Source organism: Xenopus laevis, chromosome 4L, assembly GCF_017654675.1.
Source record: "Xenopus laevis strain J_2021 chromosome 4L, Xenopus_laevis_v10.1, whole genome shotgun sequence".
Classification (NCBI taxonomy): Eukaryota; Metazoa; Chordata; class Amphibia; order Anura; family Pipidae; genus Xenopus; species Xenopus laevis.
In genome coordinates, this window is record NC_054377.1 from 26,412,394 (window position 1) to 26,484,482 (window position 72,089).

Below are 72,089 nucleotides of genomic sequence, written 5' to 3' on the forward strand. Positions count from 1 at the left end.
ATAGACCTTTGTGTAAAACACTGCCTTGTACAGTAATATTATTTATCTAGATGTACTAGAGATGTAGATGTACTAGAGATGCAGAGTAATGACATAAATGGAAAATCTTAGCTGTGAGAAGGATTAGTTTCATTTAGTTTGTTGAAAGAATGATAGAGGCTCCTACAAGGGAATATAATAACAGTACAGTATCATGATACCAGTTCAAGGTCAACCTAAAGTGTTCTTCCCGGAATCTTTCAGATATTGGATGTTACAGATGACAAGGGGTGATGCTGTGTTTATTGTTACTGTTAAGAATTAGGTAAGAGGATCGAGCTGATTTTTGGCAAATAAGTGACTTTAGGGCTATTTAAAAAAACAGCTTTGTATATATTTATATTCAGGAACATTTGGTGGAAATGGGGAAGGATTTTAGATGATGTCAGGTTTAGATGAGAGGCTTTGTGGGCTCTGCCTTGTAGTTAATTCATCCTTGCCTGTTATTGCTCACAGTTGCAGACTCATTAGCTACCCTGCAGGCAATAGTTTAGTTCAGTGCTGTCCAACTGGCGGCCCAACACTCCCCCGCTCCTTTGTGTGGCCCCCACATGAATGTCTGCCTGCTGTGTCTGCCTGCTGTGTCTGCTTACCATGTGTAAACTTTTAACTTCAAAAAGGCATACTGTAAATTAGTAGTTAAATAGTTCATATAGTGCACTGACTGGAACATAAGCCTCCTTCTACAGCCTGCCCACCACACAAGAAATATTTTAATTGTAGCTTGCTTATGACAAGCTGTGTGTATAAGGGCATGCCTATAGTGACAAAAATGTATTAGTGAACCAAGTCTAGAGAAAGGGGTGGTCGGTTAAGACTTTACTGCCTCCTCCCTGCTTCTTACACCCACACTCCACCTGTGGCCCATGCCCATATCATCTATTGGTTGGTGAGCACATGTAACAGAGATGCATGGGACTGATCAGTTAGAGGTTTTGGTGGTGCCACTGAGGGGGGCCCAAAATCTTTGCAGGGGAACCAAGAAAAGGTGAAAAATCTGGGGCATGAACTGATGTCAACTAGCACAATGCCTTTAAGGTACTATGTGAATGTGTCAGGGCTGGAAGAATAGAAATAAAACCAGGTTATATCATTAATATAAAAGTACAAAAACAATATAATTATTTTGTCTCACTTTATAAAATAATCTGAATATTTGCTTGTTGAAACCAGAGATTACTGATATTTGCACACTGCAATTAATCACAAGCAGTAGGTACAATATATCAGATTGTAGAATGCTCACTGCAAATATATGGAAATGCGTTTCTAGTACCAGATGGCATTCTGTGTATTTTCAGGTTAATTTATAAAAAATAAAAATAATATGGCCAAACGTGACTTTTTTCCAGGTTGCACATGAGGCTCAAAAAGGACGCATGAAGAAGTCATGTAAGCTGTGCAGGAGCAAGGATTTGCAGTTTCCAGACCCTTGTACAGCAACATAATTAGCCAAGTTAATTAATAATCATTTACTTGAACAATCATCAAAGATAGTCAGAGGATTAAAAATTAAGTGCCCTTTTGCTCTCCCAGTATGAGAAAAATGTAGGGCCGTAAGCCATAAATCGTAACTACAAATGCAGTTCATTGTGCAAAGTACAATTTTTTCTGTAAATAGATGTGTTTCAATGCAGCATCTTCCTCCCACAAATCTAGTGTAATGGCAGCTGCATGGGGAGTTGTCCTCACAACAACTGCATCTGATGCGATAAAATTAATGCAGTTGTGCCTGCACAGTATTGCAATTTGGGTGTAAATGGTATAAAAAGTGTCACCCGGCCCACTAACCCTAAGAGCACCCGGCCCACTAACCCTAAGAGCCCACATTGAGCTTTTAGCAGCTGTAGGGTTTATGGTGGCCCCACTTTGTGGTCCAACCAGTGGTGTAACTAGATATTACTGGGCCTCGCAGCAAATTAATTTTCAGCCGCCCTAAATGTCTATAGGTTGACCTGTTTTACCAATATTTATTGAAATTGTACATGAATTAGGGCTTTGTGGGGCCCCTATACCTCCTGGCCCCCTGCAGCTGCAGGGTCTGCTTACTCTGTAGTTACGCCCCTAACATTTGGCCAGTTCAACCTTTTTCTTTTTGACATGGTTGCAACAGTGAGTCTAGTATTCAAAACAGTAAGTAAGTAAGACAGAAAGTATTCATACCAAATGTCTTACACTGAAATCACATGAAAGTGCTTTACCAAGTTCTTCTAACCTTGAAAAATGGTGGTCTAGTCTCACACAAGAAGATAAACAAAAGTCAAATATCATTCATGGCTCTAAAGGTACAATCCACTCAATAGGGTTAATTGTGTTATATTTTATATTTATAGGTATCTTTACATTCAGTGTACATGGTGGCACAGGGGTATCTTACAAATTTTAGTCTTGGCTTCAATTCTGAATTGGGCAAGCTCTGTGTGTGTTTGTGTCTATGAGGGTTTCCTCCTTGACTCTACTGAATGGCTTTAACTAAATTATAAATTGTTTAAATTAAAAAAATCTATAAAAAAAAACTATAATGCAATGTGCTATTATTTATTAGTTTTACTGGAGCTCAGATGGCTACAATAACAAAAAATCCTAGATTTGAGAAGGATTAGCTTAATTTGACTTGCTGAAAGAAAGACAGAGGCCTGTAAAAGGGATTATAATTCTGATAAAGTATAATGATGCTTCAAGGTCAGTCCAAAGGGTTCTCAGTGGAATCTTTCATCTGTTGTACTGTACAGGTGACACAGAATGAGGCTATATTAAAGGAACAGTAACATCAAAAAATCAAAGTGTTTTAAAGTAATAAAAATATAATGCAGTGTTGCCCTGCACTGGTAAAAAAAATGTGTTTGCTTGAGAAACACTACTATAGTTTATATAAATAAGCTGATGTGCAGCAATTCAAAGGAGAAAAGGCTCAGGTTACACAGTAGATTAGCTCTGTAGACCTTAAAGGACAAGGAAAGTCTAAAATATAATAAGGCTATAAATGCTGTATTTTATATACTAAATATAAATATGAACTTACTGCACCACAAGCCTAATCAAACCAATGATTTATGCTTTCAAAGTTGGCCACAGGGGGTCACCATCTTGTAACTTTGTTAAACATCTTTGAAAGACCAAGACTGTGTACATGCTCATTGTGGTCTGGGCTTCTTAGGGATCGTCATAAATTATGAAAACAGGGAAACAAACAAAGCTGCTTGAGTTCTGCATGGCTGGGAAGTAAGGTGGGGGCTCCCCCTGCTGCTCAAAAGTTAGGGACCATCTGACAATTCCTATCCACAGCAGTAAATGAAGGGAGAATTTCACTGAATACAGTCAGGTTTCTAATATAAATGGTACACATTTTTTAATTAAAGTATATTGGAGATAGGTTTCTTTTTCATTAAAGAAAGTAAAAACAGGATTTTATTTTTTTGCCTTTACATGCCCTTTGCGACAATCTCCCCGAACTGCCTTCCCCCTGCTTTCCATCTGTTAAATGAAAATTGCCTGAGTCAATGCACTCACGACGATTCGATTTACGAAGTCGCCCCAAGTTTCCTCATTATAGCAGGGGGATGGCAGTTAGGGGAGATTGTCGAGGACGAAACGCGTTGGGCGGTGACGTCATCCACAGGAGGCTAGGGTACATGCAGTTGAGACGCCGGCAAATTCATCTGCACTGACTGCTCTGGAGACCCGAAAAGGCGGCGAAGTAGTGACAATTTAAAATAATTTTTCTTATAAATGCGATTTTAATAGTAACATTGTGCACTTTTTAACTTTATTGAGAATTTAAAAAATTACGGTTTTACACTATGTCGGCGCATTCTTTTAGAATTGGGGAATCAGAAGCCATCTGGAGAGGTTAATATTAACAACCCCTTTCTACGCCTTTTCTTCTTTTATTATACCTCTTTTATTTTTCAAAAACAGAAGCATAGACAGAGAATAATGCACACAACATTTTCAGTACAAAATATTTCAACTGGTTTACATCAGTACAACTTCATCTAGTATAACATACATCAAGGTACCGTTTCAATCAAGATTGTAGAAACACATTCCATGGGGCCCAAATTTGTGTGTGTTTCTCCACCCTGTCTGCTAATAAAGCCGTTAAATACAACAGATTCTGCGTCAGGGTAATTCTTGCATGTACAGCATGAACATCTATAGTATTCTGCAGCCAATGTCTCGCTAAATTGGTTCGTGCGGCAGCTAAGATTTGCGCCATTAAGGTATTCTGGAGCTTCGTGAGGACTTTGGATGGGCAGGCTAAAAGAGTCGTAGTGGCCTCAGGGACTATAGGTGTATGAAATCGCCTTTTCTTCTTTTAAACGCTCGTGAGTACCCCACCATGAGAGTGACCACACTGTGTGAATTCGAATAATTCAAAGATTGGCACATAGAAAGCAGCAATAGAGTTGGGAAATGACACTCAGCACCAATTTTTATCCTTATTTCTCTAATTTCACCTGAGGTGTATTGAATCTATATTAAGAGATACTATACTATATTGGAATTATTTTTTCTTTCTTTTTTTATTTGTCTAATTCTCTTGCTTATGAGCGCTGGTCCTCCCCACAATACAATTTGAATTTCATTACGAGTCTGAGGGAGAACAGACAATTTTGTGGACCGGCAGAGAAAAGCGGACCACCGGGACCTTCAATATCCTTTCTTGTAATCTCCCCTGAACTGCCTCCCGCCGGCTAGAATGTAAATTGCCAGCGGGATGGCAATTGGTGTGCTTATTTTTTCTGAAGTCGTCCGAAGTCTCCTCATGAGGAAACTGCGGGCGACTTCAGAAAACAAATCGATTTAGATTCTAGCCGACGGGAGGCAGTTAGGGGAGATTATTGGGCGATTAGTCTCCCCGAATCTGAATGTGTGTCTCTGCCCTAATGGTGTTATCTGTTATCAATTATTTAACTTGTGCCATATAGCCTTTTTTCAATTTCTGCCATTGCTAAACAGCAACTTGTTTATATGAACTATAATAGTGTTTCACTTTTACCAGTTCAGGGTAACACTACATGATATTTTCATTAATTTAAAACATTTTAATTTTTTGGTGTTACTGTATATTTAAGAAGTCTTTGTTTCCAGTTATGGTTACAAATGAATTGATACACCCCACAATGAAAATGATAACTGATGGAAGATTGGGATTCCCAGGGCCTGGGGGTGACATCTTGTTTTAATGGAATGGAATTCTGATTGGAGAGTAAAGGACTACCAGTGTTCAGTGAACTGTTGGGTTGTATTGTCTGTTCTATTTTAGAGAATACACCAATTTAGTTGAAACAATGCGACTTCCCTAGAACTCCTGGGGATGGCCCTTCTGCATGAGTTAGACTTTTCAATGGGGTGTAGGTATTCCTAGCAAAAGAGGATGAAATGACTCATAATGAATGGCTGGTATGGAAGCATCTGAATATCTGGTGATGGGTGAAATAATCTTTACTGGATCTTATCTATGATATCAATATTACAAGAAACATGCTGTTGCATCTTGTTGCTATCAATATTTTTATGCAAACTTTTAAAATTAAAAAAAATGAACATTAGAAACCCCACTTAACACATCTATAAACTTGGCCTGTGCATATTATAAGATTACAATTAATACTAAGGTCTTATTGGTATTTCAGTGGCATTAATCACTGGCAAAATGGCATATATATATTGTCTGTCACCAAATTTTTATTGACAGTGCTTGGAAGACATGGGTACACTGTCTGTTTGGGTTGTAATTGTAACTTCTAGTTAGTGAATGACTGGCTGCTTGCAGGGAAGGAACAGACCAACCAACTGGCAGGGAAGGAGTGAGGAAGCATGTGATCTAAAGCCAGGGTGGGTGATGATGGGAGTGGCAGCATGGTCGTGGTGGCAGGAGTGAAAATAGGCAGTAGGTGGGCTATCAGGGTACAGGGTCAAGTAGTATTGCCATCATTATGGCTTCTGCTGTTTGTGATCCAGTCTGCACTCAGCAGCTAGGGTTGCCACCTTTTAATAAAATTTCCATCGGCAGGTGGAGGGGGTGGTAACAAAGGGGCGGGTTGTGATGGCAAAAGGGGCGGGTTGTGACATCAAAGGGGACGGGTCACGATGCACGATTGGATGTGGCAGGTCGTGACGTCAAAGGGGGCAGAGCCAGAAGCCTGCAAAAAGGTGAGTTTTGACCAGACTGGGGGCAGGCCACAGGCTTTTGTTAGGTGTATTAGAAATTTACCGGCAGCTACATTGCTGGTAAATATGTAATACTGGCCCTGGCCTTGGCAGGTGTTTTACCGGATAGGCCAGTAAAATACCGGCCGGGTGGCAACCCTATCAGCAGCAGTGTCGGACTGGGACACCAGGGGCCCACCCAAAAAACCTAGTCCAGGGACCCAGGGGTGCTTCGCCAATGAGGCGAGTTGAGGCTGTCGCCTCAGGCGGCAGCGCCCCACTAGGTACCAGGGGCAGCAAAATTGCTGCTCCTGGTACTTTGAGAGCGAATTTCCGGGGGAGGGGGGGCAGCAGCAACTGCTGCTGCCTCAGGCAGCGGAGGGGCCGGATCGCCCCTGCAGGGACCCACCAAAAGACCTTAGATCAGGGGCCCACTCTCAGTACTATTATTCTTCCTCTTCTCAGTCTCTATTCTTTACAAACTATAAACAATTATTCCATCTATTTAGCTTCATAGAAATAGGGCATGGCCATGAAATCGGCCAAATGTTTAACAGCATGAGGGCCCACTGACACCTAGGGTTGCCTAGCCGGTAAAACACCTGCCAAGGCCGGGGCCGGTATTACAAATTTGTAATACCCTTCAAAAAGAGCCCTCGGCCTGCCCCTAATCCCCTGTAATTTACCTTTTCTCCTCAGCCTATGGTTCTCCGCGATATGACCCGCCCCTTTTGATGTCACGCCCCGCCCCTTTTGACATCACGGCCCAGCCCTTTTGTTCGACCCCCTCAAGTCAATGGTTCTCCGGGATGTGCCCCGCCCCTTTTGACATCACAGCCCGCCCCTTTTGTTCGCCCCCCCCACCAGCCGGTAAAAAACATAAGAAAAGGTGACAACCCTACTGACACCTGGGCCTGCCGGGAGTTTTCCTGGTATCCCAGTGGGCCAGTCCGACACTGCTCAGCAGTAATATTCCCTTTGTAATCCTTTGTAAGCAAGACCTTCTACAAGCAACCACCCCATGCAATATAAATTTAAATTGTAGCTTCTCGTCTGTACAACAAGCTCTGCGTGAGAGAGCTGTGAGCGAATAGCAAAAGTGTCCTGTTTGATTCAAGCCAATGGCTGGCCAAGTACCATATGTTTGTGGATCACTGATTTGCCCCTGTTTAAAAATCTGACTTGCCAATGATTTTTATACGTCCAAATGATTGGAACAATGGAAAGAAGTCAATGCTGTGTACGACCCCTTACACAGCATTCATCCGAGCTGCAGTCCTGGTCACAAACCTGCATATATTTATCCAACCTTTGGGTGTCTCCTGTAACGGGGTGGTTCACCTTTATGTTAACTTTTAGTATGTTATAGAATACTTAATTCTAAGACATTTTTCAACTGGCCTTCATTTTTTTCTTTTTTATAGTTTTTGAATAATTTGCAGCGACCTCTTTCCAGCTTTCAAATGGAGGGAGGTCACTGACCCCATGTAAAAAAAAACAAATGCTTTGTAAGGCTACAAATGTATTGGTATTGCTACTTTTTATTACTTGTTATTCTATTCAGGCCCTCTCCTATTTGGAGCCTAGCAAGCAGATCGCTGAAATTGTAAACTGGAGAGCCCCTGAATAAACTCAAAAAACACAAATAATTGCTGAAATTGTAAACTGGAGAGCCCCTGAATAAACTCAAAAAACACAAATAATAAAAAACGAAAAAGAATTGGAAATTGTCACAGAATATCACTCTCTATATCATACTAAAGGCTAATTTAAAGGTGAACAGCCCCTTTAATTGTATACAGACCCACAAAGTTACTGTTATTACAAGCCAATTCCTCAGTATGTCATTCCTCAAAAATGGGACCGTAGTTCTGACCATACAACCCTGGCCTAGCGTATCAAGCATGAGCCCCGCCCATGGTGTGCTGTTTATTCCCTATCAATATGTAAAGTGACAGTTCATGAATAAACCTATGAATAAGAAAATGTCTGAATAAAGTAAATCTGTTTCCAACCCCAGTGAAATCATTAACCTGAATAGAAATCATTAAATTGTATGAGAGACATGTCTGTGTGATTCCTGGCACCAGCTCATGAATGCAACACAAAAGTACACAAACTGTAATAATCGCCTCACTTGCCTAAATAAACACATGATGTTTGCTTCTGGTTAAAAGGAGATTAGTGTGATTTGCACACTGTATATAATCAAAAGCAGCACACAAATACAATGTATCCAAATATACGAAAGGAAGGCAAAGCAGTAAGGGAAGATATGGGTGCAGAATTGCACCCGTTTATATACCATACAGTAGCGCTTGCTTGTTAAAGGGGAACTAAACCCTAAAAATGAATATGGCTAAAATGCCATTTTTTATATACTGAACTTATTGCACCAGCCTAACGTTTCAGCTTGTCAATAGCAGCAATGATCCAGGACTTCAAACTTGTGACAGGGGGTCACCATCTTGGAAAGTGTCTGTGACACTCACATGCTCAGTGGGCTCTGAGCAGCTGTTGAGAAGCTAAGCTTAGGGGTCGTTACTAATTATCAAGCAGAAAATGAGGTTGTACAGGGCTGATAAAATTAAATTATGATGCTAATTGCACTGTTTTCTGTGCTGCCATGTAGTAATTATCTGTATTATTACTAATCAGTCTTATATTTTGACATTTATATTCTATGCGTACTGTATAGAGCATGTGCAGCAGAAAAGAACACGGGAGCTACTGGGGCATCTTTGGAGACACAGATCTTTACTGCTAAAGGGCTGTGGTTGCCTTGGGCTGGTACAGAAGCACAAAACATATTATGTACAACATTCCTAGCTACTTTTACACTTCAGTTCTCCTTTAATGTGTGAGCACTACTGTATATAAATTATGGAGGCTCTATCTCCTTCTGAACACTCCCTTCTCTGCTTTGTAATTTTGTGTTGGATAGTGAATTATGGTACAGGTATAGGATCTGGTTATGATGATTATGATGATTAAGAGGTATTTCCGAAACGCATTAGGCATCCATTCCACAGCACCCAACTGTTTTTTAATGTTATAATAAACTGTGGTTTTTACTTATGTGTGCCCTTATTTTTTTCTCGTCGTATATAGGATCTGTTGTCCTGCAACCTTTTAACCACAAAACTCTCAATTACAGGAAGGCCATCTCCCCAGACTCCATTTAAATCAAACAATTCAAACATTTGATATTGTTTTTAATTTTCTCTGTAATAATAAAAAACAGTACCTTGTACCTGATCCCGACTAAGAAATAATTAATCCTTATTGGAGGCAAAACAATCCTATTGGGTTTAATTAACATGCCAATATTTTTTTAGTACAGGTACGGGACTTGTTATCCAGAATGCTCGGGACCTGGAGTTTTCTGGAACATCTTTCCGTAATTTGGATCTTCATACCTTAAGTTTACCAGAAAATCATGTACCAATAAACCCAATAGGCCAATAGGTTTTGCTTCCAATAAGGATTAAGTACATCTTAGTTTGGATCAAGTACAAGCTACTGTTTTATTATTACAGGGAAAAAGGAAATAATGTTTAAACATTTGGATTATTTGATTATAATGGAGTCTATAGGAGACAACCTTTCCGTAATTCAGAGCTTTCTGGATGACGGGTTTTCGGATAACAGATCCTCTACCTGTAATATATATAAAAAAACACATGGAGATCCAAATTAAAATTTATGTTCTTTAAATAGCAAGGGACAGATATGTACTACTTAGTAGCAGGGACATAATTAGAGATCAGGGAACTCTGACCATTGTAGGAAGGCTGAGACCCCAACCTAAGGAGAAAAATAAATGTAAATAATGAATGGCTTTATGCTTTTTTTCCTCCTTGGGAGAACTAGGTATGTCTCATGCTTTATACCTGCCTTCCCAAGTATCCATGTAATGAAATTTTACCTCTGGATATTGAAAGAAAGGATTCATTACATCATGGAAAACTTTTTAAGGTGAAAGTCCCCACCAGGGACTCCTATATATTTTTTAACCTATATCGTCATCAGAAAATGCAAATAATGACACCTCAAAACAGACCACAGAGGCTGGAATTGTTGTTTACCTTGTTAAATGTTATAACCATTTGTTATTCTATTTTTAATTTGGGTGCCTCCTACTTTAATGTTTACTCAGTCTCCATGTGTCCAGAGAAGCACAGTCATGAGTGGTCAAGTTATCACTAAATGATTCCGGGCCAGCTGAAGCTCATCTCACATAATGTTATGGCTTTTAATTCCCCTAACAAGATGACTAAACATTTTACTACTACCGTTTGGTACATGCAGACATCCTCCTGTTACAGGAAACACATTTTTCAGTTACATCCTGCCCTAAATAACTTTCTGCATTCTACCCCTTCTTCTATATGGGAAATGGACAATTAAACTAGGGGAGTAGCAATATGCCTACAAAAGGGCCTTTCATTGACAATCGGGAGGTGATTAGAGACTAGGACTGGAGATATTTAATATTAATGGGCAATCTTCAAGACCAACGTATCACTGTTGTAACCAATTACTGCCCAAATACAGGACAAGCAGTGTCGGACTGGGACACCAGGGGCCCACCAAAACCCCTTAGACCAGGGGCCAACCCAAAAACCTTTAGACCAGGGGCCCACTCTAAGTATTATTTTCTTCCTTTCCTCACTCAACCTCTATTCTCCTATTCTCTTTTCTTTACATGCTATAACCTATTATTCCATCTATTTAGCCTCTTTATTCTCATAGAAATAGACAATGACCATGAAATAGGCCTAATGTTTAGAAGCAGGAGGGCCCACTGACACCTGGGCCAACCGGGAGTTTTCCTGGTATCCAGGTGGGCCAGTCCGACACTGGACAAGTGTCATTTCTACTGCAGCTACTTCAACAGATTCAAAAATATAAGGAATGGGTTCTATTACTGGCAGGGGAGTCAAAATTAAATTTCAACCCGGAATGGATAGATTTGTCCCTTCTAAGAAACCCACCCAACCTGACCCCCCTACATGTAAAGATCTCTGCACTCTCAATAAACTCTAGCCTCCATGCAGGAGGAGTAAAGATTATACATTTTATTCCAGTTCCCATAATAAACTGAATTGACCATATCAGGATCCCTCAAACAATAATGATGAAATCTATCTCATCAAGAATACTTACTACCCCATGGTCTGACCACTCACCTCTATCACTGGTCTTACAAGATATCTATGATACACCACCCCACTAGAAAATGGAAACTTAACAACACATTCCTAGAGATTCTGCAGACCCAACAGGAAATCCAAAACCATCTACACCAGTATTTCCAAGAAAATGTGAATAGTGTAAACTCCCATTTTAGTTTATGGTAAGCACATACAGTTGTTCTAAGAGGCCATATAATAAGTGTAATCTCGCATAAAATTAAACATTCCAATCAACAAACCACTCTTAACTAAACTACATTAGTAACCCTAGAATAAAAGGGCTTCTACGCCCTCACTCAGAACACAACTAGCAAATCTTAGGACAGAGTTGGACTTGCACATTTCAGCTAAAGCAGCTTCCACATTGCAGTGGAGAACACAAAAATATTACTCATTGAGTAACAAGCCCACTGCACTGCTAGCCAGTCATCTTAAAAAAACCCACCTTTTAAAATTAGACATCACAGGGGGATGTTTCATGAAATCCAGTTAAAATCTTGTAGAAGTTTAATAAGCTCTATGAATCTCTTTTCTCTCCCAACCTGTCCTTATCTAAGAAAAAAGAAGACACATTTTTAGAAGCAGTTAACCTTCCCCACTCAACAGGTCTAATTCTTTAGTTCTGGGGGGCGATTATTAGTGTGCTGACCCTGCCTGTCCTTGACCTTGTCTAGTCTGCTGCCTGTCCTGACTTTTGCCCATTATTGACTACTTTCTTGGATCCTGCTTTGTACTGCGAAACCGGTGTGTTTGACTTGGCCTGTGACCTCGACTATTCTCTCGTCTTCTGAATCTGTACTGCGTCTCTTGAGTACTGACCAAGCCTGTTTCCCGACCATGCTTCTTGTTCTCCGTTCCAGTTACAACGTTCAGTTCCCTTGCCTGCCCAGAACTCTCTCCCTGGTCCCTGGCAGCCCGAGTAGCGGAGGGTTCCTCCCGAAACCAAAGGTGGTTGTTATAGGCGGAAGAGTGAGCCGCGACTGGGACCTGGGCCAGATGGTCTCTCAGCCTTATATTATAAAAAGTTTGCTAAAATACTGATATCATACTTAACAAATTCCCTCCTCACCCAGGTCCCCCGATCCCCAAGTCAGATGCTGACCTACTTAAAGGGGAACTCCACAAAAATCATAACTTTACATAACATAATTTCAAGCAACTTTGCAATATACATCATTTAAAAAATCTGCAGACTTTTCATTATTTTTAATTGTTTCTGACAGTTCCCTAAGCCTAGCCCACTGCTCTCCTGCTGACTACTTTGCTGAGCTGGCTGACTACTGTTACTTTGTATCAACAGCCAGTTGTCCTTAGCCTGCATCCTCCAAACCCCACAATTCCCTGCACTCGTGATTTCAATAAGGAAAGGAACATCACAGTGCACTGCATTTTGGGTTAGGTAGTTCCTGCATGCTGTCTGTAAGTTGTGGAGTAATTGTTACAATTTGTAACATCAGTGTTTAGTCCCTCCTCCCCTGCCAGGATTTCAAATGATGCAGAAAGAGAAGCACTGTTTTCAGCATAGAAAATTGCATTTATTCATACTTTTTGAAGCAGCAGGTAACTGTGATGGGTATATTAGTGGTTTCTATGTTATGTGGGCCACTTTAACAAATTTTGGTTTGGAAGCCAGAGTTCTTCTTTAAAGGGATACTGTCATGGGAAAAAAACATTTTTTCAAAATGAATCAGTTAATAGTTCTGATCCAGCAGAATTCTGAACTGAAATCCATTTCTCAAAAGAGCAAACAGATTTTTTTATATTCAATTTTGAAATCTGACATGGGGCTAGACATATTGTCAATTTCCCAGCTGCCCCAAGTCATGTGACTTATGCTCTGATAAACTTCATTCACTCTTTACTGCTGTAGTGCAATTTGGAGTTATATCACCCCCCCCAGCAGCCAAACAAAAGAACAATGGGAAGGTAACCAGATAACAGCTCCCTAACACAAGATAACAGCTGCCTGGCAGATCTAAGAACAACACTCAATAGTAAAAACCCATGTACCACTGAGACTTCTTCACTTACATTGAGAAGAAAAACAGCAGTCTGCCAGAAAGCATTTCTCTCCTAAAATGCAGCACAAGTCACATGACATGGGGCAGCTGGGAAATTGACAAAATGTCTAGCCCCATGTCAGATTTCAAAATTGAATATAAAAAAATCTGTCTGCTCTTTTAAGAAATGGATTTCAGTGCAGAATTCTGCTGGAGCAGCACTATTAACTGATGCGTTTTGAAAAAAACATGTTTTCCGATGACAGGATCCCTTTAACTATTCCAATTATAGACCTAATTATGAATATAGATTCTATAGATTTTAGCTGAACAATTAAATTTCTTCAGGATAATGTTCAAGCATCAGTCACAAAGTTGAAGTTACGCAGGGGTTGGATATTCCAACAAGACAATGACCCCAAACACACTTCGAAATCTACAAACGCATTTATGCAGAAGGAGAAGAGGGAGAAGTACAATTTTCTGGAATGGCCGTCACAGTCCCCGGACTTGAATATCTTTAAAAATCTATGGGATGATTTGAAGCAGACTGTCCATGCTCGGCAGCCATCAAATTTAACTGAACTTAAAAGATTTTGTAGGGACGAATGGTCAAAAATACCACCATCCAGAATCCAGACACTTGTCAAAGGCAATAGGAGGCATCTAGAAGCTGTTACATGTGCAAGAGGAGGCTCAACTAAGTAGTAATGTAACATCTCTGTTGTGGTGCCCAAATTTATGCACCTGTCTAATTTTGAGTACAGAGGATCTCAAGGTGGGCTCAGGTCCTAGTGGACTCCAGCTGACAAACAGGCCATTCTTATTTCCAACCACAGGATATTATACCAATAACATTTAGTGCCATATATGCAATTTGTGTGAGAGTGGGCCCTCAGGTGCTCTGTTGGGTTGCAGAAGCAGAGGACAGAAGAAGAGAGAGAGAGAGGAAACAATTACTAGTTTGATGGCACAAGTCAACCCTAATTTTTGTTGGTCCATCCTGTTTCCCCCAAATTGCTTAACATTTTTCAGTTCATCCACATGCCAAATACACAGCTTTTTGTGCTTGGGGTGAGTGTTATTCACTGGCTTTTTCCAGAAGCATAAGCATCAGGGTGCAGCCAATTTCCACTTAAGTAGTATTGCTTTTTTTGTTTTGCATAATAAAACAATTGTAAATAACACAATTTGGCATATATCCTTTCATGTTTATGGGGGTGAGGTACACTTTGTGGATGAGATATACTTGTCCCTGGCATAAATGATCAACAGTGTCAAGTCTTAGGCCTCATACAACTTTGGGATCTTTTTAACCCTTACTTGCCCTAATTTGCATATGTAAATTTGGTTTAGGATTTGGTTTGGGATTTCGGCCGAATTCCAAAATCGTGGATTTGGTGCATCCCTAGAAGCTTTCCCATTGAACCACAGTGTTGCTGCTAGATGTAGGTGTATACAATATCTGCATTAATCCTTTATTCTGTGGTATTATACCTTTTCCATGCTATATATTTAGAGTACTGCATAGAGAGGGGTTGAAGTCCAGTTTTGCTATTTACTATTTTTGTGACTCTGGGCTGAAACCTTCCTGTTAGATCATATAGTCATATTGCCTTTTATGAATGGCATCTGAGTGCTGCAGTAATCACAGTGTTGGAATATCATCATTACATATACCCTTTAGTCATCGCTGTATATTCCACTGTATCATTAGTCATCAGTTACTATCACCATTGTGAGCTTTTCTCATCATCGTCATCATCATTTGCTTTGTTCTGGAAATTTTCCCTGAGTCTAAGATCCTATGAATTCTAACTGCTGCATTACCTATTTTATGAACTTGGATTTTATGTGGACTTGAAAGAGAGACTTGAAAGAGAGATATTTTAATGTTTTTTCCTGCTATTTCTGTATGAATTGAATATTGTTTTTAAGAGTTTTTAGATTACTTCTATTGATTGCCAGTGTGAAGGGAATGCACAAATGAACAAAGTAAAAGGGGCGTTTCCAACCTTTTTAAAACTGTGAACCACATTCAGATGTAAAAAAGGTTGGCGAGCAACACAAGCATGAAAAATGTTCCTGGGTGATGCAAAACATGCGCTGTGATTGGCTTTTTGGGTAGCCCCCTATGTGGACTGGCAGTCTGAAGGAGACTCTTGGTAGGCAGTACATCTGGTTTTTATGCAATTAAAACTTGCCTCCAAGCCAAGAATTAAAAAATAAATACCTAGGAGCCACTGGAAACAACAACCAAAGGGTTGGTTTTTTATGTTTTAGAATGGCCAATTCTAAGCAACTTTTCAATTTCAACATTTTCTATAGCTTTCAAATGGGCGTCGCAGACTCCCTTCCAAAAAACAAATGCTCTTTAAGGCTACAAATGTATTGTTATTGTTACTTTTTTATTGCTGATCTTTCTATTCAGGCCTCTTTTATTCCTATTCCATAGTATCTTATTCAAATCAATGCATGGTTGGTAGGGTAATTTGGACCCTAGTTACCAGATTGCTTAAGATGCAAATTGTAGAGCTGCTGAATAAAAATCTAAAAACTTAAAAGCAATGAAAACAAATTGAAAAATGTCTCAGAACACTCTCTACATCAGTGATCCCCAACCAGTAGCTCGTGAGCAACATGCTGCTCTCCAGCCCCTTGGATGTTGCTCCCAGTGGCCTCAAAGCAGGTGCTTATTTTTGATTTCCAGGCTTGGAAGCAAGTTTTAATTGTATAAAAATGAAGTATAGAGCCAAGTAAATCCTCCTGTAGGCTGCCAGTCCTCATAGGGACTACCAAATAGACAATCACCCTTATTTGGCACCCCAATTGACTTTTTCATGCTTGTGTTGCTCCCCAACTATTTTTACATTTGAATCTGGCTCATGGGTAAAAAAGGTTTGGGACCACTGCTCTACACCTTACTAAAAGTTATCTCAAAGGTGAACAATCCGTTTAAATGCAGGTCTCCACGCATGCACAACCAGGATCACTTTACACCCGGCATGCAACCAATCGGCTCATGTTCAGTGGTTTCACAGTATCACATCTACTCTACGTCAGAAAGACTTAAACTGAATACAGTTTCACTTACTGGGGCCTTGCAGTAACAGACACCGTAACCTAACACACACTGCACATTCTGTATCACAACACAATAACATTCTTTCGCCACAATCAGAATACACTTTTATCACCATGACTAGACTATGAGAGGCCCAGTGTTTGATTAACCTTGTCCAAAAATGTGTGATGTCAAAGGAATGGGCCAGTACTGCAGGATCATAGCCAGCTCCAGGCGACTGACACTTCTGGAGACACTTTTTTTTACAGTGTCTGTAAGTGAATTTTACAACAGTGAATGGTTGTGAAACGTGACATGTCTTTGCTGTTGTAAAAATTCACTGTCTACAACAAAGACGAAACAACAGATGGATAGTAAAATGGACATAAACTATATATTTTCTTACAGAGACAAAGAAGGACCTCAGACAGTAGGGATAATGAGTCAAGGAGATTTACATTGTATTTCGCCCCACCAAATTATCACTCTGATGTGGGGGGGATGCTACAAATCTCCCCCTCATTCAAGCTGAATAGGAATTGTCACAATTTAATGTCTAGTACTGTCTAGTGACAGCCTGACAGGCTCATATTGCTGCCAATTTTCAAGTACACGAGACAGGACAAGGCATCATTTTGATGATTCCAAATCACTTTGAATGGGTGGAGGGGGGGATGATTGTGCCATTTTTCTCTCTGCTTGGGATAATTGCTGAGTAATTTGGCAGCAGAGCTGAGGGAGAAATCCAATCTGATGGGCACCTACTCAATAGTCTATGTACATGTGCCAATTCCATCGGAGAAGGGGCGGGTGAAGGGAGCCGTGTCCCTGGTAGTGCTGAATATAAATCATGCCATGTGTGTAAGGGAGCCCTCCTAAAAATTAATTTTGCAACCTGTTCACCTTATTTAGCTCGCAGCCATTAGCCAACAATTCAATGTATCACAATCTGACTTGAATCAGTGATATGTATCCACGCAAATATGAGCAAACTGTATAAGAATTTCAGTTAAAATACATATATAGGACCTGCTATCCAGAATAGGATTGATCTACCCTCAATAAAGAGTAATTAGAACTGATCGGTGCCCAAACATCATTGGCCTAGGGGGGGCAAATGTATGTATAAAATGTACAATGTGCAATTTTTTATTATCAGAATGTTATTTTAGCCATGTGGAGATTTCTTGCCCATTACAATTGCATTAAAATGCATACCATTGAGGTTTGACTTTTACCAATAAGACGCAAGCTGCTGTCAGCGTTGCCACAATGCAGGTTGCAGAATTTCCAGCAAACAGTGTTAAAGCTCCCATAGCTTGTGATGCTACTGGAAAAAACCCAGAAATGACTGCTTCTTCAGACACAAGTAGCTTTATATAATGATGTTTATACATGCAAACTTTGTGTCGATTTTAGTGTGGCCCAACTAAGGAGTGTTCATAAATGACCCATTATATGGGCCGTACTTCTTAGTCAAGGTGGTAAAGGTTACAATTACAATCTTTCCTGCGACCACTGGCTGAATCATCAGATAAACCATTGGCTGAATCATCAGATAAACAGATACAAACAATAGATTTCCACCTCTATCTGACAATTCAGCAGTATCCCCTGGAAAAGGTTTGGGTGCCTTCAAAGGCACCAGATCAAAATTTTCCATTTGACGATCCGGCCGATATTCAAGTCTTTTACCAATATCGGCATGCTTATCTTCCACCATTCACACACCAAACATCGTATGAAACAACATAACTATTATTATTATTATTATTATTATTATTATTATTATTAATAATAATAATAATAATAACTGTGCATGTATGGCTTGAAACCCCTCCTTGAAACCTTCTTAGACACAGGCAGGAAAATGTATGCAAACTAATTCAAGGCAGCTAATTACACAATGCTATTTTTACAGTATTCTGCATTAGAGAAACAACATCATTATAATAAAACACAGGAAAAAAATCTTATCCTTTCAATATAAAGTTTGAGGAGGTCAGGCAGTTTAGCCAAGTTTAACAATTTGAACAGACAACCATGATCGCAGCTGGTGGGCCTAACTGTAAATGTGTGTGTATATATATATATATATATATATATATATATATATATATATATATATATATATATATATATATATATATATATATATATACACAGTTATATAGGTGCACTCCACATGCACTCCACAAACAGAGTCTGTGACCTGGGTACCAAGTGCAAAATGTAAAGGTAAAAACTGGCACACTCAGGGTTTGTATATTGTGCAAAAATAAATAAAATCTCTTGAGGAGTTCCATGACAGGTCTCCGAGGTTACTCCTGAATGCTCAAGACCTTGGGTTTTCCGGATAATGGATCTTTCTGTAATTTGGATCTTTATTCCATGGGGCAAAATTACTATTGTGTGGAGCACGTTTTTTAGCGAATATTCACCAAAAGGAAAATTCGCAGGGACATCATCATTTTGACTTAAAGGCGAAGAAGATAATTTGCTAGCCAAAAAGCTCAGCCCTAGAGAAGTTACGCCATTCATATTTTCGCTCAGATGAACGATCGTTAATCACCAAATTTATCCAGCAATTTCACCATCACTACTAAATAAATACGTATGACCTTTATATACCCTATACCTTTATATATAAATTGACGTAAGCATAAGTATGTTACCATACTGCTAGGAAGAAAGTAACAATAGAAAAAATTTGCTAAGAAACTTTCACGCTGACAAATTTTTGTTGGCGAAAGTACGCCAGCGTTCATTTGCCGGGATGAACCTTCACATTTTGATGAATACGTGTAATCGCTACAAAATAATGTCTGACGTAGTTGCACGAAGCGAAAATTGCACGTACCTAAATTTGCCACAAGAAGTCTACTAGAAAATCATGTAAACTTAAATAAACCCAATAGGCTGGTTTTGCTTCCAATACGGGTTAATTATATCTTAGTTTGGATCAGGGTCGGACTGGGGGGCCCGGGGCCCACCGGGACTACTGTCCAGGGCCCCTTCCGACCCGCCCCCCAACCCCTACTGCGATGCGCTGAGCGCGCGCACACAAAGGCGCCGCTTGGCGCACCAGCGTGAAGGCGCCTGGCGCATGCGCAGAAGGCGCTGCGCTGATCGGCGCCGCGGGAGTGCGGGAGGGAAACTTTTTAAAAGATATCTGGAGAGGTGTCTGGCCCGGCGGGGGCCCATTAAGGGTCGGGGCCCACCGGGTATTTTCCCGGTGTCCCGCCGGGCCAGTCCGACACTGGTTTGGATGAGGTACATGGTACTGTTTTATTATTACAGAGAAAAAGGAAATTATTTTTAAAATTTGTATTATTTGGATAAAATGGAGTCTATGGGAGATGGTCTTTCCGTAGCTTTCTGGATAACATGTGTTTTAGATAAAGGATCCCATACCTGTACATACCAGCCCCTTATTTGTCACAATTCTGTAGTCTATAGTATCCATTGGATGAGTTTTTAGCAAGTGAAGGAATATAGGGTTATAGAAGATAGCTCATAGTACATGTTGATCCAGGGACTGGTCTATTTTGGAGTCAGGAAGGAATTTTTCCCCCTCTGAGGCAAATTAGAGAGGCTTCAGATGTTTTTTTTTGTTTTCCACTGGATCAACTAGCAGTTAGGCAGGTTAAAAAAAAGCTAAAAGGTTGAACTTGATGGACGTGTCTTTTTTTCAACTAACTTACTATGTTACAATATGAAATATGTTTGATATGCTTTGCCTATATTAGACTGATCAAACTTAGCTGCTTATTGGTTGCTACAGTGCAAGGTACAAGCGGTGGTGATTTTTAAAAGCCCCCTCTAACCAAATAGAACCCATTAGAGACAAATCAATATTCATTCTGCTCTCGGATGAAGCCAAAATCCCTTCAGCATCTTGCTCATATAGAGCTTTTACAAGGCTGGGCAGCTGCTTAGAGAAGCACAGACTGACTGCACCCATATCAGGACACAAACTGGAGCATTGCTGTTTTTCAGCCTTATAAATGCAGAGCTATTTATAGAAGAGACGCTTATGGTTCCCCTGAGGTGCAAAATACTTAATGGAAGGGGAACTATGTTGCCATCTTTCAAGTATTTAAATCTTGTTGCTGATCTAACTCAGGACACAAGTTAAAGGGGTTGTTCTCCTTTAAATGAACCTTTAGAATGATGTAGAGAGTGATATTCTGAGACAATTTTTAATATGTTTTCATTTTTTTATTATTTATTGTTTTGAGTTATTTAGCTTTTTATTCAGCAGCTCTCCAGTTTGCAATTTCTGCAATCTGGTTGCTAAGGTCCAATTTGCCCTAGCAACCATACATTGATTTAAATAAGAGACTGGAATATAAATAGGAGAGGGCCTGAATAGAAAATTGAGTAATAAAAAGTAGCAATAACAAAACATTTGTAACTTTGTAGAGCAACTATAACAAAGAAATAATGAAGGACAATTGAAAAGTTGCTTTTGAGTACTTCGATAGTTGAAGTATTTTTTCCAGCGAAAAGGGCCACATTCAATCGAAGTACAATCGAAGTAAAATCGTACAATCGAACGATTTAATCCTTCGAATCGAACGATTCTAAGGATTTTTCAAAAAAAGAAAACTTTGACTTCTCAAAACTTGCCCAAAAGCCTAAGATAGGTTCTAGGAGGTCCCCCATAGGCTAAAAGGCAATTCAGCAGGTTTAAGGTGGCGAAGTCGAAGTTTTTTAAAGAGACAGTGGTCGATTTTTCGAAGATTTTTCAATTTGAATCGAAGTCGAATTTGGCCTATTTGATGGTCGAAGTACCCAAAAATTACTTCAAAATTCTGCCCCTAAGTCTACTATAAAATAATGTTAACATTAAATCAACCCAATAGGCTGGTTTTTCTTCCAGTAAGGATTAGTTATATCTTAGTTGGGATCAAGTACAAGATACGGAGAAAAAGGAAATCATTTAAAAAAAATTGGATTATTTGGATAAAATTGAGTCTATGAGAGACAGTTTGGCCATAATTGGGAGCTTTCTGGTTAACGGGTTTCCAGAAAATGGATCCCATAGACAGGCTTGACAGGCATTCACACAGCCCTGACCTGATCTCCTGTGAGATAAAATGGAATTGTGAGTCAGGTCGGATCCACAACCTCAGTGCCCAATCTTTTTGCTTAGTGGAAGCAAATCCCAACAGGAAAAAAGGCTGCTATACAGCAAAAGGAGGACCAACTTCAAAGGTTGGTTTTGGAATAGCATCTTGGACAGGTTGGTGGATATTGTGGCCATACAGTATATATGAATTTATCCCAAAGCTCCCAAACCTTGAGAAAAGTAATTTGACATTGTGTGCAACATTGGTTATGCACTTACTTTCATTAAATTTGCATAATTTTCTAAAAAAAAGTTCCAGTATCGAATAACAAGCACTAAGCAAGTAGCAGTAACTGGTATATCCTTTGAAAGGAAACAACTGAGTGGTTGCTAAACCTGCAGCAATTTGCACCCTCTGCATTGCCTACAATTACACTGATGGACCAAAGAGACTTTGGGCAATGAAATGTTGCAGCCTGCTTATTGCTTTTCTCTGTGCTTCTCTCAATCAGCTTCTTAACCCACACCAAACCCACCAAGTTGTATTCAAGGTGTCCATGTTATTTTAATTGTGTTCTGGTTTTGTTTGTTTGGTTTTTAGACACTGTCCTTTTACCTAACTCCAGGGTCAAATATCAGGTGTGCCCAGTGTCTGACTGGGGTGTCCAGGGTCCACCTGGTCTGCTGTCTGGGATCCCTCACCCCAGTCGTAAGCTCCAGTTCCTCCAAGGGCCAACCACCACTGTAAAATGTGTACCACACTTACTCCTTGCAGCCTCAATTGGGATGGGGAGAGCACTGCCGCCAGAAATTCCCGGGGGGGACTTCAGCGCCCACAGCGGCCTAGGGCCCACCAGGTTTTTTCCCGGTGTACCACCAGCCCAGTCCGACCTTGGGTGTACCCAAGACACACCCCCATCCTTGATGCCTTCCACTGCGAGTTAAGGAGTGTGTGTGGGTTTAATGAGGGGTAGGGTGATGTGGACTTGGGGTGATATGGAGCTGAATGGGATTGATAAGTGGGAGCAGTGATGCAATGCGTGATATAAATGGGCGCATAAAAGGGTGATATGAACAGGGAGTGCATTAAAGAGCACACCTGCCTTTTCTACCTATATCTCCTATGGCAAACGTAATGTCCTTCTACCAGCTTATTCAGCAATGATATCAACTGTTCTTCACATATATGAAAACCACCTGCCAACACATTTGTTGGGCCAAAGAGGCACATTTGCTGGTTTTAGGGACCTGAAATCTCTCTGTCACCAACAGTGACAGGGTTCCATTGCCCTTGCAGTGCTTTAAGGGCAATTCCATGTTAACATTAGATCACTGTCACTAAATGGCAGCAATCAAATCACCAAGAATTGCAGCCGGCTGCTTCCCACTGACTGCAATAGGAAATGCTACAAGTAGTACACATCCCACAATTGTTATCCATAATGCCCTGCCACGTGCTTCTCAGTGGCATTCAGCTCTATGTCTCTAATAGTCCAATCTGCGTTTAGTCCTGTTTCCTCCCATTAATAACAGCCCTGACTAGGAGTCCTGCAGTACAGCCCCAGTGATAAATGTGATAATTTCCCCTGGTTCTGTACTCTTCTCTGCATCATCAATAGTGATAAATGAACAAACAACGGCTTAAATGAACATTGATTTCCAAAATAAAATTCTGTCTTTAAACGTATTATTTTTTTATTGATTGCAAAGGTATTTCATTTAAGTACAGAAAGGAAAAGGGGAAACAAAGTTTTGGGAATGGCCAACTTTAAAGCATTCTCTGCATTCCGGTCTGGCAGGGACAGCTAGGGTTTATTTGCTACAGTGTGTACTGATGCATCATTCAATAAGGACACTATAAGTAGAGCCTTTTATAGCTGGGGGACGCTGTGTTATACACTGGGGAGGATGAGGCATATGGATTTAAGGGTATGTTTTACTATGACTTACATTTTTCACATATCAATGATGAGTGAAATCCCTGCAGTGAGCACCAACCATTTGGTTTTTTGGTGTGTTATCACCATTAATGTGGACATGGTCTTAAAAGTTCTTGTGGTAACATGGATGTGGTTTAAAGCGGGTGTGGTTTAAAAACAGGGAGTGGTCAACACTAGCTTCCATTATAGTCCCTCCACCATGTAGGTGAGAAAAATTCCAGCCTTCAGTACCACAGAAGTTGGACAGCACTGCTCTAAGCCAAAATAAGCAGAAATACAGTGCTAGCAGGCCTGGATTTGTGGAGAGGCCACCAAGGCCCGGGCCTAGGACGGCAGGATTTTAGAGGGCGGCATGCTGCCCAATCACACTCACGTTGGTTCAGAAACACAGGGGATGCGCAAGAGATAAAATAGTTTTTTAAATTTCCCATCTGCCAATCCCCATTGCTCTGGTCCCGATGATGAAAATTTGAGCGAATAAAAGGGAGGGGACAGGGGCGACGACCGACAGTGGGCCTAGGGGCGCACTGAATGCTAGCTCTTGTAACTGCAAACTGACTGGAACTGATGTACAGCGGCTGCAAACACAAGTTTATTAAGCAAGGAATATACAAGCCGTGGAGCCACGAGGGCTTTACTCTGTAATTACAACTAAACAGGAAATGGCAGAGGAGGAGACTATCATTAGAGATAGGACAGCACAGTCTTTGGAAGACACCACTTAAAGAGAGACTGCGTTTGTTGTCATGTGACGGCAGGGGGTGAAAAGACCCTCTGTTCCCAACCCTTCTTACATAATTATTAGCCTAGGGCAGTTTTAAAGTAACACAGATCTATTCTCTTCCCTTTGTCCACCTTTATACAGAATGAAATCTACGACTAAAGGTCCACTGAAGCAGGGTGATGTTAAAAGACCTGTTAGTATCCAGCATTTTATGTTTCCTTCCCAGGACTCCCTCTGCTTGACCTTCCATGGGAAAAGGATGATTGAGAAGTAAGAATTTGAGAGAGAAAGGATGAGAAAGGGAAAGAGGGATTAGAAGAATGATAAAGAGCAAGGTGAGGAGGAAGAGTTCAAATTAACTTGATATTTATTATGGTTGGACTGGCAGCTTCAGGAATAAAGAAGCACTGGACCCCACCATTTTATGATATATTGTGGCCCCCATTGTTTCAAGTCACAGACTGGCCCCCAAGCATTTCATAACGCACTGTGGCCCCTCAGTATTTGATGATGCACTGTGGCTCCCAGCATTACCTGACAGACACAGTGAACCCGCAGGTCAGGTGAATATCAATTCATCAGAGAATCCTTATGAGCACAACTCATAGAAATTGTCATTTGTAGGTTCTTCAAGGAGAGAGGGCAGGGTTTTAGCACATTATGGGGGGGTTAAAGTATAATTGGCAATATTGGGTTGATCTGCTTTCTTGGTTCACTTTTTCATTGGTGTCCCATTCTACTTGTTGACAGGACCCTTCGCCCAGGACCCCAGGTGACCAATAGGTCCATAATTGGGATCCCTGGGGGCCTCTGCAGATTTAGTAGTACAGGGGCCCTGTGATTCCTCATGGCAGCCCTGCTTAGGTATATCTAGAAGTGTTCCAATTTGACATTGATTTTTATTTTCCTGGCTTCTGTCCTATGTTAAAGAGCAGTAACCAAGTACTTTTGTAACAGACAATCAGACCATGCCATACTGTAGGGCCCCACTGTATATGGTACAGTTTGACAGTGTAAAAATAATATATTTACTTATAAAAGGGAAAGCAAGCAGAGATGCGGAGTATAGGGAGTATGAGATCAAATAAGGCATAGGAGCTAACTGGTAAAAATGATGAGGAAAATAAACATATTTTGCTATAAACAAATGGAAAGAGTGGAAGATCCTAAGGCAAAGTACAAAGGGCAGGGCTATGTCTATTCCGTATGCTTTCCAGCTGCAGAATAAAGCATTGTGGTGAGGGCTGGTCAACCTAAGGCAATTCAGATGTTGCTGGACCACAACTCCCAGAATCACAGACAGCCTTCACTAGCCCAGTGATTTCCAGATCTGTCCAACATATTATATAATATGGAAGTGTCTACCATTTTGACTCCCTAAATCTATGCTCCAGGCCTGGGTAAAGGAGAAGCCCAATCTTCTTGTAGGTCTATCATTAATTATGGGGGATCATTAGTTAGTACAGCTTCCCAGATGTTTTTGTACAGAATTCCTAGCATACTCTGTCAAACACCAGTTGTGGACTGGTAAGACCTGATGTAAATATATATTTATTTACATATATAAATGTAGCCTAGGGGATTGAATCAGGACTCTATTTTCTATATAGGCAATTTAGGGCTCGCACCTGGGGAGGCAGCAGGGGGCAGTACATGGATACCTATATATAATAAATAAACAATGGTAATAAAGGGAGGAATAAATTTGTCCTCCTTTTACAAGATCGAAATACTTGCCTTCCTGTGTCTGTTGTCCCTCCTCCCATCTCCAAACATTGGCATCAACTAACATAGTTATTGTCTGAACCAGTAATATACCAGCCAGAACCAGGTAGCAAACCTAGTCACCAACAGAAGGTTAACCTTAAAAGGGTAAATACATTTCCCCAAAAGATGTTGCTCCACCCAACTGACTACAACTCTCCTCACACAACAACAGATTTTAGGGTTGAGATCCTTAAATCATAATCGATCAAAAAATGTTTCCCCCCAGCTCTCCAGGGCCCTATTTAGGCCACGATTAATCAAATATTGCTGAATTGCCAATTATTTCAGTTGTACTCTCTAAACTAGCAGTTGTACCCCCTTGTTTTTTTCTGAAGTCTGGAGTTAATTGAAAAGTTCTTTGGGTGATAACATGTTCAGAAGTACCCTGTAAATATTTCTTATTGTAGAAAAATACATCTTTAATTAAGTTTGGGGGGTGCCTATTTTAGAGAGCTTGGGTGCAAATGGATAAGCTTTAGGGAAGGTGTATGTCCCATTTAAAAATAGTAATATTTCCTCCAAGAGAAATAGAATATGTAGGAAATTATGACTCAGAAGCTCTGGCTAATATTCGAGTATCAACTGTTCCAGCTGAGAGGGCAGGCTATCCCCATAAGAATGAATTAGGGGCAATTATCAATGTTTTATCCCATGACTACAGAGCTGGATAATGATCAGGTGACAAAGTTCACAGAATCAACCTGTGAATCAACCTGTGTGCAAGGAAAACATTGCATATTTGCACAAAATCAGCCATGTGTGTTTGTGCCGGCACAGTGGTTCCTTATGCAAACAAAAGAGTCGGCTAATGCCTAAGTAGGGGCTGATTTTCGGCATGTGTATTTCAGCAGGTTGATTTTCCCCCATGTGGAACTAGCCTTAAGTGCCAATAACACAACAACAAATGAGGTTTATTTATATTTCATATAATGTATAATTACCATGTTTCCATAACAATTGCTCCTTTACTTCAGAAGAGCTAATACAATTATATACAGTAAATGAGCTATGAATGCGGCTATACACAACAGATACAGATAAGGCATTAGTCCTAAAACAGTGGCCCCTTCTAGGGGGCTAAGCGAAAACACAAGCGTTTTTGAGAAATTGTGTGTTTTACTGGGAGCAATCTGTGAGAGGGGCTGCTGAAAGATGCCATTGACATTAACTATTTATTGTGCATGTGAGGGTTGTTTGGGCCTCTGTATATTTGAAATGCCAGGGCCTATTTTGAATCCCAGTCCAGACTGGAGGGGGGGGGGGGTGCCAAAAATTGCTCCTGTTAGTAGAAAACAGCATTGGCCCAGGCTTTTTGGCAGACAGGGGCATTTAAACTGTTGCTTTTCTCCACCAGAGGGCAGTGACAGTCACACCACCCATCTACCACAGCTCTAAAAGTCACACAGCACTGCCCAATTTATCATATAGCTGAATGGCAGCTAAATCAATGTTTTCCTATACCTGTAAAGCTGGCCATAGACGCAAAGGATTCCGTCATATAAAACAAAGGTTTGTATGATTTTCGTGCGGTGTGTAGATTGTCTTGACAATTTTCGTTCCATGACAATTGGTCGTTTAGTCGATCAGACAAGATTTCTGTTGGCTAGCGATAATTTCTCTGCATGTATTGCCGATCTGTCAATATCAATGGGTGACTGTCACTACTATTTGTTGGACATAACTTTTCTACGATTTATGTTTGTCAATTAATGGCCAGAACATTGTGTAATTTGTTCTCTTTAGTACTTTATATTAATCTGACTGGTTAGTTACAGGTTGGAAGATTGGAATGGACAATCGTTCATCCAACATAAGTTTATAATCTGCATGTCTATGGCCAGCAGAGTTGGACTGGGCAAAAAACCCAGTGGGCCTCGTCCCTTATGGGGCAAAAAAATGGCCCAAACCTGCTCCCCCCGATTGTCCACCCCCTAAAAAAAAAGATCTTCTGCTTTGGCAGGGGGTGAGAGTTTAGAAGTCAGAAAGGGGCCCCCGATGACTGCCAATAGGGCCCTTCATGTCACAGCCCCGGGGGGCTCCCAATGCTCCAGCCCGACCCTGATGGCCAGCTTAACTTTGCTACAAGGAGTCCTGTCTAAATGTTGTTATGTTGCACAGGCCAGCCCATAACCCAGGCCCGGGCCTAGGGCTGCCGATCTCAGTCCTTTAGACCGAACCCGATTTTGCCCTGCCTTTGGTGGGCATATTGGGTTAAGATCCGCTCAGCTGGTGACCTTGCCAAACAAGCAGATCTTATTGTGTATGGCCACCTTAAGGGTAGGACTACATGGATGTTTTTGTCACGATTCGACGCGCTTCAACAAAACGCCAGCATCAAATCGCATACGATGGAAATAAGGTAAGTAATGGAAATGTCGGATGAAGTCGCAGCGTTGATCCAACGCAACACAACTGTTGGATGCAACGCTGCCACTTCATCTGACATTTCCATCGATTACCTTATTTCCGTCGCATGCGATTTGACGCCAGGGTTTTGTAGCAGCGTGTCGGAATCGCAACGAAAACATCTATGTAGTCCGACCCTAAGTCTGGTGAGTTTTAGGTTGACGACGACACCACAGCAAAATAGCTTGAGATGAAAAAGTCAGAAAATGAGACAATATATTTAGAATTTAAAAACCAAAATATTTAGTCATTGTATCCATGGCTCCTCTCATAAACTAGATTTTTTTCCACCAAAAGACCCAAATTAGGTTGGGGGACCATAACAATTGATTTAGAACCAATTACACACACTGGGGCTCATTTATAAACAGTGGGCAAATTTGCACCTGGGCAGTAACCCTTAGCAACCAATCAGTGATTAGCTTTTTTCAGCCAGCTGCAGGTTGAGCAGTGAAAGCAATCATCTGATTGGTTGCCATGGGTTACTGCCCAGGAGCAAATTTGCCCACTGTTTATAAATGAGCTCCTTTGTTTCTATTAGTGTTTTATGTTGCTGTAGAACATTTCTTTGTGTTCAGTGGGCTCATGGGGACCCACCCCAAACTGCACAGGGACTCCATTCTAAATTCCCGCCCCTACATTAAAGATCCCTGCCATAGATCCACAGAATCAGAATATTATAGTTATATTTAAAAAAAAATGTGGCTGCCAAGAGATTTTGTATTTGCAGTTGCTGGACAAGTACACTGAAATATAAACGATTTTCATTGTTTGCAAAGATTACTTGCCCTTTGATTGGAATGTTTGAAGAAAGGGGATCAGGGGCATTTTCTGCAGGATTGTGAGGGCTTCAGACAAGTAAATAAGACACAGAGGGAGCAACATGAAGTGCAGTCCTGCCTGTAACCCTCTTGTTGGACTCCAGTGTGTTGGGTGGGAGTTGTAGTTTGTTGTAGCAGTAAGAGGCACAGCAGCTGGAAGGCACCGGGCAGGACATGTGAGAAGCAGAACAGCTGCAGCCCGGAGTGGCAGACACCCCCAAAGGAAGGGAAGGGCGGGAGGGGGAATTGTCTCTTTAAGAGGCGGAGTAAGGGAGAGTCGGGGGAGAGACGGACAGAGACAAAGGAGAGAGACAGACAGGAAGAGAAAGAGACTGCGCCCTGCCGGACAGAGTGATCCACGTGGGGGAGAAGAGAGTAACAGCGCCGAGCTATGGACGGAGCAGCTGATTAAGAGAAGAATAGACCGAGACAGACACAGCAGCTGTAGGGCAGCACCGATCTTAAGGCAGTTCCACGTGATGGGGGTCTCACTAACTCCAGCACTGTCTCTTTCCCCTTAGGCACACGTGGCTGTCTCGTCGGCCTGATTGTGACTCTGTTTCAACATTCTCGCTGCAGTTCACTAGTTGGCCTGTCTCTTTAGCTTCTTTGCTCTCTCTTGACCTTCCTTGTTGATTCTTCTCTCTTGGCACTGTCTCTTACAGTTGCTTGTCTCTCTTTGACTGTCTCTTGCCCTCCAGTCGCCACATGGCCGCTCTCAGTAGCCCTGGCTCCAGCCCCCATCCCACCTCCCCCCGGGTGTACTTCCAGGCCCCTGGAGAGAGTGCTGAGGAGCCAGAGAGACGGCACCAGGGCAAAGTGACTGTCAAGTATGACCGCAAGGAGCTGAGAAAGAGACTGCGCCTGGAGGAGTGGATCCTGGATCAGCTGGTGGTGCTGTATGATTGCCAGGTGAGGAGGGCATTGCTTGACTACAATATACCCCCATGGGGCAAATGGGGAGCACAACCCCTTCTTCTTCTTTATTACAGGCTGTGCACCCCTCAAAGACCAATGTCATTCTAAGCAGCTTTCCATTAGAAATCCCCAATGGTTTCAAAGTTATTAGAACTACTATCAAAACAGCATCTGTCTGACTCTTTCAAGTCTCTGCTCTGCTGCTTCTGACTCCTGAAACCATGTATCCGCTCCAGCCCTGTAATAGGAGGACTGACCTCTGCTACATTGTCTCACGAGTCAGACTCCGAAAACAGACACGAATAAGCCGTTCCAAACAACGTAGCGGCTCAAACCCTGCAGGAAAACTGACTTCTGCTACATTGTGTCAAGAGTCAGACCGGACACAATGGGATTTAATTACATTTACAGATAACTAAAAATGAATGTCTACTGGAGAGTTGCTTAGAATTCTACGGTTTTAGGTGTCGAATGGATCCAGCGTGACAAGTGCATCAGGTGCCTAAGCTGAAGAAATTGAGAGAATGGGGTTTATGGAACAAGCTCAGTGTCTGTTACATTTATTGCTGGAGGGAACACAAGCAGGTTGGGTGGCTTTTATGTAAGAACATGTGAAACATTACCTTTCAGATACAATGTATCTCCCACCCCCATCCTACAACACAACCGTGCAAACCTGTGGCCTCCTGGGATTGTTGTACTACAACTCCCAGCCTCCACCATTAGGGAGTGCAAGGAGATGCTGGAGGTTATTGAATGGATGCTACTATCTCTAAATGGACACTGGTTTTTGTTTGTATTTGTGTTGAGTTTATATTACGACGGGCAAGGTTAGGCGGGCAGCATGCTGGGTAAGCATTGGAAACCAGGCAGTACAGAGTATGGAACATTCCATTTGGCAGATAAGGGGCAGCTCCATAGATGGAGATGCAGAAGCAGGCGTGTGAGTTATTGGTGGTTTTGCCACCCTGAATTTTAGCAGCAGCAGCTGCCAAGATCCCTATCCTCTAGTCTACATTGTTACACACAAAGGGGTTAAAAACATACATTTGCACAAGGAGATATTGCTGAACTAAAGTTCCCATCATCCCCCCTTGACAGGCACTAGTTGTTCCAAAGACTGCTGGTTCTCAATTAGTATTGGACCTATTGTATGGATTGCCGGAAAACCCCAGGTCCCAAGCATTCCATATAATAGGTCCAATACTAATGGGGAACCTGCAGTCTTTGGACCAACCAGTGCCTGTCAAGGGGGGATGATGGGAACTTTAGTTCAGCAATATCTCCTTGTGCAAATGTATGTTTTTAACCCCTTTGTGTGTAACAATGTAGACTAGAGGACCTGGGGTTTTCCGTATAATAGGATCTTTCTGTAGTTTAATGCCTTGGGTCTACTAGAAAATAATGTAAAATTGAAGGCAGCTTTTGCTCCCAATAAGGATGAAATATATCTTAGTAGGGTTCAAGTACAATGTACTGTTTTATTATTATTATTATTATTATTATTACAGAGAAAAGGGAAATGGTTTTTTTTCAAATATAGATTATTTACATAGTCTATGGAAAATGGCCTTTCTGTAATTTCTGGATAATGGGTGTTCCAAATAACAGATCCCATACTGGTTCTTGGAATTGTTCATTCAGAGAGTGAGAGAGAGAGGGGGGTAGGCCAAAACCCCCTCTAAGGCCAGTGGTACAAGAGGCATTTTGAGATCCGCAGCAATCAGAATACTCAGTGGTGTAACTAGATATTACAGGGCCCCACAGCAAATTGATTCTAGGGCCCCTGCAATATCCAGAGGTTTTTCTTTTTTACCAATACATTTTGTCATTGCTCATTATTTAGAGCTTTATGGGGCCCCTATACCTCTTTGTGGCCCCCCTGCAGCCGCAGGGTCTGCTTCTTCTTTAGTTATGCCCCTGAGAATACCCTTCCCTGCCAACACATGCTTCCTAAATTAGTGAATGGTAAGCGGCTGCCCTAGGGCACACACACGCCAGTGTTTCGGGTAAAGGAAGCATCCCTGGGAAATGATGCTGTCTCTGTTCTCGAATGGTACCCGCCTAATGTATGTAGTGCCCTGTCCCACTAGGGAAGGGGAGCATGCCCATGTGCTGTAACCCTAACTCTTCCCAAAGCTGCTTGTAAGGGAAGCATCATAACTCTTTAATAGGGATTATTATTACATGTTCTTATTGTATGCCTGTCTATCTATTGAATGCCATCTAGCAATTGTTTTTAGAGAATCTGCCACAACAAAGTCAATGTGCAGGGAGTGCCAGAGGCAGAGAGAAGGCATTGTGCAAGGATTCAGAATGGGTTCCCATCAATTCAGTTTGCTTGGTGCTTTCCATTCGGCAGAAAGTGTGTCTCCTTAGCTTGAGGGTGGCCGTATGAAGCAGAGCAGGGCGTGTGAGAGCTGGTAGCGTTGGTACATGTCACCCTGAATTACAGGAGCAGCTGGTGACACCTGTCATCAACATGTGATAGAGAGAGCGGAGAAGGAGGGGCAGTGGGAAAGAGGTAGCAGATAAGTAAGTTGCCTATTTGCATATTCTTGAAGTTAAAGGGCCAGTATATTCCACTTGCACTCATCACTTCTGTTTACCTGGGCTGTTGTACATCTAGGGTTGCCACCTTTTCTGGAAAAAAATACCAGCCTTCCTATATATTTCTTTTTTTCCTTAATTAATAATCTTGGGAACAACCATCATTTTTGCCAGCCAGGCCTTTAAAATACCAGCCAGGTGCTAACCCTACGTACATCCCATGTCAGTGCAGACCCCAAACATGCCCTTATTTTGCCCAGGCTGAGGCTCGTTATTTTGTTGTGTGACGGGCATTTTTCTGTATTGGAATTCCAACATTTCCTGTTTGTGGGAAATCCTTCTTCCTGTGGGACGTGGCCTTCTAGCCCTGTACAATACAGCCAGTACTGTTAGGCATCCTTCATAAAATCATGATTTGCCCTTTAATATGGAATGTTGTTAGCGAATACAAAGACTTCTACATTGCTTTTTGTACTTTACATTTCCCAGATGTGTAAATTTTGAGAAGCAGCTGAAAGGTCAACAGAACCTTGTGTTTTTGTTGTGCCCATTGTATTCAGTGCTATAGAATAGATATAATATATAACATAGAGCTGGTGCACACAGATCACAAGTACATGCCTAGGTGCTGGAATATTAAATCATTGTATAAAACAGCAAAAAAACTGCACTCATAGGACTTAATATGCAATGTTTTTTGCTGAGATATGCAAATAAGGATTGGGATTGGCCAGGCAGAAGGAGTCAGCCAAATCGGAAGCCTGCTGAAAAAGGCCGAATCCCGAACCGAATCCTGGATTCAGTGCATCCCTGTCTGTCTGTCTGTCTGTCTGTCTGTCTATGTGTACATAGTTGATCTGGCACAGGGATTTTGCCTGGCATCCCTGTGCCAGATCTACTATGTACATACACAGATATATAAATGGGATGTACCGAATCGACCGAATCTCTAGCGAAGGATTCGGGAGTTCGGCCGAATCCAAAATAGTGGATTAGTCGCATCTCGGTTTGGCTGGGCTATTGGTTACCAACTTTTCTGGAAATAAATACCGGCCTTCCTATATATTTATCTTTTTTTCCCTATTAATAACATTGGGATCAACCATCATTTTTACCAGCCCGGCCTTTAAAATACCAGCCAGGTGGCAACCCTATGTACATCCCTTGTCAGTGCAGATCCCAAGTAGGCCCTTATTTAGCCCAGGCTTACCGGCCAGGTGCCAACTTGTATCTATATATTCTTGCTGCTGGGCACTGATCCTTTCCAGCCTTGCATGCACCCGTGCCCCTGTGTGCAATAGCCCAGATACACATCTCCTGCCAGCAGCAGTACAAATACAGACATAGATACATTTGTACCAGGCTGTGTAATACCCCAGATACAGACTTGGGCAAGCAGAGATGTAATAACCATAGGCAGGGCACCTATTGGCAAATCTTCTGTATTACAAATACAGACAGAGATTCTCTTGTGCCAGCTTGTGTATTACTCCACAGAACTGAGTTTCTATTGGCACATCTCCTGCCAAAAGTCACACTAATAGAGGTAGAAAGGTAGATTAGTAGAACAAGAGTAGACGGGGTATCTCCCAAGCCACAAGTGAGATTCAAAAAAACATTATTGCCAAGCTTACATTAAAAACAATATACAGGTATGCTTCATGAGACTTATCTGCTACCTAGACTATGACATGTATGATGACCTGACTTGTTTCATGCCTTGTTCTGGCACTTCATCAGAGTCGGCAAGTACTAATTAAAAACATCAATTCATTAAAATCTACATAATACAGATCAAGTCTATCACAGGTCAATGTTTACTGTATTCAGCACCACTACCTGGGAAATTTAAATATACTGGATTTTCTTGAAACAATCTAAGTGACTATACGCATTTAAAAGAAACCAGATACTTCCCAGTCATTATTTAACCCTCGGGGAAACAGATTTTTAATGTGAATATCCAGTATATTTCTCTCTGATCTGTAATTTTATGTATATCTCCTCCCCTACCTCCTAATTTAACATTTTTAATGCCTTGAAATTTTATTTGGCTGAAGTTGCCATTATGTTGTAACATGATGTGTTTACTTATGGTTGAAACTCTTTTTTTTTTTTGATGTGTCAGCCTTGTGTGTTATTCCCCAGATACAGGGCAGGGCACCTATTCGCACATCTGCCAGCAGAGATACCATTGTACCACCTGGGTAATACCCATATATAAGGCAGGGCATCTGCAAATCTCCTGGCTGCAGTCATACAAATGCACATAGTCCTTGGGCCAGCCTGTGTAATACCCCACAACAGGACTTGATTTTCAAATGGACCATCTAGTTACTAAAGGCAGGATATTCCTGGCAAACAGAATTCCTGCCCAGAACACAAAGGGCGTTTATTTATTGGCCATCAAGCTACCATGCAGCTCTTATAACAGTACTGTCCATAGTGATTGCTTGGCCCCATGATCTTGATCGAAGCTTCAAACCCTACAATTATACTACAACTTCCTGCATTCCCTGACAGTCCTGGTTCAAAAACAAACAGTGTTGGACTGGCCCACCGGGATACCAGGAAAACTCCCGGTGGGCCCAGGTGTTAGTAGGCCCTTTTGCTTCTAACTATGAGGCCAATTTCATGGTCATTACTTATTTCTTTATGGGGAAAAAATGCTTAATAATGGAAGAATAGACTAAGAAAATATAAAAGACTAGGAGAATAAAGAGGTTGAGTGAGGAGAGGAGGAATCATAGTTTGGAAAGTGGAAGGTTTTGTGGTGGGCCCCTGGCATCCCAGTCCAACACTGAAACAATGGAGGCTACAGGTTGGGCAGCCTTTTATAAACCTCCTGGGTGGCTCTGCTCACACTCCCATCTAGACAGCCGGCAGTTGTGGTTCTACAGCTGCCAGTGAGCTCCATGTTATCCGGTTTTTCAAGTACAGTCTATAAACCCAGTCTTTTATCTAGTAATCACAAGACATGTACCAAAGTCCCTAAGATTTGTCTATATGTCTATTACAGCTTTATACAGTGTTGGCTGGGCATGCTGGGATTTGTAGTGCAGAAGGGCGGCAGGGATGTCGGTGCCTTTGTTGCTTTAGAAGAAGCCTTGGGTGTGTGTGTAGCAAGTTTGTACCTTCGCCAGCCCATGAATTTGCAGAAGTCGGGTGCACGTGGTGATAGACAGGGTCTCTTTGTCCTTCCACCAATGGTTTGGGGAAGCTAAAAATCCACTATAGACTTCTGTGTCTGAGCGCCGCTCCAGCATTACCAAAATAATATGTGAATGAACAGTCACATCACACAGCTGTTCCAGTGAGACTTGGGCAGCAGCAGGGGGGGGGAGGATTACATTCAAATAAGGTTGGACTAATCACAAGGAGCCTGGTTATACATCCTAATGCCATGCAGTGCTGTGGGCATGAATGGAAATGCATCTGTCAGTCCTGATACTTTGCATGTAAATCACTGTGGGACCCTCGGAACTGGCTTCATAGGGTGGGCAGACTTTTATAAACGTGTCCTTGAGCTTTAAACGCCTCTCTTATTATGTTTGTGCAACTGTTGCATCTTGTGCAGGAGGAAGAAATCCCAGAGCTGGAAATCGATGTGGATGAATTACTGGACATGGAGACAGATGCGCAGAGAGGGGAGAGGGTTAAGGTAATGGAGCTGAAGGGGTTCTACTGGTGTCACTGGCACTTTCTCCAGTGTCTACATTGGGAATATATAATTATGTTTGTCTCTTGTCTTCCAGGAACTCCTTGTTGACTGTTACAAACCCACAGAGGTGAGTGTCAGCTCTTCTGCACAGTGTGTGGGGTGATGTGATCAAAAATGGTGGGGTTGGTAGAAGGAATGAAATAACACTTTGTAGTTTAGAGTAGGAATATTAGGACACGGAGAGGTAATCTGGCCTTACTGCATAGGAACGAACCTCTCATGTAGCACAACAGGGGTTGCATGGGTACATTTAGTTTCCAAAGTGTTATTTGACTAATCACTGACCATATGATATAGACAGTGATATTATAAGGCAGTTTGCAATTGGTCTTCTTTTTTTTTATGGTCTCATGTACCATAGCAACCAGGCAGCAGACTGAGATATGAGTGGGAAACTTAATAAAAAGTAAAACTAATAATACAATTGTAGCTGCAGGGGTCAGTGACCTGACAAGCAGTAAGCATTCTAAAATGTAAACTGGAAAGAAGAATAACACAAGTAAATTTAAAAATATTTAAAAAATAAAGACCAATTGAAATGTAAGAACAAGACATTTTATAACATACTAAACGGTGAGCTAACCTTTTAAATATGTCCCTTTTTTCTTGGATACTTCATAGAGTTTTCGGTATACAATAGAACCCCCTTTTTTCTCACGTTTTCAGGGGGATAGAATAAGATCGTGTCAAATCTAGACATTATGTAAACTATATTGGTGGGCCCACAAAAAAAAAAAAGAAGATCCAAATTACAGAAAGATAAGGTCCCTAGCATTCTGGATAACAGGACCCATACCTGTACTAAAATTCCTGTTTGTGGAACTGCTGATCAATGAACTGAAACTTTGCTAATCCCTTGTTTCTCCACCAGGCCTTTATATCTGGACTACTGGAAAAGATTCAGGGGATGCAGAAGCTGAGTACCCCCCAGAAGAAATGATGCCCCCCAGAATTGAGCTCAGAGAGGGGCAGACGTGGATCGGCTCCGACAGAGTGCAATATCACAGGCTGTCAGGGTCATTGGGTTCTCCTACCCGCAGAGGTGCAGTGTACCAGGCTATCTGGGGTTCACATGGAGGAGCAGGGGAACCCCTCCTTTTTATATGAGGTTTTTTTGTAGAAGTCTTTTTTTTAATTAAATAAAATGTAAGATATTCATCCAGTCCAAATATCTGATTCCTGATTAGTTCTTGTTTTTGGAATGTTGTTTTAAAGTAGACCAGTCGCTAGATCCCTTTAGCACTTTCATCATATGCATCTATTGGTTATGCTGTTAGGGTTTTTATTTGGGGCTTCTGCACTCTTGTGTTGGTGCCTTGGCTTCAGTCATGGGGGGGAAATTCACTAACAGGCGAAAATTCACCAGCGACGGCTTCGCCACACTTCGCCAGGCGCAACTTCGCACAGTCAATGCTGATTCACTAAGTTGTGAAGTGCCGGCGCTGAACACTGGTGAAGTTTCACTAGCGTTACTACGCCAGGCATAGCGAAGTTGCACTAGCGTTCGATAATTTGCATACGGCAGGAAGTTAAGTTTCAATGTACGTATATGTTGCAGCAAATAATGTACACTACACAAGCCCGGGAAACCTTAATAAAAGCAAATAGAGTTGTTATATTGCCCTATACATGAGCCCAGTGTATAGTTTAGGTGCCATATGTAAGGAAATATAGGGGGGAAGGAGGGTACCAAAAAAAATGTACAATCTTTTTCAGCCTATCACCCTGTAAAAAGGAAAGACGCCAGCGTTTTCTGGGACTTTAAACTTTTTTTGGACCAACTCCTATCTACTCTATTGCACTTTGCCAGGTCTGAGGTGGTGAAGGCAAGTCTGGCGATGGAAATAACGTTCAGTAAAATCAAATTGAATTTGAGTAGTAACGTTCTTTCGCCAGAGCGGAAATTCGCCTGGCGTTTAGAGTGCGAAGTTGCGCCAGAGTCTATCTCCTTCGCTAATGTAATTACGCCAGCGCCTGTTAGTAATTTGGTTAAGTGCCTACTAGTACGTGTATTTTTGCAGCTTGTTGGACTGCCATTTCCGGTACACAGAGCCCACCAGCCCACTAAATACTGACTTTCTATGGCACCTTATAGCAGCCCCTCTGGCATTTGTCAGAACCCACAGATTGCCAATCCGGGCCTGCTGCCGGCATCATTGTACCTGGCCTACAAATATGGGGTGTTCAAGAACAGCTGGGAATTACAAGCTACAGGGTATGTGAAAAACTGCTGCCCTGCACCTTTTCTTGTCTTTTGGAAATTGGAAATATAGCCCACTTTTTAAAAATGGGTTCTTTCTGTTGGGTTCTGTAGAAAACGTGCATAAACACTATCTAAACTTCCATAAATACATTATTTTTAAGACATTATACGAGTCCACATATTGAAAGGAAGCTCTACTCTATTTCCCAACATCCCTTAGTGTAACCCCCTCAGCTTGTAAAAATGATGGATTCTGGCACCAGAAGTCCCTCTGCTTTCCAGAGAATCTGTGCAACACACACACTATATAAATCAGTGGGACTTCAAGTCCCAGAATCCATCACTTCATAATGGAACAAGGTGAGGGAAGGGTTGCATTACACTGTGAGCCTAAGGTGGGTGGGGACTGGTCCCTGCAGTTTAGTGGGATTGTTTTCAACATATAGGCAAGACACAAAGGCCTATTATTAAGGGAGTTACTCCCGAAATGCGTCAGGTGTTGTTCAGTGACCTGTTGGAATAAACCACCTTCTTTTAACCGGAGTGCCGCCTTTCTGTCTTCTTGAGCTAACAAGACACAAAGGGCTATATAAAAGGCAGTTTGCAATTTTGGATCCAGTTGGGCGCATGAATAAAATGCAAATCGGCACTCAAACGTGACAAAAAATTGCCAGTGTCACTATTACTAATCTGTACTTGTGTGACTTGTCCCTTCAGAGGCTACTTCACTTTCACATGGAAAAAAAAACTGCTGTTGCAGGGAAATGCCACCCAAACGTTTTGTTGTGTAACATAATTATAAACAACTTTCCCATTTGCGTTGAATGTTCAGTGGGTTTTTTAAGTTGTTTGCAAATATAATTCCTTCTGAAAGCAATCTTTGTTAAAAGGCATGTAAAGTCTAAAATAGAATAAGGCTAGAAAATGCTGTATTTTGTATACTAAATATAAATATGAACTCACTGCACCACAAGCCTAATCAAACAAATAATTTATGCTTTCAAAGTTGGCTACAGGGGGACACCATCTTGTAACTTTGTTAAACATCTTTGCAAGACTAAGACTGTGCACATGCTCAGTGTGGTCTGGGCTGCTTAGGGATCGTCATAAATGAAGCTGCTTGAGTTGTGCATAGCTGGGAAGTAAGGCGGGGGCTCCCCCTGCTGTTCCTAAGAATGATTGTTTCCTTGCTCAGCAGTTAGGGACCATCTGACAATTCCTATCCACAGCAGTAAATGAAGGGAGAATTTCACGGTTTCTTATAAAAACAGTAGACATTTTTTAATTAAAGTATATTGGAGATAGGTTTCTTTTTCATTAAAGGAAGTAAAAATGGGATTTTATTTTTTTGCCTTTACATGCCCTTCACCTCTCTGGTTCTGACTCCAGAAAACAAAACGTACCAGAAGTCCATTCTCCCCCAGTGAGTTTCTGCTTCCTTGTTTCAGGAGTCAGAAGTAGTGCAGAGAATACCAGACAAGTGCTCAAAATATTTGCAATAACTTTGAAACCAATGGATATTAGAACATTTTTCTTAGAATTACATTTTCTTGGCTAGAGTCGTGTTTGACAATAACCTGTACATGGTTTCTGCTGTAGACACAGTGGGAATGTAATTGCATATGCTCTGGTCTTGCTTATCATCAAAAACCAATCTTATTCATAATAGACTTGGCAATGACTGGGTTTCCAGTGAAAGACGATGCCACTATGTACCAGGTACAGTATTAAAGGAATGCGGGTTGTGGTTACAAATGCTTACAGCTGCTAAATTTCCTGAGTAGGAGGAAGGTTGCCACACTGCTTCAAACTACTAATCATGTGGTTTGCTTTACTAAACGGTCTGTATTTCTGCTTTGTCAGAAGCAGCCAGTTGCACGTTTATTCCTGAATCATAAGGTGTAATTTGGATTGCTGTCGGCCTCTCCCAGGAGTCTCACTCCCCCATGGAGTATATATATGACACGTTGTCATGTACTGCTTAGTAACTGCACACAAGAGACCAAAGGAAGGGAAGGGACTGTCACCAACACTGAGAACTGTAAACATAATGGAGATGTGTCTGACACCACTGGATAATGCACTGAGGCTCTGCCAGAAAGGAAGCCACTTCCACTGGAACGCACAGCATCAGCCATTGGCTCGGAGACAAATTTATGAAGTGCGTAGGAGGCCTATGTAGTGTATGGTTTCGTTTTGAGGGTTTCATTCCCCTCTTTCGTATCTTGATGGGTTGGTTCACCTTAAAATTACATTTTAGTATGAGAGAGTGATGTTCTGGAACAATTTGCATTGGGTTTCAAATTTTTATAATTTGTGGTTATTTAGCTTTTTATTCAGTAGCTCTCCAGTTTGCAATTACAGCATAGGGTCCTAATTACCCTAGCAACCATGCACGGATTTCAATAAAAGACTGGTACATGTATGGGATCCGGAAAACCGTTATCCTGAAAGCTCTGTATTAGGAAAAGGCCGTCTCCCATAGACTCCGTTTTATCCAAATATTCCACATTTTTAAAAGATTTCCTTTTTCTCTGTAATAATAAAACAGTACCTTGCACTTGATCCAAACAAAGATATAATTAATCCTTATTGGAAGCAAAACCAGCCTATTGGGTTTAACGTTTAAATGATTTTCTAGTAGACTTAAGGTATGAAGATCCAAATTACAGAAAGATCCATTCCAGAAAACACAAGATCCCAAGCATTATGGATAACAGATCCCATACCTGTATATGAATAGGAGAGGCCTGAATAGAAAGGTGGTTAATATAAAGTAGCAATAACAATAACTTTGTAGCCTTGCAGAGCATGTGATTTTAGATAGGGATGCACTGAATCCACTATTTTGGATTCGGCCAAACCCCCGAATCCTTCACATAAGATTCAGCCGAATACCGAACACAAATACTAATTTGCATATGCAAATTAGGAGTGGGAAGGGCAAAACATTTTTTAACTTCCTTGTTTTGTGACAGTCACACGATTTCCCCCCCCCTAATTTGGTTCGGCCGAATCCTGCTGAAAAAGGCTGAATCCTGGCAGTATCCCAAACCCTGGATTCGGTGTATCCCTAATTTTAGATGGAGCCAGTGACCCCCATTTGAAAGCTGGAAAGTCAGACGGCAAATAATTAAAAAACAAGAAAAAATGAAGGCCAATTGAAAGGTTGCTTAGAATTAACCATTCTATAAAATACTAAAAGTGAACCACCCCTTAAGGTCAAAAAACAGTATGATTTTGTGGGGAACCAACTGAACAGCCCCATATCTTATAAGCAGGTTAATTGTAAATAAAATATTGTGATAAGCCACCCTGCTTTAGTACATACAGCAAGTAGAGCAGCAAGTCTTACCCTTAGGCTGGGCCCATCGTGGAGGGTTTTACTGCACTTTTTACACAGCATGATAAATAGTTCCCTAGAGCAGGTAGGCTTGCCAACTGCAAATTTAGCCTACTGGGCACCTTAATGTGCCATCTAAGTGCAGTTGTGCCCTGTAAGGTGCAGAACTACAAACTAACATGGCCACCATGTCCAGTCTATATATACTTAGTGTTCTTTTATTAGACAGGGCATTTGCTGTTCCAAAGAACTGTCACAAACAAGAACATTGCAGAGATCTCCATGATAACAGCACCTGACTCAGCCTTTATGACTGAGCCACCCATTTGCTCCTGCCACCCTCTGATTCCATCAACTCAAGCACTTTAACCCTTTCCTTTAGCAGTCACTCTCCTGAGCATAAGTTTGGGCTCATTTCCTAGGATTTTCTAGAATACTTCCTAAAAAAATTATTTCTTGAATTCTAAGCTGTCGCTATTCTGGTTCCATTGCATAAAATAGTATGAGCCCACAACAGTTTTGCTTCTGTTATCAAAGAAATAAGCCTTTCATAGCTGGATTAGAGGTCTACAGCAATACTTGGTGCAGTTTTATGCTAACATGGGTATTGAGTAAGTGATTAAAATCACTTGTGTTGCCTAAAGAGACAGAGACAGCAACACAGAGAGAAAGACACAGAGAGAAAGACACGCACACACACACACAGAGCGAGAGACAACACACTCTCCTCAACAGTGCAAAATACACCTGTGTGCAACATGGGCACTCTGAACCATAGTTTTGTATTTACCCTTACTTAGTCCGCTCCCTCAGTAATTAAGAGTTTGTTTAAACAGCGATACTGAATAAAGAAGCCCTTTTGTTTCTGTAGTTGTTGCATCTGTCTGTGGCACAAATATAAGGGGTTTAAAGGAGAAGGAAAGGCTTGGTGCACTTGGGAGTGCCAAATGTTAGGCACCCAGAAGTGATTGTAAACCCTGGGCAGGTGCTCTTATCAGCAGAAAACTGCACGGGTCCAGGGTTGTATCAGTGAGCACCACGGAGCGGTCCACTTCCGTCTTCAAATTTCCCGGGGGCAAGCGCAGTTGAACGAAATAGAACTTTAGTTAAAGTTCGGCTTTTCGTTCTACTGCTCATGCGCAGCCGTGCAAAGACAGAGGGATACGGAAGAGGATTGCTCCGTGGTGCTCACTGATATAACCCCGGGCCAGTGCAGTTTTCTGCTGCTAGGAACACCGGCCCGGAGTTTCAGGTAAGTCAATACAATCACTTGGGGGCAGGGCCAGAACTAGGGGTAGGCAGAAGAGGCACGTGCCTAGGGCGCAAAGGTGGAGGGGCGCCAGACACGTACCTCTTCCGACGCCTACCCCTAGTTCCAGAAGCTGTGACAGAAGTTTTTCTCTGCTTCCGAGTGTGCGCGTCTTCTGCGCATGCGCAGGTCCTCTGCGCGCGTTCGCGTCATCAGCGCAGTAGCGTCATTGGCGCATTCGCATATAATCGCCGCATCTGCTCTTCAATACAGCAGGGGGTGACGTAGTCGGCCAGGTTGCCTGGGGCGCCTGGCCGACTTGGCCCGGCACTGCTTGGGGGTGCCCAACATCTGGGCCTTTCCTTCTCCTTTAACTGGGAAAAGTGATATGATTAACTGCCCTTCTAGCATTTTTTGCTATTATGTGTTATTTAGCACAAGATTTTTGTTAATCAAAATGATAGGCTGAAATTAAGTCCAAAAATTCCTACTTAAAACACATGTTGAACACCATTGCCGGTAGGCAGAACACCACCAAGAACAGAGCAAAAGAAAAGAAAGAGGTGGCATCCTGGGCAGGTAGAAACGTGTGGCTGGCATCTGAGCAGGTGCAATAGAAGCTATAACACAGTGATCCCCAAACTAGTAGCTCATGAGCAACATATGTTACTCACCAACCCCTTGTATGTTGCTCCTAGTGGCCTCAAAGCAGGTGCTGATTTTTAAATTCCAGGCTTGGAGGCAAGTTTTGGTTGCATAAAAAAACAGGAGTATTGCAGAATCTCCTATAGGCTGCCGGTCTACAAAGGGGGCTACCAGAGCCAATCCCGGCACTTATTTGGCACCTCCAGGAACTATTTTCATGCTTGTGTTGCTCTGCAACTTTTTTTTTTTTATATATTTGAATGTGGCTCATGGGAACAAAAAGTTGGGGACCCCTGTCATAATACATGCTCCCGTAGTAAGCATGGAAGACTCTATTGCCTTGTGCAAGAGCCATGCTGTTCAAAGCTGTCCCATGTCTCCAAAAATAATAACTACCTTGCCCGGCCCACATGGGGCAATGACTTTGTAATGCATTTAGGTTTCAATGTAAGCCAAGTGATGCACACTACCATCTACAATAATACTGCACAGGTCAGGTACTAACCCTCCTGCAACCAGAACAGCTGTTTGGAGACAAAGTAAAGATCAAAGATATAATGTATTTCTAGTTCACTTAGGCCAGGGGTTCCAAACCTATTTTAAAAGAGTTGGGGAGCAACACCAACATAAAAAGTCCCTGGGGCTGACAAATACTGTTGTGATTTGTTTGCTCTTATATGGACTGGCAGCATATAGGAGACTCTGTTTGGCAGTACACCTGGTTTTTGTGCAACTAAACTTGCCTCCAAGCCTGGAATTCAAAAATAAGCAGCTGCTTTGAGGCCACTGAGAAAAACATCCAAGGGGTTGGTGAGACACATGTTGCTTGCGAGCCACTGGTTGGGGATGAAACCTCACATTGTCCACAATGTAACAGGTATGGCTGCAGTCAGTAGCCACGGGAAAAGAGAACAGCAAAATAAACAAGGCCACAATACTAGAAAAAATGGTGTTCTTGAACAAATATGAAGCAAAATTACAACATCAAGCAACCTTGTGTTTAGGATAAACAGTATCTCAAAGGAAAGGAAAACATGTGCATGTTCCTTTAAACTAGCAGTTAGGCAGGTTAAAATAGATTTAAAAGGTCTTTTTTCAACCTAACTTACTATGTATTAAAACATAGTACTACTGTGCCTGGAATATTTGCACTGGTGTCTTGTTTGTGTAGCAAACCATTTATTTTGGAACATGAGAGCCTTTGGATGAAGCAGTGAATGTTACTCTAACGCTTATTAATGAAGCCATAGATTTTGTGTGTGTTTATTGGGTACAAGGTGACGTCTCCCCTCCTAGCACAAATACTGGCTAAACAGAAGGCTGTCATGGCTTCATATTTATAGTTCAGATCGACGTTCTATCTTCAATAACTCCACTTCGAAGATCAGAGTGGCTCCTCCTATAGGCACAAAGGAAGAATTTAGAGAGAGGCCGCAGATCAGTAGAAAGAGTAGGAATTAAAAGAAGCAAATCCTTTACCTGGAATTTTTGGGGGTGCTCCCCTATCTCCATAACCTGAAATGCAAATGAAGAACAGTTACTTTCCCATACACCCCTTACCCAAATCTAACCCTTATTGAAATGATCCTTACCCAATTCTGAAGGTATTACCAGCTTCCTCTTCTCCCCTTCACACATTCTGAGGAATAAAGAAGAAAATGTCATATGCAAGAATACCACTATAAAACATAACATCAAAGGATGGCGCCAAAGTGACATAAAGTGGACACTGAAGAATATTAAAAGGGGTAGTTCACCTTTAAAAGAGAAATAACCCTAAAAATGAATATGGTTAAAATGCCATATTCTACATACTGAACTTATGGCACAGACTAAAGTTTCAGCTTGTCAATAGCAGCAATGATCCAGGACTTGAAACTTGTCACAGGGGGTCACCATCTTGGAAAGTGTCTGTGACAGTGGGCTCTGAGCAGCTGTTGAGAAGCTAAGCTTAGGGGTCGTCGCTAATTATCAAACAGAAAATGAGGTTTGTCTGTAATACATGTCAATGCTACAAGGTGAATTATTAAATTCTGATGCTAATTGCACTGGTTTCTGAGCTGCCACGTAGTAATTATTTAGGCTTACGGTATATTATGACATTTCTATTCTATGTGTACTGTATATAAGCTCAGTAAGTGACAGCAGCACAGAGCATGTGCAGTGAATCAGCAGAAAAGAAGGGAGCTACTGGGGCATCTTTGGAGACACATATCTTTACTGCTAAAGGACTGTGGTTGCCTTGGGCTGCTACAGAAGCCCCAAAACATAATGTACACCATTTCTAGCTACTTATTTAGTATATATATTCTATAACCTTTACTATGTTATAGAATGTTAAATTCTAACTTTTCAATCGGCTTTCATTTTTTTTTTATATAGGTATTGAATTATTTGCCTTTTTTCTTGTGACTCTTTCCAGCTTTTAAATGGGGTCACTGACCCCATCTAAAAAAAAAAAAAAAAAAATGCTCTGTAAGGCTACAAGTTTATTGCTACTTTTTATTATTTATCTTTTTATTCAGGTCCTGTCATTCATATTCCAGTCTCTCAATGGATGGTTGCTATGGTAATTTGGACCCTAGCAACCACATTACTGAAATTGCAAACTGGAGGGCTGCTGAATAAAAAGCTAAATAACTCAAAAACCACAAATAATACAAAACTAAAACAAATTGCAAACTGTGTCAAAATATGTGCAGTGAATCAGCAGAAAAAAAGATGGGGAGCTACTGGGGCATCTTTGGAGACACAGATCTTTACTGCTAAAGGGCTGTGGTTGCCTTGGGCTGGTACAGAAGCACAAAACATAATGTACAACATTTCTAGCTGCAACTTTTCAATCGGCTTTCATTTTTTTCTTTTTTTTTTCAATTGCAAACTGTGTCAAAATATCATTCACTACATCACACTGAAAGTTAATTTAAAGGTGAACAGCCCCTTTAAGAAGAATACATTGCCACAGTCATGAGGCTGTTATTAACCTGATGGGACCACAAACAAACTAAAAAGGAAGGAGATTAAAGTTGGTTTGTTCAGCACATTGCGGAAGGGAACTGTGCACAGCTCAAACCACAACCAAGATGAGACAAGATGACTAACAGTGTGCCTTGTACACAAAGTTGCACTACCACAGAAAGCCAACAAAATGGAACTTGTATGTACAACAGGCTAAAATTATCTCAAAAGAGAACTAGACATTCTAAACCACAGCATAACCAACAATTTATATCTAACAATGGGCCTATTAAAAACAATATGTAATTGCCACACACATATATCAGTAAATACTGCCTTTTTACATCATTTGTTTCAAACCACCATTTTGTGATGTCCTGTGTGTTACTCACTGATCACCTGACAGGAAATGATGAAATTGTGCTAGTTAAAAGACACACACAGAGTCGAACTGGGCCGGCAGGGCACCGGGAGAAAAAGTTGTAGGCCCCGGCCCTCATGGGACCAGTCAGGAGCCCCCTGGTGGTTGCTCCACACATTCTTCCGTTCTCTTCACCATTTAATTGTGTAACCAGGGCATGGGGATGGACATCAGGTCCCCCATTCTAGTGCACAAACAAGATTTTGAGATGATGTAAGGCTTGTCTTATTAAGTGTCCACAAAATGGCTCCTGTCTGCTTGTTATTATTATGAATTCCAAGACTGAAGTAAACAAGATTTAAATAATTTCTTTAGTGTAATTAAAGTTAATTTTGCTAGACTAAAGTGATAAAATAGGATTTTGTATATTTTTTTGGGTGATGTCTTTCAAGTTACATAAAGAACCAGAAAGCCTTAATTACCATGCATTCTGGATAATAGATTCCCCAAACTGTAATACAAAGGAGGCACGTATAACCAGTAAAATATAACCCTATAAACATATCATGGCACATCAGTTGCTAAATTGAGTTCCATGATGGTCAGCCACATGCCTTTATATAGCTGTGGAAATATTCAGTGACCTCCAGCATCCTTATATATTTCAGCAGGGGGTACACTATTCCCTATACAACGATGCCATCAGTGTAAATGCATCATATAGAATTAGTATCATATTATAAATAGTAAGGGGCTAAAAATACCTTACCCAAGTAACCCTTGGTCCCAGCCCTTTATGACTTGTCCGGTACCCAGAGTGAAGGTAAACGGCTGATTCCTGGGAATGCTGCTGTCAAATTCTGTCCCATCCTCCAGTTTCCCCTAAGAAAAAAAGTTTAACATTACTGGAGAATACAGTGAATTGAAGTTTGTTACAGCTCCCTAAATTGCATTTTTAGTATCATACAGGGAAGAAGGAAAACTTCTGGAACTCAAAGGGTGGAATTCACAAAAGTGGTGATATTGAGACAAAATAAAAGTGGAGATAAAAATGTCGCACCAAATTCCCAAACTTCTATCTCCACTTTTGTGAATTTGTCTCTTAGACACTTTTTTTTTTTGGCTTTTGAAAAAAAAAAAAAAAAAAGGTTGGGGACCCCTGCTTTGCACTATTCAAGCATAACAATAACTTGAGAATTAATATGTCTCTTAAATACAATTTTCAAATTTTACGGGAACTTAGATATCTTTATACAGGTATGGGACCGGTTATACCAGGCTACTAGCCCAACCCCCCCCCCCCCAATAAAAATTTGACTTTTTCTAGACAGCTCCAAGTACATGGTAAATAATACTTGATTACTTGAAGTTCCTAAACCTGACTGTTTTGCTAACCTGACTGTCCCATCTCAACATGTATGTTAGAGATTCTAATGTGAACAGACTCCTTCTGCAAAAATATGGCAGCCCCCTCATAGAGGAATATGGGGGTAAGAAAGGTTATGTAAAAGCATCAGGCAATTATTTTGTGGCAAAATTATAAATGGCATTCAAAGATAATTTTATGATAGATATAAAAAAATTTTTTTTCTGGTGTCAGTATCTCTTTAAAGGAGAATTCAACCCTGTAGAAATATAACTCTGTACCCCCCTCCCCCCAGTGAAATGCCCCATACTTTATATTTACCCCTCGTCGCAGATTCTGGCATTGGACTTCAGGGCATCCATCTTTCAGGTCCTCGGTAAGCTGACTGAGATGTCCGCCTGTCGGCGCATGCGATGAATTGGACGGAAATTGCCAAAGCGCCAGAAGAAGACACTAAGACCCAGAATATGGCTGCCGTGAAGTTCGATGCCAGAATCTGCGACGAGGGGTATGTATAAAGTATGGGGCATTTCCCCGGGGGTGGAGTTAGGCTGGGTAATAGGGAGGGGGGGTCTATGTGGAGTGGGGGGGGGTACAGGGTTTTTTTTCTACTTGGTTGACTTCTCCTTTAACTGCTGCCTATAAGGCTCGGAGATGAGGAGCAGCTCATAATACAGAGGCTTTTCAGCAGGCTGCTCATTTAACTGTGCTCATATGAACCGGACGCAGACTATGACTTTACATTTGGGCTCAAATTTTGACCCATTTTGTGCAATAAATATCAACCACCATATAGATTTGCTCAATACATATTTCCTCAACAGACAAAAATGTTCAGCACAAACCCTATTCATTGAACTCATTTTGAAAATGGGGTATACTGCCTTTTTAAAGTGCTAATGGCCCCTATGATGGCCCTTAGAAACCAGGCTTTTTTTTGTGAAGGTTAGAAAGAAGAGATAAATAGAGGGGACAGAATAGCTAGATAAGCAATAAATAATTACATCTACCCTCAAAATCTAAACTCCACATCTCAAGGCCATCTGCAGAATTGCTTAGTTGCTCCTTTCCCAAGATAATGTGCAACATTCAAGCTGTCGCACGAAACAACTACTCATTTGTTATCCAACTACCAACGGAATGCGTTTTGTTTGGATTTAAGGATACGGGAATAAAGAATTTAATTTTCAAAATGCTGGGGAGACTCTTAAAACACCCCTAAAGTTGTGAGGATCCTATAAAAATATTTAGCACTTTCTTTGAAAAGCTCACCCCCCTATATTTCCAAGGTTATTACCCTGTCTCCTTTTAGAAGCTTGCTCTTGTAAAATTCCTCTGCTTCCCAGCAACATCCTTTTCAAAATTGCTCATTTCCCAGGCTGCCGTTTCCCTTTCTGCTACTGGAGTAAATTTTAGGATTAAGCCCCCCCCTTATATACTCATCAGGGGGGACAGGGGGAGCGTTGTCCTGGGCCCTGAGGGTTTTAGGAGTTAAGGGGGGCCAGGCCCGCTGTCACTGAGCTGGAAATTTCGGAAGGGAGAGTGGGCGGGAGCCTGCATCCTCTAACTGCTCTGATTTGTCAGTGAATTGTAAATCCCAGTTAAGCTGCATGGTGATTGGATGGGTAAAATTTGAACCTCCCCTCCAGTTTATCCAACCACCATACAACATTACTAGGGATTCACCAAATCCACTATTTGGGATTCGGCCGAATCCCCGAATAGGGGCAGGGAATGAAAAAGTATAAAAAAAAAAAAATCTTTTGTGACGAAAAGTCACGATTTCCCTACCGCCCCTAATTTACATATGCAAATTAGGATTCAGATTCGGTTCGACCAGGCACAAGGATTCAGCCAAATCCGAATCCTGCTGAAAAAGGCCGAATCGCAAACCAAATCCTGGATTTGGTGCATTCCTAAACATTACCGGGACTTACATTTCACTGGCAAATCAGAGCACAGGAAAGCTAGAGACACAGACACCTGAGCTTCCCTGAACTCTGCAGATGAGTTTTTTTTTTTAATAGCTTACAGGGGCCCTGGCCACCAATTTTTTAATATAACTTGTTGGAGCCCTTGCCACCAATATAGGGGCCCTGGCAACCAATTTTTCTGTAACCTGTAGGGGCCCTGACCATCAATTTTTTTTCTATAATATAACTTGTTGGGGCCCGGGTCACCAATTTTTAATATAACTTGTAGGGGCCCTGCCCACCATTTTTTTTTAAATATAACATGTAGGGGCCCTGGCCACCATTTTTCTATATAACTTGTAGGGGCCTTGCCCAGAAATTTAGTTTATATAACTTTATTATACAATTTTTTAATTATTTGTAGGGGGCCCAGGCACTAATGTTTTTTTATAACTTGTAGAGGGGTCCTAGCCACTAAATGTTTTAGCACTAGTGCCTGTGTAGCCTTTGTACTGATGGGTGGGGAAGGGGGGGCGAGGGGGCCCAAAAAAAAAATGTTGTTGTGCGGGGCCCCGCGATTTCTGATGGCAGCCCTGATACTCATCAGAATATTTTTTTTTTTTTTTTTTTTTTTAATTTTTATTTTAACAAATTTTTTCAAATACATTACAGTACATAAGAATGCCACAGACATAAACAAAAAAAAAAAGAGAAAGAAAAAAGAGGAAAGAAAGAAAAAAGAATGAAAAAGTAAAGTAAAGTAAAAGTACATAAGGGTATGTAAGGGTATATAAGGGTATATGGGACCCTGATTTTCTCACTCCTGGGTAGCTCTGGCCTTCGCTGTCACACACACAGACCATATGTCAAACCTTTTAGGATTACTTATACCGGTTATTACCTTTATTATTTCATTTACCTCCCTAGCCCCCTCCCCGATGCATTCCTTTCCTTCTTACTGAGGAATCTCCCTATCTTTCTGATTTAATTAACATCCTTTTTAACTCGGTTTGTTTAGATACCTAACCCATGGTCCCCAGACTTCCCAGTATCTATTGCTCTTATTGTGGATAATGTGTGTTATTTCTTCCATTTTTCTAATATGCTCTACCTCTTGCTGCCATTCCATGCTGCTTAAATGATACTCATCAGAATATTAATGGACTGCACCAGTGTACCAGTGTTGCAAACATACCCCAATGTCCATCCCTAGAGGCTCAAGACACTATGTTTAGTTTGGGCAGGCCAGGAAAGGAGAGATTCTAATAATGTCCTGCTATTTGTTAAAGGACATGTAAAGGCAAAAAAAATAAACCCCGTTTTTACTTTCTTTAATGAAAAAGAAACCTATCTCCAATATACTTTAATTAAAAACTGTGTACCATTTTTATAAGAAACCTGACTGTATGCAGTGAAATTCTCCCTTCATTTACTGCTGTGGATAGGAATTGTCAGATGGTCCCTAACTGCTGGCAGGGAAACAATCATACTTTTGAACAGCAGGGGGAGCCCCCGCCTTACTTCCCAGCCTTTCAGAACTCCAACAGCTTTGTTTGTTTCCCTGTTTTGATAATTTATGACGAGCCCTAAGAAGCCCAGACCACACTGAGCATATGCAGTCTTGGTCTTGAAAAGATGTTTAACAAAGTTACAAGATGGTGTCCCCCTGTGGCCAACTTTGAAAGCATAAATTATTTGTTTGATTAGGCTTATGGTACAGTAAGTTCATGTTTATGTTTAGTATACAAAATACAGCATTTCTAGCCTTATTCTATCTTTCCTTGTCCTTTAAGTAAAAATAACAGAATGGGATTCTGTTATACAGGCTGAGCAATGGCTTTCCTGCAAGACTCCAATATCTGTTTCCCAATTAAGACAAATATATAGATCTGCTGTTCTCCTTGCTGGCCAGTATGGCACTAATGAAACCCAGTAAGGATGAAACAGGTCCTAAATTCGGAATCTGATAATCATACTGCCCTGGATGTACTTTAACATCCAGTGGGTGAAATTTTTAGCAGCGATCTTGGGTTTCCTTCCCAGTATTCCTTCTGCATTGCATACATGAGCTTATTCAGTTGGGCTTATGCAGTAAAAATGCATCTGAGCTGCCAAAAAGAAATATATTATATATACCCAATTCCACAGCTATAAAGAAAACCATGACAGTCTACTCACTGGAACCAGTCCCCATCCCCTTTAGGCTCATAGTGTGATGCAAGCAATCCCATACTTTGTTCCATTGCGAAGTGATGGATTCTGGGACTTGAACTAGAGTTCTGCGCGGGTCCATTTTTTGGAACCCGTACACGACCCATACCCGCAATCCGGACCCGCATTCTTACCCACTTGGACATTCTACCCGACCCGCAAGTACCTTATCCACAACCGGGACCCGCTGACCATCAAGAATCAGGAAATGCCGTCATTGTAAACCGGAAGTGACATGATCAGAAAAAGGGAGTAAAAATCGCTATTGAGAAGACCTGCAAACCCGCAGAACCGTGTCTATACCCGCACCTTCTACCTGCAACCCGCAGGGCACCGCAGGATTTTGCGGGTAACCCGTGGGTACCCGACCCACTGCAGGACTCTAACTTGAACTCCCTCTACTTTCCATAGTGGTAGCACAAAGATTCTTTAAAAAAGCAGTCCCAGAATCCATCCCTTCATAGTGAAACAATGTGAGGGAAGGGTTTAATTACTTTGCAAACCTAAGTTATGGTTGGGTAATGGATTACAGGAGTATCATGGTTACCTTTCAATCTGTAGAAGATAAAAGATGAAATCTCCATGTTTTAGTGGAAACAGGCTGACATGCACTAGCCTAGATAAGGCAGCTTGCTAGGGTACTATATATATCTATCTCTATCTATCTATATTATAGCTAACTCCTCCAATGCACACAATCCTGTCAATGATCAGTTCATCTCAGATGAACTATTGGATGGTTCAGCAACTGGGGTGTATACAGTGGAACCTCCATTTTACTTTTTTTTTAGGGTAAAGAAAAAATAATTTAAAAACAGGGAAAATAAAGCAATTAAATCAAAATCAATTATGCACTATATATTGGTTGGGCTACAAAAAATTGTGTATAGGGAAAACAAAGTAAAATTGTAATCGCAAAATTTGGGGTTCACTGTATATTCAGGTTTAGACAATAGAATTCGCTTTAACCACTAGGTGCTTTATATATATTTTCCACTTCTGTAGGTCTATTAATCTAACCCAGAGAAGCAATTTGTAAAGTGTTAGCAAAGGATGCAGTGACATCATGTATCATTCCAAATAATATTCGCGCCATGAGCCACAAAGAGCACAGACCTGTGCCCATTATTTAAAGGAGTATTGAGGAAGGCTAAAATCACAGCACTGATCTGTTTTTAATCCAAGATATTGGGGTGTTTTCTAACTCCATGGTATTTCCCAGTGTAAGATTGTGTTATACTTTTTATGTTGTGCAAATGCAATGCTCACTATTGTAAATGTATGTATCTGGATGTTACATTCCAACACATAATGGGAAAAGTTGTACTTGTTTGTTTCAGTATTTAAACTGCGGAGTTTCTAAATTGATTTGGAGTATAAGTGTCCAGTAGCAATACGTGTTTAATTGATGCTTTCATCTGTAAATAAGCGATGAGCAAAAGGACAAGATGATCAGCCAAATCCAATGCTCAATGCCTTGGCTAGGTGCCCTAGGGAGCTACTTTTTCATATCTAGTAGCCATTTAGGCAGTGATTTATTGATGTAGGAAATCCTTAGGACATAATTAATTATACTGCAGAGTAAGAGGTATAAGTGTTTACTTAAGCATGTAACTGTCACAATACTTTAAAGGGAAAAATACACACACCACTTTTTTTGACAAGCTCAAAAGAGTTAGGCTTCTGCCATATCTGAATAGAAATAATTTAATATTTGTATTTGTTTCTTACACAGACATAACTTATTTCACAGAATGAAAGGAAACCTTGAAGTCTCTCTCTTTCTGTGCTCCCTGAGACCAGTTCTCCATCCCCTTAGACTCAAAATAAAATGCAACCTCTCCTCACCGTGTTCCATAGTAAATGGATTCAGGGACTTGAAGACCCTCTGCTTTTTAGTGAAACTGTGCACTGCCTATTATGGAAAGCAGAAGCTCTTCAAATCCCAGAATTCATAATGGAACAAAGTGAGAGATGTATTATATTACAGCTTGAGACTGAGGGGGGTGCAGATTTAGCCTTGGAGAGCACAGGTAGACTATCATGGTTTCCTTTTCAAGCTCCGCTATAGGGTACGACTTTTTAATACAAAAAAAAAAAAAAAAAGTTGATTTATTTCTAGAAGTTTGGATAGTTATGCACTTTTCTTTTTTTTTTTTTTTACATAAACCCAGCTGAATGAGCGGATATCAATCCTGTACAGGTATGGAACCTGTTATTCAGAATGCTTGGGACCTGGGGCTTTCCGGATAATGGATCTTTCCATAATTTGGATCTTCATACCTTAAGTTTACTAGAAAATCATGTAAACATTAAATACACCCAATAGGTTAGTTCTGCTTCTAATAAGGATTAATTATATCTTAGTTAGGATCAAGTACAAGGTACTGTTTTATTATTACGGCGAAAAAGGAAATAGTTTTTAAAAATATGGATTTTTTGGATAAAATGGAGTCTATGGGAGACTGCCTTTCTGTAATTCTGAGCTTTCTGGATAGCGGGTTTTCCGATAACGGAACCTATACCTGTATCATGTATAAATATTGAATTGATGTCCTATTCTGCCTCTTTGCAGCTTAAAAAAGTATCTAGTTATCAGGGTCACAGACAACCAGGTAACAAATATGAGCCAAGAATGACTGTGCTCCCTTCACTCACTACCCACCATCTTAAACTTGCAGACTCTTAAAGTTTTATAACCCATTAAAGGACAAGAAAACCCCGAGTTCAATGGTGAGTTGCCAATATGCAAGTGAATTGAGATGCTACATTTTTACCCCAAACTGGTGCTCCTTTAGGAAAACAATACACTGCTAAGGAAATTGTATATATAAAAAGAATGGAATAAAACATACGAGAAAGCGGACCAAAAGAGAAGCATAGTTATGCACTCACTGTATAATGCATGTGTAGTGTGTCTCCTTTCCGGGATTTAACAGGGCAATTTTCTACACGCTTCTTCACTCCAATTTGCAATTTCTTCCTGCCCTCACTGGATGAGACAGAAGGCAGCACGAATAGGATAAGGAAACACCACAGAGGTGTAAATGACATGAGGTTCATATTGATAGAAGGTAGGGCTCTGACAATTTGCAGCAAAAACACAGCTCTGTAGGAAAAATAAATCCAAATGGGAGAGTATGACATACAGAAAGTGTATTATCTGTCCACATAGACATAATTGCTATAGCGAGTTGTTACTTTCCCTTGCAAGGGTTAGAATGGTGCAACAAAACATTTACGACAAGGTCTGTTATATTAAACAAGAGTCTCATGAGAAAAGTAAGTATGAGAATCCAGTTACAGCGGCATTGGCATATAGGCATTCTAGTAGCACAGACTGAGCCTAAATAGTGACCATAAACTAGAATATGGTAGGTGACTTCCCCCTCAGCTTTGTGGTGTTTAAACAAAAATTAGCCTAGTAAAGCTGGCCATACACTGGCTGATGAAAACCTGCAAACTCAGCCCTTCTGGACCACATCAGTGGCTTTTTGGTGCCATTATGTGGTGTGGTACGATTAGGAAATTCTGTTAGGTTGGTCATAAACGCACAGATATTATGTGGTTTTGTATATTTGGTGCGTATGGTGGGAGATGAGCCAATCAATATCAGCAAAAGATATTGGTCGTGTGTCAATAGGCCAGGTTGGAGAATTTTGGTCAGGCACCTTAGAAGGCCCCAAACTGCCACCGTTTACTGTTGAATCTTCAGATACTAGTAGAATTCTAATGTTTCTACTTATATATTGGACGTTTCCACTCTAAATGTCTGTATTGAAAACAAACGACCAATGGTCACAGGAAAGACTAGGACCACATCACATTGATGCTGTTCTCAGACAAGGTCTCAAAAGGCCCCCCCATTATTATTCAAGCCTTGTCATATCTTCAAAGGTTGGGCCAGCTTCAAGCTTTTTTAAAGGGCTGTCCTATAAAGGCAACAGATTGACTTCAGATATTGCTTCTACAAATAACACAAGGCTTTGCACTGTATGTAAAAAAGATTATTGGGAAGACTACCTTTGTGCTGCATTGGTTTGGATAGGATTATGGGTTCATTAAATAAAAAAATCTTCATTTGGAATATTAGCCAGCTGTTTGAGTACAGACACAAGATCTAACATAATAGCAATTTAATGCTAACAACAGTTTAGATTCCTGTAACTGTAGCAGTGCGTCAATGTATCTGAAAAGGGGCAGACACATGGAGGTTATCCAAGTGAACAGGGACTTTGTACCTTTACAGCATAACATATCATCGCGTGACAAGTCATCAGTGTATCTTTGAATGCCTTTGTCTCTCTAGTCAATTTATTGTCCCTTATATAGGCAGTATGATGCATTCCCCGAGCATCCCTTCTCTGCATTTCATTCAGCCATGAGGAGAATATCACTTTACTTGACCAAGATATTAGCCACTGGCAACACCCACACAATCTTTTTAACTCCTGCATCGCCATATTATTCATATACCTTTATTTATACAGTGCTAACATGTTTATTCAGATTTATGGTTCACACCAGACCCTGCCCCAGTGGAGCTTACACTCTAAGTTCCCTATAACATTTACATAGCACACACTAGGGTGAACTTCAGCAGTAGTCAATTAACTTGCATGAAAAGAATACTCTGCTGAGAAAGAAGTATGAAGAAAATGATGTTACATGCACAAAATAAGCTTTGCCTCTCACCCTTTCTTCATATAAGGAAGAATGAATGTAATGCAAACCCTAATGCAATATAAAGTATCAATTCCCCTTTATGGCTCTCTTCAATGTGTCAGCGGTACTTACCTTAAGGAATTGCTGTGTTCATAGATTAACAGGTAGGTTTCATAAAGTTTTGCCCCAAGAAGGCAACAGCACCATGTTATCAAAATTTGCCCTACCCAGTATTACATCTAATAGCCCGCCCCCCGACGTGCCCCTTCCTAGGGGGACCCTCTATTATAAGAAAGCACCACCAGTAAGATCATTTCCCCCACAACAGCAACACTATAAAAAACAAAAGTAATGCATGCATGCTCTTATAGCACCTGTATTAGCACCTTAATTATTAAGAACAAATGCAGCACCAATAATCTGTTCAGTGCTGAATGCCCAGTGCACCCAAACAGTGCCTTATTGCCCACCCCCGATAAAAAGGTGACTAATAAACACGTTAACCCAAACGCCCATCCCCCCCAAAACACAGATGCACAACACACACACACAAATAACAGTTTAGTGTCTCCCTTAGTTAAGAAGGTCAGCCATGCTTTTATCTAAAATGCCAGACTTTGCACTCCAAGCAGGCCATTTTGAATTCCCACTTAACTGGTCCTCTTTTTCTTTTCTAGGCTCTCTTGGGACCCACACATCCTGTTCCTTAAGTGGCCATGCAGGATTCTGCTTTCCTCTTTCATCCTCTCTCAGAACCCATACTTCACCTGCTGGAACTCCCTGCCCACCTACATGTCTTACCCCATCTTTTCGAGTCCACTCTCTCAACACCCACACATCCTGCTGCTTCTGCCCTGACCCTCTTGCCTCCCCTCTGTAACCTAAAACTGGTACCCCTTTTCCTCTACGGCGCCCTGTACCCTTACGACATGAACCAGACCATCCCTGCCACCAGTTCACCCATTCCTGCAATTCAGGAGTATCTCTGGCTTTTTCTCTCTTCTTACAGGAAACATGGGCTTCAGTGATCTCGTCTCCATTTTCCTCTCCATTATCTTCACTTGAATTCTCCCCAAACTTTAAGGTGCTATTTACTGAATAACCACACCCAGGAGACTTCATCTCCACAAGAGTTTCTCCATCACTAGGATCTGATCCCCCCATCTCCCCTAAATAAAGCTGAAGACACCAACACCATGTGCTCTGAGCTTCTACCTTTGCTTCCTGGTTGTGCTGCAAGACACAGGGAGACCCATCAGCATCTGCTTGATGATGGTTTGCAAAATTCTTAACCTCTTTCATCTCCCCCTCCCAGCACGGATTCCAGCTTTCAGATCCCATACCTCTTTCTTTGCAACCTGCACTGCAGGATATAGCAATCTCCATATCAGCTCCCTCGGCAGACCCACTAGACCCATTACCTGGGCTTCTTTCCTCATCTTCTGGGCACTTTTCACTATTTTTCTCACTCACAGAGAGTATGTTTCCTCTGTAGGACTTTTCCTGAAAGCCATCCTTAAAGAACATCAGTCCTTCTATGGATGTCACCCCATCACCTTTACCTACATAGTCTCTACTCCAATTTACGCTACATTTTGTCTCTAATTCATTATAATTTTGCATCTTATCAGATTTTTTCAGGTTTGCAAACTCCTTAAGCCTCATTTCCATACATATACTCCCCTCTGCCCCTTGAACCATTTCATCATCCATCTCATCCACTCCTCTATACAAATCCTGAGAATTCTTGTCTGCCCTTTTCCCTCTGTCCTTGTAATCCCACAAAACCTCTTGGTTGCTCCTGTCAATGTCTTTTAGACAATTCCTTTGCTCATCACTATTTAGATCTGGAGGCTGTTGACTATCTTGTCTCTCACACAGCAGCTGTTCTGTAGGCTGGTCATTCTCAGGTATTAGCACATCTACCAAAGCCACTTTCTTACCATTTCCCTGGTGGTCCCTTTCTACTTCTCTACAGGCACTAACAGACTGCCTTGGGCTTTTCTCCCCATTTCCCTGGATTTCTACATTCTCTTTCCAGAGGCAGTCATGAGAGGTTTCATTTTCCTTCCCAGACCTGCTCATATCCCCCTTGAGCCTATCTTCACCACTATCTTTATGGAGAACCATATGGACCTTCTCCTGTCCTACACTGCCTTCTTTTCTGTGGACCCTGAATAGCTCTTGTGTTCCACTCTCAGCAGGATGTTCTGTCACCAGGCTGTGGGCACACGTGACCTGTGTAGAGCATCTGTCTGGGACCCGTGGCTCAGCTTTTCCTTGGCAATTCGCATCTCCCACACACACGTCCACTGTACCGAGATTCAAATCTCCGCGCCCAAACTCATTTCGATCCACCCTGTGACCCATGAGGACGTCCTGCTGGGGGCTCTCCTCTTTATTACACCCGGCATGTTCCTGAGACACCGATTCTTCCCCGGTACTTTCAAGAGAATCTGATGAATCCCTGTCAACCCGTCGACCCATTATTAACTCCTGGGGCCCCCTGATGACATCCCAAGTCACCCTTGCTCCGCCCCTGTTCCTTTTTCTTTCCCTTCCCTGTGCCCCCGTACCCCGTCCTTCCCCAGGTCTCCTCATCCCCCTTCCCCGGAATACCTCTCCTTCCCTCACCTCTCCCCTGATCTGTCTGCACGCCTCAGCTTCACACCGACTCAACCCCTCTTCCGCATCCGTGTACGTCACGACACCGCCGCTCCAATCAGCACACGGAGCAACAAGAACCTCTTAGTGTTCATTGGTTAGTGTAGATTTAGTACCGCTTTCCCCTCATCACGTGGTGTGGGTAGGGGGGAAACAAGTTAGGACAAAAGTGAGTGGAATAAACCATTGAACGGAGATATAGGGCTTGCTAATTAATAATATTCAATCTTTGAGAGAACGGAAGAACCGTACGATATACTTTAGCATCAGAGTAGGAATAAACAATAGAGAAATCATGTTCGGTTCAGACGTATTCGGAAATGCCAGCGAATTTCTCGAAAAAGGAACAATTCGATTCCGTCTTACCCCCTATATGAGATATTCAAATCCAGTGTCTAGACTGGTAAACCTGGCAAAACTCTAGCAAATGGCGGGAGAGCGCTACGTTGCATGGAAACAGCTGCTATAAATACCCCACGTACTCATTCACACAAGGCTTGGCTGGGGGAATGCGCAATTATCCCTTAGGTTCAAGGTTCCCGCAGACTTTATGCTTCTGCAAAATGGAGATTTGTTTTTTCATTTTCACATGAATCCCAGAGGCTTGGCACTGCATAGTCCCACTCCCAGCACAAAGAGACAAAGGAGCAGCTCTTCTACTTGCGACAAAGCCTTTTAATACATCTACTGGATAGAAATAACTGCTCTCGGCTCCAATTAACCCTTTAAGTGCCAGCAGAATTTCACATTTTGGTTACGCGAAATGCCAGCCGTTTTTAAGCATTTTGTGCTCTCTCACTTTAGGGGCATTTTCTGAGGGGAAACCTATAGTTTACCTAGGAAAACTATACATTGTTTTTTTCGGTAGAAACTGAGCTTTCTAAATCTGCCTGAGTTTTCATGTATTTCCACCTGTGCAAAAAAATTTATAGTGCTAAATAACAAAAAAAAATGAAAAATTACCATTTTTCATTGTATATCAATTTATACCAGAAAAATATTTCATTTTACAGATGAAAATCCAACTGATTTGGAAAGCCTTATGTCTCTCGAACGTGCCAATACCAGATATGTATAGTTTTAGGGAGATTTAGGATTTCTGTACAGCAAAAACTCCCGGCAGTATATTACTGAATTTTGAAAGCACTAAGGCAGAAAACGGCATGCTTTAGATTCCAAGGCAAAAAATCCTGAAACCATAGGTTTACCCCAGAAAACCATACATTTTTGAAAAGTACACATTCTGCCGATTACAAAATGGGTAACTATGTCTCTCTACTCCCAACTACCAAACAGAAAAGCTTGTCTGAACATAGCGGTTTTTCAAAATAAAATTCAAAATTTTGAAAAATCATTTCAAAGGTTTTATTTTGCTGCTCCGCATATCCCAAACTATATTACGTACCAAGAAAAAGCACCTGAAATATGATTGCCAGGGGTCCACTGAACAGTTTGATATCCATTATGCATAGGTTTACCAAAGTATCTGGCATTTAGAGACACAAATATGAAGTTAGCGCATCCAAATTGTTCAGGACTTTACTTCAGCTACTGAGAAATCAACACATTGACTGCATTTTTTGTGGGGTAAAAACACAGAAATATATGTTTACCCCCCAAACCCATATATTTTTGGAAAGAACACATTCTACAGAATCTAAAATGGGTACCCATGCCTTTCTGCTCCAAACTACTGAGTCGCAAGGCTTTCCCAAAATTGTCGGTTTTGGTGAAATATCTGAAAATTGCCTCAAAACTTCAACTTCCCAGCACCATATCACCCATGTATCATTACGTACTAAGAAAAAGCACCCTAAATATGATTGCCAGGGTTCCTCTGAACATTTTGGTGGCCATTGTTCATAAGTTTACCAAAGTATCTGGCATTTAGAGGCCCCAAAATGAAGTTAGCGCATACAAACAGTCCCGTGAGTAACTTCATCTAATGAGAAATCAACACATTGACTGCATTTTTGTGGGGTAAAAACACAGAAATATATGTTTACCCCCCAAAACCCATATATTTTTGGAAAGTACACATTCTACAGAATCTAAAATGGGTACCCATGCCTTTCTGCTCCAAACTACTGAGTCGCAAGGCCTTCCCACAATTGTCGGTTTTGGTGAAATATCTGAAAATTGCCTCAAAGCTTCAACTTCTCAGCACCATATCACCCATGTATCATTACGTACTAAGAAAAAGCACCCTAAATATGATTGCCAGGGTTCCTCTGAACATTTTGGTGGCCATTGTTCATAAGTTTACCAAAGTATCTGGCATTTAGAGGCCCCAAAATGAAGTTAGCGCATACAAACAGTCCCGTGGGTAACTTCAGCTAATGAAAAATCAACACATTGACTGCATTTTTGTGGGGTAAAAACACAGAAATATATGTTTACCCCCCAAAACCCATATATTTTTGGAAAGTTCACATTCTACAGAATCTAAAATGGGTACCCATGCCTTTCTGTTCCAAACTACTGAGTCGCAAGGCTTTCCCACAATTGTCGGTTTTGGTGAAATATCTGAAAATTGCCTCAAAGCTTCAACTTCTCAGCACCATATCACCCATGTATCGTTACGCACCAAGAAAAAACACCCTAAATATGATTGCCAGGGTTCCTCCAAACAGTTTGGTGGCCATTGTTCATAGGTTTACCAAAGTATCTGGCAGTTAGAGGCCTCAAAATGAAGTTAGCGCATACAAATAGTCCTGTGGGTAACTTCATCTAATGAAAAATCAACACATTGACTGCATTTTTGTGGGGTAAAAACACAGAAATATATGTTTACCCCCCAAACCCATATATTTTTGGAAAGTACACATTCTACCGAATCTAAAATGGGTACCCATGCCTTTCTGCTCCAAACTACTGAGTCGCAAGGCTTTTCCCACAATTGTCGGTTTTGGTGAAATATCTGAAAATTTCCTCAAAGCTTCAACTTCTCAGCACCATATCACCCATGTATCGTTACGCACCAAAAAAAAACACCCTAAATATGATTGCCAGGGGTCCTCCAAACAGTTTGGTGCCCACTGTGCATAGGTTTACCAAAGTATATGGCAGTTAGAGGCCCCAAAATGAAGTTAGCGCATACAAATAGTCCTGTGGGTAACTTCAGCTAATGAAAAATCAACACATTGACTGCATTTTTGTGGGGTAAAAACACAGAAATATATGTTTACCCCCAAACCCATATATTTTTGGAAAGTACACATTCTACCGAATCTAAAATGGGTACCCATGCCTTTCTGCTCCAAACTACTGAGTCGCAAGGCTTTCCCACAATTGTCGGTTTTGGTGAAATATCTGAAAATTGCCTCAAAGCTTCAACTTCTCAGCACCATATCACCCATGTATCGTTACGCACCAAAAAAAAAACACCCTAAATATGATTGCCAGGGGTCCTCCAAACAGTTTGGTGCCCACTGTGCATAGGTTTACCAAAGTATATGGCAGTTAGAGGCCCCAAAATGAAGTTAGCGCATACAAATAGTCCTGTGGGTAACTTCAGCTAATGAAAAATCAACACATTGACTGCATTTTTGTGGGGTAAAACACAGAAATATATGTTTACCCCCCAAACCCATATATTTTGGAAAGTACACATTCTACCGAATCTAAAATGGGTACCCATGCCTTTCTGCTCCAAACTACTGAGTCGCAAGGCTTTCCCACAATTGTCGGTTTTGGTGAAATATCTGAAAATTGCCTCAAGCTTCAACTTCTCAGCACCATATCACCCATGTATCGTTACGCACCAAAAAAAAACACCCTAAATATGATTGCCAGGGGTCCTCCAAACAGTTTGGTGCCCACTGTGCATAGGTTTACCAAAGTATATGGCAGTTAGAGGCCCCAAAATGAAGTTAGCGCATACAAATAGTCCTGTGGGTAACTTCAGCTAATGAAAAATCAACACATTGACTGCATTTTTGTGGGGTAAAAACACAGAAATATATGTTTACCCCCCAAACCCATATATTTTTGGAAAGTACACATTCTACCGAATCTAAAATGGGTACCCATGCCTTTCTGCTCCAAACTACTGAGTCGCAAGGCTTTCCCACAATTGTCGGTTTTGGTGAAATATCTGAAAATTGCCTCAAAGCTTCAACTTCTCAGCACCATATCACCCACGTATCGTTACGCACCAAAAAAAAACACCCTAAATATGATTGCCAGGGGTCTTCCAAACAGTTTGGTGCCCACTGTGCATAGGTTTACCAAAGTATATGGCAGTTAGAGGCCCCAAAATGAAGTTAGCGCATACAAATAGTCCTGTGGGTAACTTCAGCTAATGAAAAATCAACACATTGACTGCATTTTTGTGGGGTAAAAACACAGAAATATATGTTTACCCCCAAACCCATATATTTTTGGAAAGTACACATTATACAGAATCTAAAATGGGTACCCATGCCTTTCTGCCCCAAACTACTGAGTCGCAAGGCTTTGCCAAATTTGGCGGTTTTGGTAAAATATTTTGAAAATTGCCTCAAAGCTTCAACTTTCCAGCATCGTATTGTCCATGTATCATTACCAGCATAAAGCATCCTAAATATAAACATAGGGGTCTACTAAACAGTTTGATGCCCAATGTGCATAGATATACCAAACTATGTGGGGCACAGAGACCCCCAAATGACAATATGTATAGACATTTTCACGGCTGACGCGCTGGCTGCTGCAATATAACCACCCGGTGTGTGTATTATGCGACATTAGACCACCTAACAGTACAGAGACCCCAGAAAACCATATATTTTCAGAAAGTACACATTCTGACGAATCCAATATGGGTAAATATGTGTTCCTACTGCAAACTGTCAAACTGCAAAGCAATGCTGAACGTAACGGTTTTTATCAAATTTCTGAAAATCGTCACAAAGCTTGAATTTTACCCCATTATATGCCCCACATTTCGTAACTTATCAGCATAAAACATCCTGAATATGAACGCCAGGGGTCTACTGAACACTTTGATGCCCAATATGCATAGATATACCAAACTATGTGGCGCACAGAGACCCCCAAATGACAATAGTGTATATACATTTTCACGGCTGACGCACGCTGGCTGCTGCAATATAAGCACCCGGTGTGTGTAATATGCGACATTAGACCCCCCTAACAGTACAGAGACCCCAGAAAACCATATATTTTCAGAAAGTACACATTCTGACGAATCCAAAATGGGTAAATATGTGTTCCTACTGCAAACTGCCAAACTGCAAAGCAATGCTGAACGTAACAGTTTTTATCAAATTTCTGAAAATCGTCACAAAGCTTGAAATTTATCCCATTATATGCCCCACATTTCGTAACTTATCAGCATAAAACATCCTAAATATGAGCGCCAGGGGTCTACTGAACACTTTGATGCCCAAAATGCATAGATATACCAAACTATGTGGCGCACAGAGACCCACAAATGACAATATGTATAGACATTTTCACGGCTGACACGCTGGCTGCAGCAATATAACCACCCGGTGTGTGTGTATTATGCGACATTAGACCACCTAACAGTACAGAGACCCCAGAAAACCATATATTTTCAGAAAGTACACATTCTGACGAATCCAATATGGGTAAATAAGTGTTTCTACTGCAAACTGCCAAACTGCAAAGCAATGCTGAACATAACGGTTTTTATCAAATTTCTGAAAATCGTCACAAAGCTTGAATTTTACCCCATTATATGCCCCACATTTCGTAACTTATCAGCATAAAACATCCTGAATATGAACGCCAGGGGTCTACTGAACACTTTGATGCCCAATATGCATAGATATACCAAACTATGTGGCGCACAGAGACCCCCAAATGACAATAGTGTATACATTTTCACGGCTGACGCGCGCTGGCTGCTGCAATATAAGCACCCGGTGTGTCTAATATGCGACATTAGACCCCCCTAACAGTACAGAGACCCCAAAAAACCATATATTTTCGGAAAGTACACATTCTGACGAATCCAATATGGGTAAATATGTGTTCCTACTGCATACTGTCAAACTGCAAAGCAATGCTGAACGTAACGGTTTTTATCAAATTTCTGAAAATCGTCACAAAGCTTGAATTTTACCCCATTATATGCCCCACATTTCGTAACTTATCAGCATAAAACATCCTGAATATGAACGCCAGGGGTCTACTAAACACTTTGATGCCCAATATGCATAGATATACCAAACTATGTGGCGCACAGAGACCCCCAAATGACAATAGTGTATACATTTTCACGGCTGATGCGCGCTGGCTGCTGCAATACAAGCACCTGGTGTGTGTAATATGCGACATTAGACCCCCCTAACAGTACAGAGACCCCAGAAAACCATATATTTTCAGAAAGTACACATTTTGACGAATCCAATATGGGTAAATATGTGTTCCTACTGCAAACTGTCAAACTGCAAAGCAATGCTGAACGTAACGGTTTTTATCAAATTTCTGAACATCGTCACAAAGCTTGAATTTTACCCCATTATATGCCCCACATTTCGTAACTTATCAGCATAAAACATCCTAAATATGAGCGCATGGGGTCTACTGAACACTTTGATGCCCAATATGCATAGATATACCAAACTATGTGGCGCACAGAGACCCCCAAATGACAATATGTATAGACATTTTCACGGCTGACGCGCTGGCTGCTGCAATATAACCACCCAGTGTGTGTATTATGCGACATTAGACCACCTAACAGCACAGAGACCCCAGAAAACCATATATTTTCAGAAAGTACACATTTTGACGAATCCAATATGGGTAAATAAGTGTTTCTACTGCAAACTGCCAAACTGCAAAGCAATGCTGAACATAACGGTTTTTATCAAATTTCTGAAAATCGTCACAAAGCTTGAATTCTACCCCATTATATGCCCCACATTTCGTAGCTTATCAGCATAAAACATCCTAAATATGAGCGCCAGGGGTCTACTGAACACTTTGATGCCCAATATGCATAGATATACCAAACTATGTTGCGCACAGAGACCCCCAAATGACAATATGTATAGACATTTTCACAGCTGACGCGCTGGCTGCTGCAATATAAGCACCTGGTGTGTGTATTATGCGACATTAGACCCCCCTAACAGTACAGAGACCCCAGAAAACCATATATTTTCAGAAAGTACACATTCTGACGAATCCAAAATGGGTAAATAAGTGTTTCTACAGCAAACTGCCAAACTGCAAAGCAATGCTGAACATAACGGTTTTTATCAAATTTCTGAAAATCGTCACAAAGCTTGAATTTTACCCCATTATGTGCCCCACATTTCGTAACGTATCAGCATAAAACATCCTAAATATGAATGACAGGGGTCTACTGAACACTTTGATGCCCAATATGCATAGATATACCAAACTATGTGGCGCACAGAGACCCCCAAATGGATATATAGTAGATAAAATTTACATAGGCAAAACAAAATAACACAGAACAGTGTGAAATGCAAATAAATCACCAAAAACTAATAAAACCACAAAAATCAATGCTTTTTTTTTTCACACTAGTGTAATCGGCCACCAGAATTACCGTTTGAATATTTTAGCTGGGCCAAATCGATTATACGGGCAGAAACAAGTGAACAACACAAATGCAGAGCTGAAAATGCAATAAAATGGCTAAAAATTCAATAAAATGGCTAAAAATGCACCAAAATACCCAAAATTGCAATATAACCACCAAAATAACATACAAAAGCTATTGCACAGTACGGTTAGCGAATACGCTATTCGGAACGGCAATAAAACATTTTTTTTAGCCCAAAAAGAGACGATGCGATAAGAAAAAAAAAAAAAAAAGCCACAAAGCCATATATGTACATATGCGTGTGCACAACGGGTAAATTGCATGTTATTTGCGCATGTGCGCGTGTGCAAGTGTACATGGGTGCTGTGAGTGTGTGTGACCCCCCCAATCCCCAAAAATCTATGTGTGAGTGTGTGTAAGTGTGAATGTAAGTGTATATTACTGTAATAAGTGTGTGTTGGTGTGTTTGTGTGTTTTTGTGTGTGTAAATGTTACACTTACCTGGGGTAGATGCTGCAGATCGATCAGAAAGGGTCCCACGCAGCAGATCTCCAGCTCCAACGATCATCAGCCATGTGGGGGCGGAGCTGGGCGGAAGTGCGGCGCAGGCAGCAGCAGGACGCATAGGAAACGCGTCCCTGCTGCTGCTTTGGGGCCCCTGGGCGATCGCGCCCCAGGGGCCACACGATCCCCTGCTCTGCTCGTTGTCTAGGGGCAGGGGATCGTGAAGGAGCGGAGCGAGCGGCTCTAACAGTCGCTCCTCCGCTCGCAAACCCGGAAGTGCTGCAGAACGTAGAATCTACGATCTGTGGCACTTTGGTCCTTTGATCCACAGAACGTAGATTCTACGTTCTGTGGCACTTAAAGGGTTAAAGGGGAACTCCACACAAACATAACTTAAGCTTTCTGAAAAGCAAACATAATTTTAAGCAACTTTGCAATACACATCAATTAAAAAATATGCAGACTTTTCATTTGTTGTAATGGTTTCTGACATTCCTCTAAACCGAGCGCCCTGCTCTTCTGCTGATCTGTCTGACTACTTTGCTGAGCTGGCTGACTACTGTTACTTTGTATCAGCATCCAGCTGTCCTCAGCCTGCATCCTCCAAACCCCACAATTCCCTGCACATGTGATTTCAATAAGGAACATCATAGTGCAATGCATTGTGGGTTATGTAGTTCCTGCATGCTGTCTGTAAGCTGTGGCGAAGTTGTTATAATTTGTAACATCAGTGTTTAGTCCCTCCTCCCCTGCCAGGATTTCAAATGATGCAGAAAGAAGAACTGTTAAACAGCTGGATTTTTAGCATAAAAATGGCGTTTGTTCATACTTTTTGAAGAAATAGGTAATTGTGATGGGTATATTAGGGGTTTCTGTGTTATGTGGGCCTCTTTATCAAATTTTGGTTTTCAAGCCGGAGTTCCCCTTTAATAATTTTCTTTTTAGTTGTCATAGCTGGGGAATACATTAGGGCCACAGAGATTTTAGCACAGATTTCCGTATTGGCAGTGTAGGACTGGGATATCAGACAGGGACCCGCCAGAACCACCCCTCCCAGCAAATTAAACATTTTCAGGCAAAACCTCCCAGGGCCCCTCATGTGATCTGAGAACCACAGATATTGATGATATAGAACAGCGATCCCTAACCAATGTCTCGTGATCAACATGTTGCTATCAACCCCTTGTTGCTCCCGGTGGCAGTGGCAGGTCCGGAGATAGGGTTGCCACCTTTATGTCTGGCTGAGACTGGGCGGGTCTGTGACGTCAGTGGGCGGACCCGTGCCATTAGTGGGTGGGGCTACAACACGGCGATCAGCTATTGGCCAATTGCCGTGTCAATCAAGGGAATCCCGCCTGGTTTTCCTTATTTGGAAAACCAGGCAGGAAGTACAGACCCGGGCAGCCCCACAAAATACCGGGCTGTCTGGGTCAAAACCGGACAGGTGGCAACCCTATCCGGAGAATTAAAATAGGCCCTGGCATTTCAGGTACACAAAGGCCCAAACAGCCCACACCAGCCCACTAAATATTGACTTTCTATGGCACCTTATAGCAGCCCCTCTGGCATTTGCTAGAACCCACAGATTGCCAGTCCGGGCGTGCCAGTGGCCTCAAAGCAGGTGCTTATTTTTAAATTATTTGCTTGGAGGCAAGTTTAGTTGCATAAAAACCAGGTGTACTGCCAAGTAGAACCTCCTTGAAAGTGCCAGTCCAAATAGGGACTACCAAATAGCCAATCACAGTCCTTATTTGGCACCCCAGGAACTTTTTGCATGCTTGTGTTGCTCCCCAACTCTTTTTACAATTGAGTGTGACTCATGAAAGAAAAAGGTTGGGGAAGTATAGAAGTATATATGTATGAAAAGTGAAAAAAGGGGCGTAACTACAGAGGAAGCAGACCCTGTGGTTGCAGGGGGCCAGTAACGTAACTAGAGGGGGGGCGGGTCCTGGTGCGTGACGCGCAGCCGGGCCCCCCGCCCCCCTCCGTTCGCAATTTTCGGCCCGCATTTTAGTGGCGCGCGGGCTGCCGGGGCCCTGAGGCCCGCTCGCACCCCCTGCTCTCCCGGTAGTTCCACCACTGAGGGGGGCCCAAGAGGTACAGGGGCCCCATTGGGCCCTAATTCATATAGAAGTTAAATAAATATAGGTAAAACAGGTCAACCTCTAGACATTTTTGGGGCCTGAAAAATAATTTGCTGTGGGGCCCATTAATATCTAGTTAAGCCACTGTGTAGAACAGTATAGTATATGTATTTTGAATATAGTATATAAATATTTGTGTATAGTAGACATAGAAGATATAAATATAGTTCTATTAGTATTCAGTCCTGTGTCAGCCCTTGTGGGTGAACAGCTTAAAGAAGAGCTAAAACGCTTCAAACTGAAAAAAGTCCCTAAAGAAGGGTGAATCCCCTATAAATGAAGCAATCTCACACTAAAGGAAATTCCCTTAGAAAAGTTATATTGTTTTAAAACAGCAGATACATGACATTTTCTGTTTTTTTTTATTATAATGCACAAACAATGAGCTTTGTATAAACAAACCCCTCTATAGCCTGTGTCTCAGGCTTTCAGATGTGGGCTAGTCACTGAATTAACTACCTTCTCTCCTTTCACAAGAAGTTGTAAAATTAAATAACTTGTAATTTTATTTACAGGCAAATATTATGTTCATCATATGCCCTATTCATTAAACTCAGGACCTACGGGGGGTGCCAAAATGTTGTTGTATAAAGTATGTTGTATATGTATATTGTGTGTGTTAGATTTCTATAGCAGTGCCACAGTTGTGTATCATTTCTAACCAGCCTCCTGTAGTGAACTCTGTTTATTGCTGGCGTTGCAGGAAAATGCAGACTGATCAATGCGAGGCAAACCGAGGACACACAGGGAAGCCATTTGAGGACATGGCAGTTGAGAGAAGTACATAGAGAACAAGATGAGCAGACAGGGGGAAAAAAAGAAATATGAGTAAAATATATAAGGAGGGGTGAATTAGACTGTGGTTAGATGGAATTTAACAATGAGGCTGAGAATTCATCTTTAAAGCGTAACTATCGTAAAAATGAACATTTTATATAAGCATCCTCATACTGAAGTAAGAAACTTTCTATATACAATCAATTAAAAATTCTGCATTGCTTCTTAAAAAAACAAGTTTATGTTCACTATCCCTCTCTCAGCAACTGTTTCTCTTCATTTTGTCTTCATGCAGCAGTTGGGTGTCAGATGAATGATCCAATATATCTTATAGGGTGGCTTCCTTTCCTAGCAATTGTATTAAAGTTCATTCCAGTACAAACAAAATCTAACAAATAACTGCCTTTTACACAAATTCTGCATGTAGAGAGACAGGATTTCTGGTGATTTTAATAGAGTGAGTTATTAGGCAAAAGGACCCCCTTATAAAATCTATTGGATCATTCATCTGACACCCAACTCCTGAATGAAGATAGAATGAGGAGAATCAGATGCTGAGAGAGGAATAGTGAATATAAACTTGATTATTTCAGAAATGGTACATCATTTTTAATTGATTGTATTTAGAAAGTTTCTTATGCTGAAGCTAATATTACATTTTAATTTTTGCGATAGTTCCCCTTTAAGGCTGAGATGAAATGTAGTCTGAAATCTTTCGGGAGTAAGTAGAATGTGAACTAAGGACAGACAGTTTCTAATAGCTTCACAGTGTCTTGTTTGTAAATAATCATATAATACAGTTCACAGTACATCAGTGTTGTACTGGGAGACCAGGGGCCCACCCAAAAACCTTAGACCAGGGGCCCACTAGAGAACCATAGACCAGAGGCCCATTCTCAGTACTATTATTCTTCTTCTCCTCACTCAACATCTATTCTCCTAGTCTCTATTCTTTACATACTATAATCTATTATTCCATCTATTTAGCCTCTTTGTTCTCAAAGAAATAGGGAATGACCATGAAATAGGCCAAATGTTTAGCAGCACAAGGGCCCACAGACACCTTGGCCCATCGTGAGTTTTCCTGCTATCCCGGTGGGCCAGTCCGACACTGCAGTACATTCAGAAAGTGCCACATTTACACATAATTTACACA

At 41.3% G+C, this 72,089-nt stretch overlaps 2 protein-coding genes across 4 annotated transcripts; one reads left to right on the forward strand and one right to left on the reverse strand.

The window, feature by feature from the left end:
• Positions 1–29,453: 29,453 nt before the first annotated feature.
• ppp1r14b.L (protein phosphatase 1 regulatory inhibitor subunit 14B L homeolog) lies at positions 29,454–37,547 on the forward strand. Its single transcript, NM_001092429.1, is given in 4 exon segments — positions 29,454–30,101; positions 36,235–36,318; positions 36,413–36,445; positions 37,250–37,547. Coding segments are annotated over 4 exon segments (390 nt in total). The 5' UTR covers positions 29,454–29,897; the 3' UTR covers positions 37,319–37,547.
• A 6,290-nt stretch (positions 37,548–43,837) lies between these two features.
• fkbp2.L (FKBP prolyl isomerase 2 L homeolog) lies at positions 43,838–60,074 on the reverse strand. Of its 3 annotated transcripts, none has more exon segments than NM_001086024.1 (6): positions 43,838–45,217; positions 45,298–45,333; positions 45,411–45,457; positions 47,907–48,019; positions 55,523–55,736; positions 59,927–60,074. In NM_001086024.1, coding segments are annotated over 5 exon segments (426 nt in total). In that variant the 5' UTR covers positions 55,691–55,736; positions 59,927–60,074; the 3' UTR covers positions 43,838–45,155.
• Between the last annotated feature and the right edge of the window lie 12,015 nt (positions 60,075–72,089).

Coding starts and splice junctions, on each gene's coding strand:
- fkbp2.L (XM_018256422.2), bottom strand. CDS start 55,690: ATGAACCTCATGTCATTTACACCTCTGTGGTGTTTCCTTATCCTATTC. Junction 45,334..45,410: donor GGTAATACCTTCAGAATTGG/GTAAGGATCATT, acceptor TTTGCATTTCAG/GTTATGGAGATAGGGGAGCA. Junction 45,218..45,297: donor AGCACCCCCAAAAATTCCAG/GTAAAGGATTTG, acceptor TTGTGCCTATAG/GAGGAGCCACTCTGATCTTC.